General features: G+C 40.4%; 1 protein-coding gene across 2 annotated transcripts; it reads right to left on the reverse strand.

The window, feature by feature from the left end:
* Positions 1–2,557: 2,557 nt before the first annotated feature.
* On the reverse strand, positions 2,558–42,705 carry UGCG (UDP-glucose ceramide glucosyltransferase). Of its 2 annotated transcripts, XM_032307222.1 has the most exons (9): positions 42,200–42,703; positions 22,512–22,653; positions 13,986–14,088; positions 13,132–13,233; positions 11,574–11,686; positions 7,929–8,107; positions 6,614–6,700; positions 5,599–5,788; positions 2,558–5,094 (listed from the first exon to the last, which is right to left on the reverse strand). In XM_032307222.1, exons 1-9 carry the CDS (start codon positions 42,295–42,297, stop codon positions 4,924–4,926), a joined length of 1,185 nt encoding a protein of 394 aa, XP_032163113.1. In that variant the 5' UTR covers positions 42,298–42,703; the 3' UTR covers positions 2,558–4,923. The 2 variants fall into 2 exon arrangements, with proteins under 2 accessions (XP_032163113.1, XP_032163115.1); XM_032307224.1 differs by lacking the exon at positions 6,614–6,700 and having other exon boundaries at positions 42,200–42,705.
* Positions 42,706–72,089: the final 29,384 nt, after the last annotated feature.

Here is a 72,089-nt window from a genome sequence, read left to right on the forward strand (position 1 = left end):
AAGAGGTCCACGTTCAACCAGCACAGGGGCTGCAAACGGCCTGCCCAGCAGCGTCTGCAGCCAGCAAGAGTCTCAAGGGAATTATGAACATGCTGTGTGCAGCTCTATCGTGTAAATGACTAAAATGGACTTTATAATAGACATAGAAAATGTGAACTGCTCAGTACCAATGAAATAAACTGAAAAAGTTATTGAAGTGCCAAGCCCATGAAGTTTTATGGATAAATCCTTTCAAACTTTCAAGGAACAGATCATCCCTGGCTAAATAATTTCTGGAGCACGGGGGTTGGCGGGGTGGGGGGGGGACCCAACTGACTTTGCAGTTAGCATAACCTCCCTCTAAAGCCTAGAAAATATTTCATTAAATACTAGCAAATAAAGCTCAGAAATGTATAAAAACACACACACACACACACAAAACCAGTAGTATTCAAAGGCCAAGTAAGCTTTGTGTCAGAAACGTGAATACATGCAGACTGTGAAAATACTGTTACTTCATAGCTGAAAATGGTTCTGTTCTAAGACAGGGAAGGAAACCACATTTGGGAAGGGTCATCTTTTCGATGGGGACACTGGTGTGGGCCATTTGGTTGCACAAACGTTGATCAGTTAGTTTCACGCCCATCCCATCTTGCCTTGGGAGAGCATTATCCTAAATGCAAAGATTTTAGCATTGTTCTGTCTGGTAATGTAGATTGTTTATTAGGGTTAAAAGACATGGAATACTCAATAAGGAAGCATTAAGACCCTTGCTTAAGTAAGACCAAGAAATAGAAAAAATTCCAGTAGGTGGCTCAGTTGGTTGAGCAACTGCCTTCGGCTCCGGTCACGGTCCTGGAGTCCCGGGATCGAGTCCCGCATCGGGCTCCCAGCTCCATGGGGAGTCTGCTTCTCCTTCTGACCTTCTCGCCTCTAATGTTCTCTCTCACTGTCTCTCTCTCAAATAAATAAAATCTTTAAAAAAAAAATACTCAATTTTGCCAGTCATTAAAAAAATCTGGGGACGCCTGGGTGGCTCAGTTGGTTAAGCGGCTGCCTTCGGCTCAGGTCATGATCCCAGCGTCCTGGGATCGAGTCCACATCGGGCTCCTTGCTCAGCAGGGAGCCTGCTTCTCCCTCTGCCTCTGCCTGCCATTCTGTCTGCCTGTGCTCGCTCTCTCCCCCTCTCTCTGATAAATAAATAAAAAATCTTAAAAAAAAACAACAACTGTATGTTGAGGGGCACCTGGGTGGTTCAGTGGGTTGAGTATCCAACTCTTGAACCCAGCTCAAGTCTTATCTCAGGATTTTGAGTTCAAGCTTTGCATTGGGCTCTGTGCTGGGCACGGATCCCACTTAGAAAAAACAAAACAAGGGGCCCCTGGGTGGCTCAGTGGGTTAAAGCCTCTGCCTTTGGCTCAAGTCGTGATCCCAGGGTCCTGGGATTGAGCCCCATATCGGGCTCTCTGCTCCGCGGGGAGCCTGCTTCCTCCTCTCTCTGCCTTCCATTCTGCCTACTTGTGATCTCTGTCAAATAAATAAATAAAATCTTAAAAACAAAACAGAACGAAACGAAAAAAACCTCCGTTTAAACAATGAGGTACAGTATTTTCATCTGTCAGTTTTGGAAAGATCTTGAAACTGGCCATTCTGGGTTCGAGCAAGGATACCGAAGAACGAGCAAACAGTTCTGTACGCTCTCTCGAACCCTGAACAGGTGTCAGAAGACTAGAGGGAAATTGTACATCTAACAGTGGTTTCAATATTCCTTTTTTTAAAAAAATTCAGATATAGTTAACAGACCATAAAATTTGCCTTTTCAAGTCTACAATTCAGGGTTTTTTGTATATTCACAAGGTTGTGCAACCATCACTGCTGTTTTATGGCAAAACATTTTCATCGTTTCAAATTCCTTTTAGACTCTTCCTCCCTGGGATTTACTCCCCAGTTAAAAGTACTCTTCCCTCACAGACTTAGAGTGAAACAGGTCTGCAAATGCCTCCAGCTTTGGAGGAGCCTGGCCTGGATGGTGTGTGCGACCACTTAGTCAATCTCCCATCTAGGTTTCCAACCCCAGAGCCACTCCTTCCCTTTCCTTGGTTGGGCCTTTCCCAGCCACTGGAGTGGTAACATCTAAGAGGCCAAGTCAGGTTGTGAGCTAAGGCTGGGGGGCGGGGGTGGGCAAAAAGGGCCCATGGTTCTCTTCTCCAGGTTGGGCCAGTGCTTCTCAGGTCTGCCTGCTCAGAACAAGGACAGCTCAGGCCTCACCCCAGAATAACAACCAGAATCTCTGTGGGTGGGGCCCAGGCATCTGTTTTTTTTTTTTTTTTTTTTAAAGTTCTCCAGGTGGTTCTAATGTGCAATCAATGTACAAAAGCCCCATGTTATGCCAAAGCATGACTGTAGCACAGGTAAAGAGGAAGACTTCAAAATTATCACCCGACAGAATTCTCCCAGTAATTCTGATGTGAATGGTGGAATGTGTTATTTGTGAAAATACCAAAAGAAGGAAAGACAGTAAACAACAATACATTATTGTTAATGTTTTGATTGTATTCAAATTTTTATTTTGAACAAAAAACTTAATACAATGATTTTAAATAATAAAACGTGGTATATTCTAGACACTTGTTGGTTTTTTTTTAAACAGTTTATTAAATTTGGACTCCTACAGTTCTGTTGTGATGCTTTCTTCAACATTTATAGTATTTCTTACCATATTATCACCACTCTAAACTTGCTAAACAAAGAATCACTCTAAGTGAAGCCTGAAGCTTCACTTTATCACATAACACACATACAGAACAGTCATTTTTTATATTTACAAAACACAAGAAGTCTGTCCAGCCATTTGGATTTGTTGTTACATTGCCCATACTGAGATTAGCAAAAAGCTAAGTAATAAGCAAGATTTCACTTCAGCAGTGCAAAAGATGGCCTCAACCAAACTTCATTAAACAAACCAACAAATTACAAACAAATTCAGCAAAATTCAACTTGTGTAATAGAGATAAAAAACAAACAAAAAAACAAAACAAAACACAAAGTGGGTCACAACTAGACTGGTTTTCACTGTGCAACTTTCCTCAGGGAACAATACTACCCATTTCACATAGAAAGGAGTATGCATCAAAGCCTTTGTTCATGAAGAAAATGCCCTCCAAACAAATTCGTCATAAGGCGCAAAAAAAGAAAAAAATTTTTTTTTTAAATGAAGCAGTTTGGCCCAGAGAAAAGCTTATACATAATGTGTATACATAGTATATACACATTAATAGATACATTACAATGGAAACCATGTATGTTAGTCATTAGACAAATAAACTGGCTCAGTGTAGTGAAAATGTGTCCATTTTCTAGAAATACGTAATTATTGCTGATAGGCTACACATTATGCTCTGACACGGAAACTGGAGAAAGTTAGAATTTAAAGTGGCCGTATTGCCAGCGTCAAGCCCTGCAGCAGGCGTTCATGAGGACAACATGCCATCCAATCCTAAGAAAAAGCAAAAATTCCACTACAGAAAAAAGGAAAAAAAAAAAAAAAAGGCTTATGCACTGTCCCTTACAATTTTGCCTATTAAAAAAAAAAAAAAACAAAAACTAGTCCAGTTCACCACAAGTTAAGCACAACCTGACAAGCAAGTTTAGCGGCAGGATGGGGAGAGCAGAGTAAAAGACAGCATGCATTTACAACTAGCGCTGATCTAGTCTATTCCGTCATACAAACTGGAATACAAAAATCCAATTTAAATAAGACTAGACTAACTGTAAGAGTTTTAAAAAAAAAAAAAACACACACAGTAGACTTAGTTTGATACTGATTAATTTTAAGAGTAAAACTCACCCCGTCCCCACTTAATACTCTACTGCAATTTATTTGATGGCTAGAATATTCACTTACTTAAAAAAGATATTAAATACCTGTATCATGAAATTACATTCTTTTTAACAATAAGACATACTGTGTAAGAAAATAGCTCATGTGTGAAATGTGTCTGAAATGCATTTTTCCTCACAACTATCAAAACATCCACTCACACTAAAACAAAACCACCCCAGCCCCCCCCCACCCCACCCCCCAGAAAAAAAAAAAGTTCGGGAAAGATGGGGTGGGGCCGGGTGAGGAGCAGGGAAGGAAAGGTTTACCAGCACAGTGATTAACAATGGTTCAAGACAGAACCAACAAGAGTTGGTCAAAAGGATGCCTTCAATACATGGCTACAATTAAAAACCAAACTCAGCCACTTTTGGTTCATTGCAGTGAGACCAAAAAAATATCTCTCACAGATTCATATAAATACTAGACTCCAGCTCTTTTATTATTATTATTTTTTAAAGTCTTCCCATTTGTTTTTGCAAGGCCTAGCTACCTTATTACAATTTATATTTGCTCTGCAACAACTACAAGAGGTAGGCATAGAGCATGAAAAAGTTTCTTAGTTAGTACCTCACTGTGGGCTGTTCACTGCACACCTTTCACTTTAGATGCGTAAAGGGATTGCTTTCCGGTCTTTCCTAAACCCCAAAGCAAAGCTGCTGCCGTCCTGTAAATGTTCTACCAGAGTGTACTCACAAATAAGAAACTTTCTCTACTGAAGGATACTGTCATAGTGTTTGTTGCAGAGCATTCATATAGTCATATATATATATTTATTTATTTTTAAAAAATAAACAAACGACAAAAACCAAACCCAGGTTCCTAGAACCAGTTCTCTTGATTCACTACTTCCACAAAATAAAGTGTACCATTTGGCCAAGACTACAGATGTGGTTTTTTTTTTTTTTTCTTCACAGATGCAATTGCCATGCAAAATAAATTAAAGAACAGATATCAAACATACATGTGATAAAACTACGGAAGGTAGATCTTTAAAAGCATTTATATAAACATAATTTATAATACTTCTCTTTTTTCCTTTATGTACAGTCACAAAGCTGTCGTTATACATCGAGAATTTCCTCCGCTGTGCCCCCACAGCGCAATCTGTAGCGACCAGTTCTCCAGCTTATGGTAGGGTCCCATAATGCCGACAAAAAAATGTATATTGTCATGGATTCACGGATGAACCAGGCTACTGCATAATCAAGTTTTGAGAAACACAGTGTGCCACCCTGGGGATTGGAAAAAAAGAAAACACACAGAACTGACTGACCAACTGTCGAACTAGACACAGTTAAAAAAATGAAAATTCTTCAATTTCATTCTTAATATAGAGACTATATAAAATCAAGCCTGCTTCTTGATATAATTTAACTGCCAAGCTATATCCATTAAAAAGTGTTAACGATGAGTAGAAAAGGCATTAAAATCACGGCTAGACTGACATAGTTTAATCTGAATACTCGATTTTGGGGGGAGACTTAATGAGAGTCATTTATTAACATGATTTTGGGGGGAGCCTTAAAAAAAGTCATAGTGTAACTACCAACAGAAGGTTGAAAATTATGTTAAGTTCTGCATCCGCATTCTACTAAGGAAAGTAATGTTTAAACCTGATTATTAACCTCTGGTAGGAAGCCAAAGAATGGCTCAGAAAGACTGCTTCAACCCTTTCTAAATGAAAATAGTTTTAGTTCTCCAAATGACTGCCAACCTTTTCATGCCTATCCACATACCTGGACACCCCTGAGTTGGATGTAGTCAAATATAAACCATGCCAGGCAATGACACATGAAAAATACCATAATATCCCATCTGAATACATGGTGGGCCGCCCATCCGATAATTAAACTGGCAACAAAGCATTCTGAAATTGGCTCACAAATTATTGTAGCAGGAAGCATGTTAATTCGCAATTTGGTCCACCTAAAATTAAAAAAAAAAAAAAGGTTTTCCTTAAACACCACCACCCTGGTTACAAGACTAATCAATTTTCCCCCCAAATGATCAGCTCTTTATCCTGTTATATAAAGGCCCTCCTCTTTAAAGAGTATTTAATGAAACTCTTTTCTGTTTGTATTTAGTATTATCAAAGAAAAAAGCCCATAAATTTATTTGTATGGCCTACACTCTAATGAATAAAAAAGTCAAAATACAGGGGTGCCTGGGTGGCTCAGAGGGTTAAGCCTCTGCCTTTGGCTCAGGTCACGATCTCGGGGTCCTGGAATCAAGACCCACATCGGGCTCTCTGCTGGGTGGGGAGCCTGCTTCCCCCCCACCCCTGTCTGCCTGCTTGTGATCTCTCTCTCTCTGTCAAATAAATAATAGAAAGTTAGAAAATAGAGATCAGCACATTAAAGAATCAAATTCTCAACATCTCTTTAATTCTTTATTTAAAATTCAATTTAGTTAACATGTACTGTATTACTGGTTTCAGAGGTAGAATTTAGTGTTTCATCAGTTGCATATAATACCCGGTGCTCAGTACATCATGTGCCCCCGTTAAAGCCCATCACCCAGCTACCCCACCCCCACCCACCTCAACAGCTCTTCACGGAATGCTTTCAGGGTTACACAGCAAAGAAAATATATTTAGACAATACATTTAATAAAGATGCTAAACTCTCTTTTCTAGAACTAAGCAAAATTTGCCTTTTAGATATTTTAAATATCGAGTTAGACCATGTAAAAATCACACCCTCCCCCACCCTTTTCTTTTAGCCAAAAAAAGAAGAAAACCAGCTGATTTACCTGATCATTCTGGACTGAAACTGGGAAATGGAGTAAGAGCCGGAGTTTTGCATTGCAACCTGAGTGGACATCGCAAACCTCCAGCCTCTGAAAATTAAGGCAATTATAAAATGTACCAAGAGGATGAACACATGCAGGCATGACTGACTATGCATTTACTGGTCACTATAAAGTGAAAGCAACTGCTGGTGTTCGGCCGGAGCCTAGTTCTCAGGATTAGCACCTGCTGGGGGGTATCATCCTTACGATGTTTTAGCAATTACATAGGTTCCGTGACAGCACCATCTACTGCTGGAAGAACTACCACCCCTCAGTCCACAGTTTAAGAAACTTAAAACACAGACATTCTGGAAGTGCTAGGTGACATGGGTTCTGTATTTCATAGCTTAGTCCTGGATCACTACTAAACAAAACCAAAACCAAAAGCCACCAATGCAATTGTGGGCTGGGGGTATGTGTGACACGTGGGCATCGACAAGGCTATTCTGTAAGAAATGCAACAGAAAGCATTCTGTAGCTCATGGGAAACACTAAGGAACTATGAGCCACGTTGAATAACATCATTTAAGAATTTTAAAAGCACACCTCAATTTTTAAAGTCTTATCTTTACTAAATTATCACACAAGGCAATGAACCCCTTTAAAAGCAAATGAGTATCTTGTAACAGAGAAATGTTTAAGTCATTCTGTGAATTGTTAGGTGGCTTCTTAGCAAAGCATCACATAATCTACGGAGAAATTTCAAAATGTAAAATCATATTCTTTCAGTTTTCACCTGCTGGCTTATGACCGCACTAGTATTTTCAATTCTTCTAAAACACACAGAAATTCACATCTATAATAATGTAAATTTATAGGGCGCCTGGGTGGCTCAGTGGGTTAAGCCGCTGCCTTCGGCTCAGGTCATGATCTCAGGGTCCTGGGATCGAGTCCCGCATCGGGTTCTCTGCTCCGCGGGGAGCCTGCTTCCTCCTCTCTCTCTCTCTGCCTACTTGTGATCTCTCTGTGTCAAATGAATAAATAAAATCTTAAAAAAAAAAAAAATAATGTAAATTTATAATCACAGAGAAGCTTCCTTTTAATGTCATGCCACACTAAAGAATGTGAAAGAATCAGAGCACTTATTTTCCTCAGTTATTTCTTTCATAACGTTATCTATGAATAATAGGAATTACTTCCTAAAAATATTTACCTATTCTGTACTCACTAGCAAGAAACGAAATAGCCCCTTAACCCATAGGTTTAACAAATACAATCAACCAACATAAGTCAGATACTAAAAATACTATAGCCTGATGTAATTTAGTTTGCTTACCGGTCAGCTATGGCCTTGGCCATAAAGTAATCTTCAGCAATGTACTGGGCAAAAGCTATAAGCCCTCCTGCTTGATCTAACACATCCTTTCTCATTAAACAAGACATTCCCGTCACACATTTGAAGCCAGTTACATTGGCAGAGATATACGACCTTGGATGAGAAGTCCCAAAATATACCTGCCAACACAAGAGCAAAAACATATATGTATAATCAGAATGTTATGTTAAAAGTATGGTAGTTGGGACGCCTGGGTGGCTCAGTTGGTTAAGCCACTGCCTTCAGCTCGGGTCATGATCTCAAGGTCCCGGGACTGAGTTCCGCATCGGGCTCCTTGCTCGGCAGGGAGCCTGCTTCTCTCGCTGCCTCTGCCTGCCTCTCTGCCTGCTTGTGTGTACTCACTCTCTCTATCTCTGGCAAAAAAAAAAAAACAACTATGGTAGTCATAAACTTTTTTTTTCCTAACAAACTTCCTTTAAGTATGACTATCTTATTATTCTTATATAAACTACCAGAATAAAAGTTATTACAAAATAATGTTTACATGTAGTGGACAATCAGTAATTTCTTGATGGACTATTCCTTTTGTTTGTTTGTTTGTTTTAGAGAGAACAAGCAAGAGAGAGAGCATGTGAGCAGGGGGCAGTGGCAGAGGGAGAGAGTATCTCAAGCGGACTTCGCACGGAGCAAGGAGCCCAATGGGAGGCTTGATCCCACCACCCTGAGATCATGACCTGAGCCGAAACCAAGAGTCAGAGGCTCAAATGACTGTGCCACCCAGGTGCCCCTTAGACTATTCTTACTAGCACCATTACAAAGAAAAATATACAGATCTTATACAGACGTTAGTGTAACTACACACACACACACCTACACATACAGGTGTATGTAGGTGACTGTATGTCACATGTACTCACATGTGCGTACACACATACAAACACCACCTATATCGACCTACAGGACAATCCTATTTTAATTCCTTTCATAGCTAGCTGCTTTCTGCCCAAGTCACCGAGCTTTTCCCCAATTCCCCCAGTGTTATGTTTCAATGAATTTTCCATAAACAGGGTGGATACTAAAATTCTTTCTCCCATTTTACTCCCCCTTTCCCTAAATATGCTTTGAAGTCATGAACTATGCAAGTTGCTAAACCAGTGGTAGAATAAAATGATCATCACCCTAATTATGAGGCATAAAACCCTATTATTTACATCTGAGATATGCTGCCTTTTCTAATTAGCTTGAAAGAAGGGTGATTTCTCTCAATGGCAGCAGCTATGCACACAGTGTGGAACAAGGGAATTATCAGGGGTAATGAAGAAGATGATTCTTGTTACCTACCCTATGTCCAGACTACAGTGAACCTTTGGTGTTTGTGGGACTGAACTGAACCAAGTAAGTACGACCAGATGCCCACATCTTAATTCCTTAAGCAGTTACTATGTGGGGCTTTAAGAATGAGGTGGAAACAGGAACTATATCAATGGCTCCCAGGATTTCTTTACAGACTGAATAATCCTTCCACTTCCTTTCCTTCACTCTGAGTAAGGCAAAAGGGCCCTTTACAGATTAAATTTAACCTAAGGGACTGACCATGATCTGGGAGAGGATTACCACTGCCACACACATCAACTTGGATATTTCTAAAACAAAAATACTATGTGGCATATAAGAATAGAAAGTATTTTATTTTGAAGTACCTACTCAGAGTTTCTCTCACGAAACAAAAATTCTGGTATTTAAAGACTTAACAATTTCTTACAATAGGACAAATATATTCATGGGCAGTATTAAGAGCTCCTGACTCCAATTGCCAGAGGTTAAATTCCACTCACAATGTACTTTTACCCCCTCAGATCTGTGATAATCACAAGACTCCAATATAAAATAATGTAAGTGCAGATATGCTTAAAAGCAAGTTGGTATGTTTAAAAGACTACAACAGTGTATCCTTCCCTGATGACATTAAGGCAAGCTTTTCTTCCTAAATGTGTAACAACCCAGGAATGGTTAAATCAGGCACAGAACATACATATGATAGACTGTGATACAGTAAATAAAAATCACTTTTATAAGAAGTTACTAACGAGGGGGCATCTGGGTGGCTCAGTAGGTTAAGCCTCTGCCTTTGGCTCAGGTCATGGTCTCAGGGTTCTGGGATCGAGCCCCGCATCGGGCTCTCTGCTCAGCAGGGAGCCTGCTTCCCTTCCTCTCTCTCTCTCTGCCTGCCTCTCTGCCTACCTGTGATCTCTGTCTGTCAAATAAATGTGTAAAATCTTTAAAAAAAAAAAAAGTTTCTAACGATATGGAGAAAAGCTAATGATGTGACAAAAGTCAGATACACACAGTTTTTAGAGTACCATCTCAAACTGTTTTTAAAAATGCACATAGGGAAAAAAACAAACTTCTCTAACTGGTAGGGTTATGGGTTATTTTTTATTTTTTGTTTCTTATATTTGTCCACAATCTATAGTTTCTATTTGTTATAGGGTAAAGAGGGGAAAAAATGGAAAATGCAAAGTAAGTGTGTCTGGGTAGCTCAGTAGGTTAAGCACCTATCTTTTGTTCAGATCATGATCTCAGGGTCCTGGGATCCAGGGCCACCGACATGTCAGGCTTTCTATGTCAGCGGGGAGTCTGCTTCTCCCTCTTTCTCTCCTTCTGTGCCAACACCGCCCCTGTCCACCCCCGCCTCCAAGTTCCAGCATGCTCTCTCTTCTCTCAAATTTAAAAAAAAAAAAAAAAAAAAAAAAGTAGGACATCAAATGGATTTTATAATGATTTGTACAAATAATTTTCCCTTTTTTGTATATTTAAAATACTCTGGGGATGTCTTGGGTGGCTCAGTCCTTAAGCATCTGCCTTCAGCTCAGGTCATGATCCCAGGGTCCTGGGATCTAGTCCCACATCCGGTTCCCTGCTCAGCGGGGAGTCTGCTTCTCCCTCTGCCTGCTGTTTCCCCTGCCTGTGCTCTCTCTCTGACAACTCAATAAATAAAATCTTTAAAAACTAAAATATTCTGTGATATTTTAAAAAAGATTCTTTTCATATTGGATCTCTGAAAGAACCACATGCCATGTGCTTTTAGGTAAGTCAGTAGTCTAGAACCTGACTCTAGAACTGAGAGAGAGAGCTGTAAGGAGAAAGAATATACTGTGTTCAGCTGATGATGAGAACACAAGGATGTTTCCCGTGCACATCCACTCACTGCCAGAGGGCAGTAACTTCAGCTGTGATTCCAGGTATCCAAAGAGGTCTTCACTAATAAAACAACTGCTCTCGGGGTGCCTGGGTGGCTCAGTGGGTTAAAGCCTCTGCCTTCGGCTCAGGTCATGATCTCAGGGTCCTGGGATCAAGCCCCACATCAGGCTCTCTGCTCAGCAGGGAGCTTGCTTCCCCCTTTCTCTCTCTCTCTCTCTGCCTATTTGTGATCTCTGTCAAATAAATAAATAAAATCTTTAAAAAAAGAAAGAAAGAAAGAAAGAAAACTACTACTCTCATCTTGAGGATGCCAGCAGGTTAAAGCAGACTTCATTACAGTTAACTTCGGGAAGCTCATCCCAACTCTCACACTTAAACTAGTCTCAGGTTTCTGGTAGATGAGGACGTGACAGTAAGAATATGTCACATGACCATGATACTTACCTGTTCTAATGTGGCGGCAAAGCCCTGTCTGTCTGCCACATAAGGCAGACCATGAACCAGGCCTACTTTCTCCGTCATTTGGTTAACCATGTCAGTGAGTGTGTCTGGAATTACTACAAGACAAAAACGTGACAAGGGAAAGAGAAAAGAAATTCCTTTTAGTAAAGCATCCACTAACATGAAATGTATTTGTGAGATATTACTAAAGTCTTTTTTTAATATTTGGATATAATAGAACTATTGTCCATCACTTTCCTAATTGGAATACAAAATCTCAAAAAAGGCATTAATACATGATAACCTAATTTACATGATACATTTTCAGTCTAATATATACTTAACACGTATCAGAAACAGGCTATACCCTGAAAACGTTACTCCCCCTATTTAAGAACCTCCAAACTCGACTAGAGATAATGTGTCCTAACAGAAAAGGAACAGGAGCAAAGATCAAAGGACCTCAGTCCTTACGCTGGTTCCTGCATTCTCTAACCACAGGAAATGAGCCTCCACTTTTCCCAGACGGTATGAGATGTCCTATCTTGTCAAATTGAGAGCGGGAACTGAACGAGATGATACTCCATAGAAATGCATATGTATATTATGAAAACGTAATATACGATAAAAATAATTTAGGATAGCAAACACGAAGAATGAACACCATCTCTGGCCACAAACTGAGTGATCTGTATCGGTCCTGATGAATCAGGCAGGACACACTTCCATTAATTTTCAAATCTGCTTTTTAAAACTAATAAAAAGAAATTAAATCATGGTCCCCTCTTCAAACAGCAAACATCTCCTGTCTTTTTAAATGACTTTACTTCCCTCAAGTCTTCACCAACGAAATCTACTCTATGAAGTGTATCTGGACCTTCAATACACATCTTCTAGAGCCTTGGTTCTCCACGGCTGCCCTGCAGCGAACGTTAGCCATGCTCAGAGCCAGTGTTTGGTGCTCCTGGCATTCAGTGTGTAGAGGCCAGGGCTGCTGGCTCACCATCCCACACGGTAGCCTCCACAGTGGAATTACCTGGCCCCGAATGCCAAGGTTGAGAAACTGGTGCTGATTAGAATATAAATGTTTAAAAATGCTAAGATGCAAATTATAACTTCAGTATGTAAACACCTTCCTACTAAAATAAGCTATGTACGTATTCTGGTAATACATTCACCTATTAATTTTTGTCCCTTTGTGTGAGAGAGTATATTATTGGTGCCAAACATATTAAAGTAGAAGATAAGGGTAGCATGAACAAGGCAAAATTTACAACTATGAAAAATCTTGTAAAAGGGACTGTAAAATGGATCAGAACTTTTTTTTTAATAGCTGGAATTTTCTCTCCAAAGCAAAGATATTTTTATACATCTAACAGTCTAGGTTAGCATTAAAAAGTTCCTAATCTTAGTAAGTATAACTTGACATTTTACCATGAATTAGATGAAATTAATTACTTCATGAGGCAAACAAAAAGGACTGATAAATATATTTTCAGATTGCTTTTGGCATTTTATCATCAAAGGAATAGTTTTATGAAATAAGTAAAAAGAAGCTCACCTCTTATTCCGCTATCACAAATCCATATCAGATCATACTTTGCAACTTCATATCCTGGCATTAAATTATTAATTTTAGGATTAATGCCAACTTTTTTGCCACCTAGAAATGTAAAGTGCAACAGTGAAAGATTCATGAAACACTGAGAATATTTTCTAGAATACAAATACAGGGTAGAGAGAAGTGAAAAGTACTTTCACATAATAATTTAAACAAACATACTTTTAACATTATGCTGTACGTTCCTTATTCTTCACAATATGTTTAGAAAGAAATTGCTCATTCTCAAAGGGAATTAATTTCTTTGAAAATGTATTAGGATCAGTTTTTTGATTCTTAAATTAATGCATCAGTAGTACGAATCAATGTTTAATAGCAAATATCTCTCTACAAGTCTTCAGAATAAGCCTATAGGCTTTGAAAAAATCCTTTATACAAAATATCTATGTATATTCTTTTTGTCATATCATAAAAGCAAATTCTATCACTCACTCTCAATTACAGTGAATTAGATATAGAAAAGCCCACAGGTTGGAAATATTAAAGAAACAACAATAAGAAAAACCAGACTCTCGTATCTGACTGAGAAAAACGTAACAGGGTAATGGCAGCGGAGGTGGGGGTGGGGGGTGAGGGAGTAGGGTTTTTCTTGTTGTTTTGTTAATTCCAGAAATGGAAAAAACCCTTTGTTTTTAGAACTTAAGCTTTCTCAAAAGGATATAAACACATCCTACTGCTACTCCAATATGCATAAAGCAAACATGCTAGTAACTTCACTCTAGTTTAATGCAAAGATTACTGATATTTAATACTATTAAAGCAAAAGGGTTGTTGCAGAATTAATTTTTACCTACCAATAAACAATCTAGCATCAACATTTGGATATTTTCCAAGAAGCTTCTTACATACATCAATGGCTGGATCATCGTGATCTTGTACACAAAGGAGGACTTCATACTAGTCAAAGAACACATTTTATGTAAATTAATCTCTTACAAAAATAAGCACATTATTAGTATTTACTGACTGAAAAAAAGGCATGAGGAAAAACAAGCAATGGTACACACAGAGTTTAGAAGTTAAGAGAGTACTCATAATGGATGTAAACACTTAAGACGTCAAGTGCTGCTTTAACAGAGAGCAGCTTCTCCCTGAACAGGGGCCTATTTGCAAGCAGAAGAGATAAGGAAAGGCCCAGCAGCCCTGACCGCTGAAGTCTTCCCATTCCCAGATAGGCAGGACCTCGATATTAAACTGCATCTCGAGCTTCTCCGTGGCCTCCATCACTGCAGCTTTACCAAATACTCACAGGGTGCCTAGGAGTAGTAGCTCCATGTAAAAGCAACATGGAAAGCAAACAAAATAAACACCCACTCTGTTCTCTAGAAGCTCGGTCTCCGAATTTATTATTTCGTGAAGGTGCTATAAATTACATATCAACTCCCATTATGATTTAAAGGGTTTCCCCAAACTCTTCACATGAAAAGGACAAAAGGAGATTCGTTTTTTGCTGTATAGTAAGTTCTGAAATAAAATAGAATTTGATTGAAAATCTATCATCCTGGGGTGCTTGGGTGGCTCAGTGGGTTAATGCCTCTGCCTTCGGCTCCAGTCATGACCCCAGAGTCCTGGGATGGAGCCCCGCATCAGGCTCTCTGCTCAGCGGGGAGTCTGCCTCCCGCCCCCGTCTCTGCCTGCCTCTCTGCCTACTTGTGATCGGTCCATCAAATACATACATAAAATCTTTAAAAAAAAAAAAAAAAGGGAAAGAAAATCTATCATCCTGAAAAGTATGGTTAGCCTTCTAAGAACAATGGAAAAGAAATACTCAGGGTTCTATTCCACTCAGTAGGTTAGGGAGTCATTTCTTTGCACCTGACTGGCTATGTCTGTTTCCCTGGGATATTTATTTAAAGTAGAGTATACTGGGCCCCACTCTAACTTTTGAATTAGAACTCGGGGATGATTCTGACATGTAAAGATTAAATACCTTGAGTATTTAATCTTTAACCTACCATTTAGTAAACTACTAAGTTTTTTAAAAAGTATTTGCTTAGGGCACCTGGGTGGCTCAGTGGGTTAAAGCCTCTGCCTTCGGCTCAGGTCATAATCCCAGGGTCCTGGGATGGAGCTCCACATCGGGCTCTCTGATTATTGGGGAGCCTACTTCCCCCTCTCTCTCTGCCTGCCTCTCTGCCTACTTGTGATCTGTCAAATAAATAAATAAAATCTTTAAAAAATAAATAAATAAATTTTTTAAAAAAGTATTTGCTTTCACATACAAATATGCTACTATAATATTTTATGGGCTAAGTATTCCAAGCAGGAATTTTTTTTTCAAGAGTGCTGCTAAATTCATGCTGACCCTGTGACAAAGTTCCTACCAATCCTCTTTGTAATATGGGGTGGGCATTTTTAAGCAGAGGAGGGAGGTTAATTATGTCCATGAAAAAAAAAAAAATCTATGTGTCCTAAAAAATAAAAAGAGCTAAGAACATAACTTTTTACGTGTCTAACATACAGCGACTAGCTCAGGTAAATGGGAAACCCAGCAAAAACTGGCAATATAGGGACGCCTGGGTGGCTCAGTTGGTTAAGCAGCTGCCTTCCGCTTAGGTCATGATCCCAGCGTCCTGGGATCCAGTCCCACATCGGGCTCCTTGCTCAGCAGGGAGCCTGCTTCTCCCTCTGCCTCTGCCTGCCATTCTGTCTGCCTGTGCTCGCTCTCCCCCACCCCCGATAAATAAATAAAATCTTTAAAAAAAAAAAATTCGTGGGCGCCTGGGTGGCTCAGTGGGTTAAGCCGCTGCCTTCGGCTCAGGCCATGATCTCAGGGTCCTGGGATCGAGTCCCGCATCGGGCTCTCTGCTCAGCAGGGAGCCTGCTTCCCTTCCTCTCTCTCTGCCTGCCTCTCTGCCTACTTGTGATTTCTGTCAAATAAATAAATAAAATCTTTAAAAAAAAAATTCGTTTAAAAAAAACTGGCAATATAGAAATTAGTGACTGAGTATGAAAATGGCCAGGACTAAAGTCAAAGAAGGTAACACGATTTTTTAAGTGAAAGAAAGAAAATGTTTTCTCAATAATTAAGTAGAGGGGAAAACAATTTATACTTCCCTCATACTTTCTACCTACTATTATTATACATTCTATCAACTACCTACCTATTGTCCAATGATGATGGACCAAAACTGCCACTGAGGAGGTACTGAAAACAACTTTAGAACTACCCAGTCTCCAGGGACCAGATAAAAATCTGAGGATGGGAAGGACACCACTCTGGCCACACCCTTGAACTTCCCAAAGGGGTGACTCTTAAGTCCTATAAAGCATCAGTCATCCTCCCAGCCCGACTCTCAAAACAATGTCTGGCTGAACCAGCCAAAAGGCATTGACCTTAACAATGAAGATCAGAAAGATTAAGTGAACTTCCAAAGGGTAAACGTAACTATTGGCTTTCGTACTAGAGCAAGCTGTTCAGCCAGGCTCGCGGTAAAGAATTCCTCGTTTTTCCCAACACTGCATGGTTTCTTTAATGCTTTTATAATTTATGCTATTTTGCAGGTATGAGCTAATGCAGTGAAAGGAAATGTTCGTAAGTTATATAATTCCATAAAATGTAATCAAAAAGTCAGTCTTAGCTTTTTTTCCCCCTAGCAAAAGAAAATTTTGAAGAATATTAGTTCTAGAAATGATTTCAAAGGAGGCAGAGTTGACCTTTCTTCAAATGCAAGATTTAAAGTTTTTATTTCAGGGGCACCTGGGTGGCTCAGTCAGTTAGGTGTCAGCTCAGGTCATGACCTCAGGGTCCTGAGAGCCGGAGTTCTACATGGGGCTCCGTGCTCAGCGGGTAGTCCACTTGAGATTCTCTCTCCCTCTGTTCCTACAACCCCACATACACTCTCTAAAATAAATATCTTTAAAAAATTGAAGTTTTATTTTTACTGATTATACCTCTTAAAATGAAAATCAAAAACCACCTGATTAGCCAGAGTGCAAATAAAACTCAATTCACATTATCTAAGAAATGTTCAGATTCTTACTAAACATTTAACTTTTGCTTGTTTCTGATACTGAAAATCATACCAAATAAGAGGTAAGCATTTCAAATATTTTCTAAAGTATTCGATTTTAACCTGAAGTTCATTTTTCAGCTATGATACTCACCTGTGCCTTCAGTCTGATTGAACATTTATTCGCTAGGAATCTCTGTAATTGAATAGTTAAGTCACTCCAACTGCCCTGCAACTGGCCAGACCGAACATATCAAATTGGCTAAAGGCTTTTTTAAAGGATACAAAAAATTTCTTTTGAAATTATTTTTAGAAGACTGTCTATTTAATTTAGACAGAAGGGTGCATGAGATGGGGGTGGGGGAGAGGAACACAGGGAAAGGGACAAAGTTGACTCTGCACGAAGAGCCTGACGTGGGCTCGATCTCATGACCCCAAGATCATGACCTGAGTCGAAATTAAGAGGCAGAGGCTTAGCTGACTGAGCCACCCAGGCACCCCTGGATATTTCTGTATTATCTAAAGGATCGGGCAGAAGTATATATGTTCAAAAACATAAGGTTTATTAAAAATATTATACTTTAGGGGTGCCTGGGTGGCTCAGTGGGTTAAGCCTCTGCCTTCGGCTCAGGTCATGATCTCAGGGTCCTGGGACTGAGCTCCACATTGGGCTCTCTGCTCAGTGGGAAGCCTGCTTCCCCCTCTCTCTCTGCCTGCCTCTCTGCCTACTTGTGATCTCTGTCTGTCAAAATAAATAAATAAATAATCTTAAAAATATTACTCTTTAAAAATATCTCAAGAAAACACTTACTTTATGGATGTGAAAGGGCTGTAAGATACAGTGAATTCCATTATAAATCAGTATAGTATAAATACATAAAGTCTAGTAATAAACCTCAAAGTAGTTTAAATGAGAACGTTAGTGTTCGACAACCCTTTACTAAGGTTACTATACATATAGCTAAAGTGGCTAATTTTCTGTTTCCCTTTTCAAATAGTGCAACGAATAAAAGGCTGAGGACAAGAGAGGTGTAGTAGGAAATCCACAAATAGGGATTCAGCCCTTTGATATTTAAGAATTGGGACGCCTGGGTGGCTCAGTTGGTTAAGCAGCTGCCTTCAGCTCAGGTCATGATCCCAGCGTCCTGGGATCGAGTCCCACATCGGGCTCCTTGCTCCGCGGGGAGCCTGCTTCTCCCTCTGACTCTGCCTTCCACTCTGTCTGCCTGTGCTCGCTCGCTCTCTCTCTCTCTCTCTCTGACAGATAAATAAATAAAATCTTTAAAAAAAAAAAAAAAGAATTGAGTATCTGAAAACTGCAATAATCATGAATGCTACTTTTCAGCTTTTATGAATAAATTCATGAATAAATTATGCATGAATAAATTATGATGCATATATAGTATTAGATTTAGGTATATAAATAACATTAGAAAAACCCCACTGATTCAGCCCTGTAGACATTAGGAATATAAACTGTGTACTACAGCAAATAAGATAAAACATCCTCTTAAAATAGAAAACTGTTTTAATGACATTAATTATATTGCATATCAAGTAGGAATATCTTGAATTGTTCTACAAATAACTACACATCTTTTTTTTTCCTAAGATTTTATTTATTTATTTGACAGACACAGATCACAAATAGGCAGAGAGGCAGGCAGAGAGAGAAGAGGAAGCAGGCTTTCTGCTGAGCAGAGAGCCTGATGTGGGGCTCGATCCCAGGACCCTGAGACCATGACCTGAGCCGAAGGCAGAGGCTTAACCCACTGACTCACCCAGGTGCCCCACTACACATCATTTTTACAGAAAAATTTTATGATGCTATTTGGATGACAGCAGAATATGAATTTTCCAACATAACATATTTAGAGCCCAAATGCCTAGAACATTCTCTGGCATGGAGTGATTAATACACTTATTAAGTTAATGCATTCATCCTTGGGATAACTTCTGAGTGAAAGACAGATGCCAGGAAGGAGATGTTTTGTAAGAACACAGCTCTGAATTCAAAGTCTAGACAGGTAATGTTATATACTTCTTTATTTTCAAGAAATTGTCTATATTGTTTTCCAAATTTACTTGGCAAATTCCTATCTTGCAGATTTACTAGTTTCACCACATATGTTGTGCTTGGTCTTCTGAAAATGGATTTGCTTTTCTGTCTTCTCTAATTCTTTGTTTAGAAGACCATTCAGTAAGAAATAATTCCTGTTAAGGATAACTACACCACCGGCAATAAAGAGTCCAAACATGGCACCAGACTTGTAACATTTTAAACCAATTCTGTATTTGCAAAAAAAGGGGGAAAAAACCCCACCACTATTACCACAGCCTCATTCTTGTAATAACTCTGATCATTTAATTTAAAAACTCTTCATAGGGCCAGAATTTACTAACGTAAAGCTAACTGCTACTTCTTCCCTCTGTGGCTAAATCTCCCCGCAAAATGTAATCTGTACTGAGCCAAGCTAAGTGCTCAGTTTTGCAGAAAATCAATTATATGACTTTTTCATTCTTATTTTTTTTTAACACCCCAAGGAATAAATATCCAAAAAAGTGGATTGGGGCCCCTGAGTGACAGATGGTTAAGTGTCCCAACTCTTGGTTTTGGCTCAGGTCATCATCTCAGGGTCCTGGGATGGGGCCCCAAGTCAGGCTTCGCACTCAGTGCAGAGTCTGCTTAAGGTCCCTGCCCTCACCCCATTGATGCATTCTCTCTCTCAAATAAATAAAATCTTAAAACAAAACAACCCGAAATAGTGGACTGACAAGATATGCCAAGTACAGAAATGTTTCAGGATAATTAGTACAGTAACGATTCTCACCAAAATTTAAGCCCAGAAATTCAGGGCAAGTACCAGTAGTAAATCTTCTTGCACGTACCCCAAATTAAATAAAAGTTATGAACTTCAACATGTTCTTTTTCTACAGTGGTCTATAATGTTCTGAATCAAATTAGCAGGAAAATCGTATGTCCGGACTGATACCAGACATACTTCTGGAAAACAACGTTCGCCCTCGACAAAAAGCCAATAGTAAAGTATACTGGGCCTGGCAGTCACACAAATATTCGTTTCAGGACTACATGCCTCCTGGGTGACACAGCCACTTGCCTGTTCACACTCAGATTTGTGGGATTTCAGTGGTTTAACTTCAGTTTCCTGTGGAACATTTGCCACTGGGCTTGGTCTTTTTAAAAAGCCAATAAAAATGCCATGAGGTCCAAGTCTTCCTTTAGATTACAGGTCCTTAGCACTTTCCCTCCGCTTTCTTTATTTTCTATTTACACAGCTAACAAACAGTACTTTTCTAATTAGTAAAGTTCTGAAAAAAAGAATTAAAACAATCTCTTAGGGGCACCTGGGTGGCTCAGTGGGTTAAGCCTCTGCCTTCGGCTCAGGTCATGATCCCAGGGTCCTGGGATCGAGCCCCACATCGGGCTTTCTGCTCTGCAGGTAGCCTGCTTCCTCCTCTCTCTCTGCCTGCCTCTCTGCCTACTTGTGATCTCTGTCAGATAAATAAAGAAAAAATCTTTTAAAAAAATAAAAAAAATAAAAAATAAAATAAAACAATCTCTTATATATGTGGTTCCTCATTTTATAGTACATATCAAAACCATTTTCTCCACGATCAATTTAAATACCTCAATGATAAAAATGGAAAAAGAAGCAAAAACTAGAGCTCTTGAGATAATATCAAATTGTAATTAAAAAAAAAAAAACAAAACTCCATTCAGAAGAAGAAATCAACTATTGACTTATCCCAAATGTTCAGGATTAATGGATACTATATTCCTGGGTTATTCTTAGACACTCTTTCTACAACTAAAGCCCACATTAACTTCCATGACCAATTCAATTCCATGACTATCATCTCCCAAGGACCCAAAATAAAAGGTCCATAATCAAATTCTCAGAGTGGGTGAATGGGGGGAAAGGGTGGGATGATGATTAAACAACTGAAATGTGACATTAAATTTCATAAGGACAAATATATGATTCTAGCTTAGAATCAATAAAATATTTAATAATAATAAATGAATATTTTTCAGTAGAAAAATTCTCTTTGCATTTACTTACATAAGTTTAAAAACCTTCCATTTTTCTTATTGCAAAACTTATTTTGCAATTAATTTATTTGTATCATTCTTTCTAAATTACAAAAGGATACTTTCTCCACTTTTAGTTTGAAAAAATCAAGTATGAATCTTATTTTTTAAAAAATTACATATTCAAGGGGCGCCTGGGTGGCCCAGTGGGTTAAGCCGCTGCCTTCGGCTCAGGTCATGATCTCGGAGTCCTGGGATCGAGTCCCACATCGGGTTCTCTGCTCAGCAGGGAGCCTGCTTCCCTCTCTCTCTCTCTGCCTGCCTCTCTGCCTACTTGTGATCTCTGTCTGTCAAATAAATAAATAAAATCTTTAAAAAAAAAATTACATATTCAATTTATTGGACAGGTACTGCATGCATGAATCAGAGCTCTAAAATTATTAAATACATACACACACACACACACACACAAACTAGAAGAAATAACTATTTTGCTTCAAATTAGCTTCAAATACCTAGACTTCCAAAATTTAAAAGCACTAATATAAAAAACAACACTAAAAAAATAACCAAATTATATTCATGTCTACATACTTAGTAAGAGTTGTTTTAAGGCTACATCACATCTGTGTCTTCTCTATTCTTTTCGTTGATGCTACTGAGAAAAGTACAAGCTAAAAGCAAAGAAATGAGTGTGAAAACCTGTCACCATGAGAAATGTGGTGTGTATATTATTTTCCTTCTCACAATTTCAGATGTCCTAAAGAAATGAGGGGAAGAGCCTCCAAATGGCAAAAACTATGGACAAACTGAGACACTGAGGGTCAAAACAGACACAAGCAAAATTCACATGGACCGAAAAATCAAGCAACTACCTGCCTGAAATGTAAAGACACATTCAAAACCAGTGTTTCAAGCAATTTTAAAAGCTGCAATAAAGCTAGATACATAATCTCTTGATTTAGTAAGTTGTCTAAGAACTACAGGTTGAATATTAGAGGGAAGAAATTAAAAAGAGGAGACACCTGGGTGACTCAGTGGGTTAAGCCTCTGCCTTTGGCTCAGGTCATGATCTCAGGGTCCTGGGATTGAGCCCCGGGGCTCTCTGCTCCAGGGAGCCTGCTTCCCACCCCCATCCCCCCACTCTGTCTGCCTCTCTGCCTACTTGTGACCTCTATCTGCCAAATAAATAAATAAAATCTTGTGTTTTTTTTTTTAGAGATGCCTCTCTAAGCATTTACCACAAGAGAAAAGTCCCCCCCCTCAAAAAAAGAGGTCTCATCCATACCTAATGAGTACAAGGTTGTACTTACTTTGGGGTAATCCAATTCGAAGAAGGTCTCCAAGTTGTTGATTAGGTTAGGATCTACTCCTTTCAGTGGCTTTAGAAGAGACACGCCTGGGAGCTTGCTGTATGGCTGTTTGTCTGTTGCCTTCTTGTTGAGGTGTAATCGGCTAAAAAGCAAAGGATGTATACATCATTTCTGGAGAACACATTAGTGCTAAATCAGCCTAATGTGTTAAGCTATCAAGCAATTACTAAATTCGGGCGCCTGGGTCGCTCAGTGGGTTAAGCTGCTGCCTTCGGCTCAGGTCATGATCTCAGGGTCCTGGGATCGAGTCCCACATAGGGCTCTCTGCTCAGCAGGGAGCCTGCTTCTCCCCACCATCCCACCCCCGTCTCTCTGTGCCGGCCTCTCGGCCTACTTGTGATCTCTGTCAAATAAATAAAAAAAAAAAAGGGGAAGAAGAAATTATTAAATTCTCAGTTTTAAAAAGCTATCTGAAAATGAAGGAAAGTAACCAGATAAATGTCCAGTTTAGGAAAACCGGAACTAAGCAGAATGAATGTTCAGATGAAGCCTGGAGCTTAAGACTGTGGTTTATGCTTCGAGAACAATGCCCAACAGAGAGTACGCAGCCAATAAATAAATACATGGTGAAGAACTGAATTATAGTTAGCCCACATATTAACTGCCCTTCCTCCCAGCCTGCCATCTATGTGGACCAAGAACTGCAACAACAGTAGTGGTGGTGGTGGGGGGGGAATCCCCATCTTCCCCAGAAAGAGGGAGAAATGTAACCAGAAAAATCTGAGAAATACTTGTAAGAAGCAGTCCACACAACACACAACTGAAAGAAGCACGACGCTGCCAGCATGGCAAGCTGGGGTAACTAGCAGACCTCCCGATATTCACAAGATCAGAACGGCAGGAGTGGAACAGAGTGAATTTCAAAATTAAGGGGGAAAAAAATCTCTACGATGAGCAAAATGTCTATTAATGACATTGGAAGATACACCAGTGCCACCAAAACACAAGTCAGTTGGCCAAGGTTCTCCGAGCTGGTCCATCCCAAGGGTACGACAGCACAGGGCTCCGAAGGAGGGAAGCCACGCCATTTAGAATGTGCCCTGGTTGGGACGCCTGTGTGGCTCAGTTGGTTAAGCAGCTGCCTTCGGCTCAGGTCATGATCCCAGCGTCCTGGGATCGAGTCCCACATCCGGCTCCTTGCTCGGCAGGGAGCCTGCTTCTCCCTCTGCCTCTCCCTGCCATTCTGTCTGCCTGTGCTCGCTCGCTCTCCCTCTTCTGACAAATAAATAAAATATTAAAAAAAAAAAAAAAAAAAGAATGTGCCCTGGTTAATGTTCGTGGCATGAAAACAAAGAGAAGAGATGCCTTTGGGTAGAGTGGTGATGTTTCTAAAGGAAGTCACTGAAGTCTTTCCTCTTTCTTACAAGCAAGTCTCCAAGCACTCAACAGTAATTAGAGGTTAGAACAATCACGGGACCATGCGCGAGATATTTTAAGACACACATTCTTCCACATTTTAACATCTCTGAAATCGAAGGCATCTTAACAATTGGTGGCAGCCAGATGGCAGTCCTAAATTAGCAGCATGAAAACCAACCAACGAAACCTTCTAGAAGATCAAGAAAACGCCAGCATCAATGCATCTCTGATTTGATGAAATACACTATTAATCCATGAATGACTTCTGAAAAGTACACCACTGACGTCAGGCAGAGCAGTGAGCCATGTGTTCATGCTCAGCTAATTGAAGGGCAGGGATGTGCCACAGAGAACATCTGATGTTTCAGATAAGGCCACAGGACATTTCACAGAAAGAAAACGGGTTACCTACAACGGAAAACATTTAAAACAGTAAGAGATTTTTTTAAAGAACAAGATGGTATCCGTATCAATCTACAGCCCCCAAAAGCTGGAAAATAATGGGGCGCCATTTCCAGTAGTGCTCCACAGTGCAGTTAGTGTGCAAGTTGTTTTACTGGTCTGCCATGAGAAGAAATGGAAAGAAAGCGTTTAGAAACATTTACAGCAATCTGACATTTACATGCCACCCAAGCATGTGATCAGTATTTATTTTTATTGTAGTTTACCGAAGTATCAATCCGTGCCAGACTGGAAAAATTTTAAAGAGCTGATCCTCTGCCATAGATAGTTTGGAAAATATTCATCTAGCAAGTTCATCGAGAGGCTGGACAGAGGTAAAAACCACGATCTAAAATTTATATGACCACTGGGGCACCTGGGTGGCTCTGTTGGTTAAGCGTCCGAATCTTCATTTCAGCTCAGAGGTCATGATCTCAGGGTCATGGGATTGAGCCTGTGCTGAATATGGAGACTGCTTAGGATTCTCTCTCTCCCTCCCTCAACCCCACACACAGGCATGTACTCTCTTTCTCTCTCTAAAAAGATAAAATAAGGGGTGCCCAAGCAGCTCAGTTGGCTAAGCATCCAACTCTTGATTTTGGCTCAGGTCATGATCTCAGGTTATAAGATTGAGTGTGAGATGGAGCCTGCTTCAGATTCTCTCTCTTCCTGCTCCCCAATGCTGCCACTCTAGCATGCGTTCTCTCTCTTAAAAAAACAATAAAATAGGGGCACCTGAGTGGCTCAGTGGTTTAAGCCTCTGCCTTCAGCTCAGGTCATGATCCCAGGGTCCTGGGATCAAGCCCCATGTGGGGTTCTCTGCTCAGCGGGAGGCCTGCTTCCCTCCTCCCCCTGCTTCTCTGCCTACTTGTGATCTCTCTATCAAATAAATAAATAAAAATCTTTTTAAAATAAATAAAAATTTAAAAAAATTTTAAAAATAATAAAATAAATAAAAATTTATATAACCACAAAAATGACCACTATTCCATACCTAACAAAATGGCAGACTGGAGATATTTGGAGAAACCTATCCAATACAGAACATATAGACTGCTGGAGAAAAAAAAGTTTATATGTTTAATTGATTGACAGTAATATTCACATGGTTCAAATCACTGAAGATATTATGACAGTCACATGAAAGAAGTCTCCCTCTCACCCCTGCCCCCCAGGCTCAGCATTATTAGTTTCTTACTCATCTTTCCAGAAACTTAAAAAAAAAAAAAAAAAACTGCATATACAAGCCAACACACACATACAAATTCTTACATAACATTTATAATGTTTAATATAAATGCATTAAAAACACGTTTTAAAATATGTAACAGAACTGTTAGGAAAATAAAGGAACCTCCCAGGTTGGAAATGAGGAGAAATCTCTGAGTGAGGGAGAGCTGGCTGTTTGGCCCAGGGCCATCTGTTGGTCCGTGATGATTCAGAGATGAAGGCAAGAATGAGGGAACTCTGTTCTGTCCACCTTATGGAAATACGGAATCTCTGAAAGGCAAAGTAGAAAAATGCTGGCCCACAGTAGGAAGATGGGGATGTTGCCTTCTTGGATTCACTCCTGAATAAAGTGGAATAAAAGGAAAAAGTCTTCCAAGAGAACACCCAGCCACGTGGGTTTGGAACCCATAAGGCAAACTACCTGCGCTGCTTGAACAAAACCCAAGAGAAATAAAAATTATAATCACTGACACTAGAAACTCAATAGACAGACAGGACAGAAGAATGCATAGACAGTTCAAAAGAGAACTGGAGAACTGGAATCTAGATTCAAAGAAATTATTCAGGATGGGCCACATCCTGAAGGCACAAAGAGAATGGGACGCAAAGACACTGAAATCATGGAACAGGGTGAGACACGGAGGATAAAATAAAAAGGCCTGAAATCCCAGGAATTTTTCATCTCTTCCCACTGCGTGATCATTACGCGCTATTAAATTCATCAAAACATGCAGGAGTTCATGACCAACACAGAGAAACCCAGCCTACTAACCCACTGAATTTGGCAAGTCTTCAGATTAAAAACAACAAGGATAACTTAAACAGTGTTAAACAGTCTAGAATTGATTCCATTTCCCCTTTCCCTTCTTCTTTATTAAGACATTTTTCTTTAAATGCTAATATAGATATACCTTCTATCCTTTGGAGATCTTTTCATATCAAGAATGCAATGTTTTATCAGACACATTCTGACTCACCCAACAGCAATGAAGCTGTCTCCAGGTTTATGATGAAGAGAACTGGTTAATACTGTATCTGAAATTTCTACTCAAAATAACGATAACCCAGACTGTATTATGGGACCTTTAAAAAAAAATTCCCATTTGTGTTTCTCCCATATCTCTCCTCTCCCACCCCCCAGCATTTCATACCCCAAGGAGTCATCTCATGGCGTATACTCTAGGATACAGGACTCCTACTTTGGAGAATACTCTTTCGATTTACGTAACACAACCGAGAAAGCCCCCTGTTACACATTAGTTGAAGTATTTATCAGAAACAGTAAAATATCCATTAAGTCACACACACAGTCACTCGGCACTGTGCTTACCACACAGTGGTGTTCCACGACTACTCAGCAATTCCCCCTCCTGAACAATCACTTCTGAACCCCAAATGTACCCCAGCCATTATCCTGTGCACTGGTGAGAACGGCGATGAACAGGGGAATTCCTGACTGTCCGGGGGCTGCGGTCGCATGGGGGAGTCGCACAGGTACAGAAGCTCTTCCCCATATAAAACTGTTATAGTCAATCAAGCTATGTTCTAAAGCAAGAAATGTATTAACTTGGCTTGCCACCTGGAGAAATAATGCTGGTGGGTGCCTTGCCCATAGCCAGTGTTTTGTAAACCAATCAGTATTTTTCAAAATATGATCAACAGCTTGTCTGCCCAGAGTCTCAACAAGTGGCCCGAGTGGTGGAGTCCTCCAAGTGGGGTGGCTCTGACAGGATCTACAAGGGCTCCTGGTTTCAAACCAGTGTTAACTTTGGTATCTCAGGGCAGGAGTTCTGGATCACTCAGAACTGAACTTGAGCCTAACACATGCATCCACACGCCGGCCACGGCTTTATCATGGGTGCCCATTGCCACCACTTGCCTAAAGCAGGTGACTTGCTTTCTGTCAGGATCCTTCAGGTTCTACACTAGGAATCCAGTTCTTCCTCCAAATCATGTATTTGGCTGTGGGCCTGTCCTTCTTTTAGAAGGTGGAGGACAGTATTTTTTATTGATGGGTAACACACATACAGCAAAGACCACATGTAAGTATACAGCACAATGAATCTCCTCAGAGTGAAACACGCATGTAACCAGTGGCTCCAAATCAAGAAGCAGAATTGTTACCAGAACCCCAGAAGCCCTTGGCATGTCCCCAACTAACTACCCTCCTCCTCAAGGGTAACCACTATCCTGACTTCCAACACACTAATTCTACCAGCATTAAAATTTTATCTAAATGGAATCCCACAGGATGTACTCATTTGTGTCTGGTTTCTTTGACTTCAATGTTTGTGAGACTTAACTTTGCTGTTACATTTAGTTACAGTTGATTCACTTTCTAAAAAATATTTATTTATTTTCAAGAGGGAGTGTGGGCACCGGGAGAGGGATAAAGAACCTCAAGCCAACTTTGCAGAGCATGGGGCCTGACACAGGGCTCGAGCTTATGACCCCGAGATCATGACTTGAACCCAAATCAAGAGTCCGACGCTCAACCGACCGTCTCACTCAGGTGCCCCTAGTTCTTTCATTCTTATTACAGCACGTATTCCTTGTATTAATACACCACACTTTATTTAGTTACCTTCCGTTGATGGGCGTTTGGGTTATTTCCAATTTGGGGCTAATACACACAGTCTGCAGCCTTGTCTCTGTCTTTACACAAGTATCAAAAACCCTGGCCTAAACCCCACCCCACCCCTGGACTTAAAATTTTGGACAAGATGAAGAAATAGGGACTGGATTTGCTTGCCCACCTGAAGCAATTTTTTAAAAATCAGACAAAACATGGGAAACAATGGTTTGGTTTGTTTTTTTTTAAGATTTTTTATTTGACAGAGATCACAAGTAGGCAGAGAGGCAGGCAGAGAGAGCGGAGGAAGCAGGCCCCATGCAGAGCAGAGAGCCCAGTGTGGGGCTCGATCTCAGGACTCTTGAGATCATGACCTGAGCCAAAGGCAGAGGCTTAACCCACTGAGCCACCCAGGCGCCCCTGGAAAACAATGGTTTTCTAAGATAACCGGACATAAGGTGAAGAAGGACCCAGGCTCCTGCGACATGGAAAACAAATGAAGTAAGCTCTCCAACTGCCCCAGCTTACTGCCTAGAAACGATTTCCAGGCCAGGAGATGAGTGTTTTTCAAAATTTACATATATAATGCCTAGCGGTAAAAGCCGCAGTTTAATGGACCAGTTGCAGAAGTTCAGAATCTGTATTTTCACAAGCCAGTTATCAGTTATTATCCCAAATGATTCTGATGCAGGCCAGCAGTGAGCCACATTACAGCAGACTACAAATTCTCCAGGCTCCAGCAAAATAATAATGAACAGTACATGTATCTCAATTAAGAAAAAAAAAACACCTACTAAATAAGAGTAAATAAGCATATACAGAGCTCAGAAGTAAAGGATAGTTCAGAGATAAAAATATGGAGCCCGCCAGAGTTTGTTAAATACATGAGCTCTTGTGGGCAAAGTGTGCCATCAGCAGTTAGCCACAGATCAACGGAACAGAGAGAGGGCCGGTCATGCACGAAGGGGACTGTAAGTGAGTAACCCAAGAAGCAAAAAGGCAGGAAAAAAGGATTTAGTAAAGAAGGCTTTATTTGGCTAAGCTGTTTCTCTTTTTGAAAGTGTTCAAGAGGGGGGCACCTGGGTGGCTCAGTGGGTTCAGCCTCTGCCTTTGGCAGGTCATGATCTCAGGGTCCTGGGATCGATAGCCCTGCATTGGGGGGGGGGAGTTCCTCTGCTCAGCAGGGAGCCTGCTTTCCCCTCTCTCTCTGCCTGCCTCTCTGTCTACTTGTGATCTCTCTCTCTCTCTCTCTCTGTCAAATAAATAAATAAAATCTTTAAAAAAAAAAAGTGTTCAAGGAAGAGCAACAGTGAATGCAGCTGAGAGGTCAAGACAAGAACTGGAATTCTCCCCACTGGGTGGACTTGGGGCCTTTGGAGCACTGTGGGCAGGGGCAGGTCAATGAAAACAGGCTGAGAAGCAAATGAATGAGAAGTGCAACGTGGTAACAGTTTCTCCTGAGATCTGATCTGAGTTAAGTTACTCTGGCCAAAGGAATTAGATGGAGAAAGGTTTTTCAGTTTAATTTTGGAAAAATAATTTTCTTCTTTAATACCTGAGCACACAGAGTAAGGGGAACAAGCCAGCCAAAGGTAAAGAGAGAGCATTTAAAATAATTCATGGCACGCTGGGACCCATGGTGTGGAGCAGGAGTTAGGAAAATCTGACAAGACTAAGGTAGAAGGGTGAGGAGTTCGAGGAGGTTCTGCCAGTAATGGGTGACAGGGGCTAAAGAAAGAAAGCACTGCCAGACAGCGCTGAAGGCTCGGCAGAGATCTGAGACCATGAATGTGTCACAGAACTAACCCATGGAGCTGAGTGCTTGCCCTCTGCGGGATTTTGAAAGTTGAAAAGCTATAAATTGTAAGATGGGCTCAGGATAACAAGGCAGACTGACAGGAGGGAAGGCGAGGGGCAAGCTGATGGAGTGATGAACTCTCGAGTTCTGGCAAGAGGGAGAATCCGACAACACCAAGAGATAACAGGTGGAGGCCACAACTGTGGACCGACAGCCTAGGGCAGTTGTTATCAGCCTTGACTGCACAAGAAAATCACCTGAGGCTTTATTTAAAAAACAAAAAGCCTGCTGCTCAGACCGTTAAATCAGAACGTCTAGGGCTAAGGTAAGCAGTATTTTTTTTTTTAAAGGCCTCCCCTGGGGACTCCAAAGGGAAGGCCCAGCTGAGACCATGGACCTGGGAGGACTAGGTAACTGTGACAAGAGAAGGACGCAAGAAGGGCTGGAAGCGAAGGAAGATCAGCCGTTCCGGGATGGCGCAGAACAAGGCCGCGGTGAAGCAGTTCAAGTGGCATGAGAATGGGAAAAGCTACAGAAAAGGAGTAGGGGGTCCCTCCACAGAACTTTCGGTGTCGCCAGTTATCAGAACCTCAAGACAAAGTCCTGCGTAGATACTCTATCCTTGTGGATTACTTCCCGGGTTATTTTTAGGTTACCACTGGCCATACAGAGCAGCACTCTGGTTTCAGAGCCCCGGCTGGAGCGGATCGCCTGGATTTTTATGCCAGTTTCACAGCAAAGTAACTGAGTATCCTTGGTAAAATACTTCTTTATCTCATTTTTTTTTAAGTGTGGACAATTAGTAGTGAGAAATAGAGGAGACTGAGCCCCACAGTAAGCATTCAATGATAGCTAGTACTGCCAACTTTTCTTAAAACTGCTAATTTCAAGACATCTCCCACTTCTCTGAGTTACCATAGTTCACTTCTCTGAGTTACCATAGTTCTAGTAAGAGATTTAGAATTGTCAAACATTGATGAGGCTTATACACCAGAATGGAAGAACTGGAAACTCATATAAATATTTAAAGATTCTTTCATAGATATGTAAATATTAAGCCATTATGTTGCGGTTTTTAAATATATTTTTATTTTTTAAAGATTTTGTTTTTAATTCATTTCTATACCCAACATGGGGATCAAACTCACAAACCCAAGATCAAGACTGTCAGGCTCCTTGGACTGAGCCAGCCAGGTGCCCCCATGTTGGTGTCTGTTGGTTTTTTTTTCCCTTTTGAGAGCAAGCGAGAGAGCATGAGCACTTGAGGGGTGTGGGGCAGGTGGAGAGAGACACACTTTTTTTTTTTTTTTAAGATTTTATTTATTTATTTGACAGCGAGATCACAAGTAGGCAGAGAGGCAGGCAGAGAGAGAGGAGGAAGCAGTTCCCTGCTGAGCAGAGAGCTCTATGTGGGGCTCGATCCCATGACTCTGAGATCATGACCTGAGCGGAAAGCAGAGGCTTAACCCACTGAGCCACCCAGGCGCCCCAGAGAGACACTCTTAAGCAGGCTCCGCATAGCACTCGTCTTGTGACCCTGAGATCATGACCTCATGAGCTGAAATCAAGTTGGACGCTTAATGACTGAGCCACCCAAGCTCTCGGGGGTGGGGGGGTTAAAACATAAAACAATCCTTGTGTATTAAGAAAGATAAAAGGGGAAAGGAGAATCATCAAAAGTCCCAAATCATGGTTAAAGCAAAGTAGAAAGAGGGCATAAGACAGATTTAACGCAAAGTTTAAATTATATGCAGCATTTAGGCTAAAATTATAAGTTAAAATTGTGCCCAGTATTTAGGAACCAATTTAAAGTTCTACATATGATCCAAAAGCACAGAGACAACAGAAGTACAACAGAGAGGAACATAAATATCACCAATGAGCCACTGAGAGTGGCCTGAGCTCTCCTTTCAAACCACTGGAAACGTTCTCCACTGGGCAGAGGTGCTGCACAGTCCTGGCTTCTCTGAATTCCTCTACCCTCAGAGCCTCACTGAAAATGTGGGATTCCAGTGCTCCAAGAACCCTTCCCTTGGCTCTGCAAGAGGGAGAGCTTGCCACAGAGTGGAGAGAAGGCCAGACACAATGAGCAGAGTAACTCCCAGTTACTATGTAATCCGAGCACACTGCCTTCTAAGGACGGAGACGTTCTGAGAGATTCCAGATGACAGTGTTTTGTTGACCATAAAATCACCATGCCCAGGGCGGTACCCAGAGCAAACGCTACAAGGCACCCTTCTCCTGCTAGTCCAGGTCAGGGGGAGGCCCCTCCACACCACCCCTAACACCTGGAAAGCCCTCAATCCAATGGTAGCATGTCCCAGGCCTCAGGCCCAGCAGAACCATGAATTTGGGACTTTGATAATAATCTTAGTTCTTTATGAAACAGAATTTCCCCTAACACCTATGTCCATTTGGTTTTCAGAAATGTGACTGGATCAAATTTTCAGGAACACACTGGATATAAAAGGAATGCACCTCCTCTACATCCAGTCAATGTTTTTGATTTGTTTCATTTTTAAAGACTAAAATGATCCTGAAATGTGACTGAGCAATGCTGGGGAGACAGAAAGCACAGGAAAAGTTCTGTATGTCACTCCCGAGGAATGATTTCTAAATTAAAGTCTCAATCAGAAGGTAGTCACTCTGTCACAAAACTCACTTTCCTGTAATTAAGACCATCACCATGGTGGGGGAGGTTGCTGACAGCAGGCACGGGCACCTGCAGGGGTGTCCCTGCCAGTAGGGTGACGGGAGCAGGGGTGCTTCCTCAGAGTAAGTGAAGTCCGAAAGGTCATGAGGGATGAATCGCAAAAAAGAGAGAGGCCTTCAGGGCCCTGCTTTCCACTGTGAGCTAGAAGGACATCTATTCAGGGAACACTTCAAAGAACTCCAAGCGCCTGTTAAGAAATATTCAAATATTTGGAGGTTCTGCTGGATTTTATAGCAGCTTTAGCTTGATGAGATCTAATCGCCTCTTGGCACTAGGGTTTTCAACTTCTGAGCTGCTGGAATGGCCTTCTTTTATCTTGGGTGATTTTTATTTCCTAAGAGCTCAGTCTCTAAAATTGTTACTCTTTCTATGGCTTACTGTTTCATCCTTCTAAGCTTGTAGTTCCCCCTTCCTGTTCCTCTCAAGTTTTTCATTTGATAGGGCGTACCACTTCAAATGATTTATTTTACCGGCTCCTCTCCTAATTTCATTCAGGAGCCACGCCTGGTGTGAAGGGAAAGTCCCGGGAGGGCGGGCAGGCTGTGCCCTTTCCGTGGGCGGGCAGCAGCATCTACAGCAAAGAGACACCTCCGGGAGAGGCAGCCCAAGATCCTCCTGCAAGGCTTCCAAGGAAAACGTGGATTCCTTGATAGCAAAGTTCACCTTGCTTTACCAGCCCCAGACCGTGCTTTTTTTTTTTTACAGTTCTGCTCGGTGGCTCCCATGAACCACTTTATCTGATTCTCAGAATTAATCTTCTCTGCTCCAAGCTTGTGAATATGTGAAATGAGGCTGACTGCTGTATCAGCAGGTCCCCTACTTCAGAGTCCTTGCCTGCGATTTCCCATGATTAAAGGCTTCTGTTGTTGTTACTTGTGACTGTGCCCTGCAAGGCTGTTACCGTGTGTTTATGATGAGTATGTGTCATGACTCATGCTACTTCCGTAATGTACCGATCTTTTCAACAACAGCACTGCATCAAAATGGGATTCTTCAGCAACACAAAGCACACCTTCTGGTACAACCTGAACTCGGCAGACACAAGCTTCCCCACGGAACACATCACAACCAACAGTGAGTGAGTGTTACGGGAAAACACAAACTATTTCCACTGGACCACAGACTTACATAACACAGAATACAAAAGATTCTATTACCATTGAAAACAAGTCACAGATCTTTATTAATTTTTACCCAAAACACTCCAACTCACTAATTCTTTTTTTTTTTTTTAAGATTTTATTTATTTATTTTAAAGACAGAGATCACAAGTAGGCAGAGAGGCAGGCAGAGAGAGAGGTGGGAAAGCAGGCTTACCGTTCACCAGAGCGCCCAATGCAGGGTTTGATCCCAGGATCCTGGGATCATGACCTGAGCCGAAGGCAGAGGTTTTAACCCACTGAGCCACCCAGGTGCCCCCCAACTCACTAATTCTTTGGGGACAAAAGAGCTGGCCCTAGTGTAGGGGAAATAGATAAGAGCACAGAGCTTCACTAATAGTAACTAAGCAAGCCAGGCGCCTAGCAGAAGCTATGGTCCCTGTACACAGTGCTCAGAAACATAGGAGACCCTCAAACATACCATATGCTTACACTCTTTTCACGTATGATCTGCACGTATGATCTGCACACCAACTGAGGAGGGCACTGGGTTCTGCACCCTCTCAAAGTCAGATCTTAGCGTAAAGATTATTTATCACCAGACAGGCATTCCCATAGGAAAACCCTGGGGAGGGGGAGGGATTCAGATTTCTAAGTAAACATTAACAGAACCCCGTTTCCTATTTTAACTTGCTATTCATTAGAAATAGTGAAATAAAGATTCCATTTGGTCCAATAAATTTCACTGAAGCCCATCACTGCTGAAAATATCCCCAAATCTGACCACCTACCTCAGATCACAAGGACCAAATGACACTAAACTAATGACACTGAAAAATCCATCATTACTACTGGAAAAAATTCAGAGTTCATTCATTCAACCAGCAGTAACTGAGTGCCTAATACACACTGGACATAGAACAGTAAATAAGACGCTGCCCCTACCCTCAAGAGCTTACAATCTAATTGGGAAAAAGAGACAAGTGAGCACACATTTACAATTTAGATGCATAAATTCAAAGCACTAAAATATAAGAAGAGGTGCCTGGGACACCTGAGTGGCTCAGTCGGTTGAGTATCTGCCTTTGGCTCCAGTCATGATCCGGGGGTCCTGGGATGGAGTCCCACATCAGGCGCCCTGCTCAGCAGGGAGTCTGCTTCTCCCTCTCCCTCTGCCTAATGCTCACCCTGCTTGCCCTCACTTCCCCTATCAGTCTCTGATAAATAAAATCTCAAAAAAGAAGAAGAAAAAGAGGAGGAGGAGGAGGAGGAAGAGCCACTTAACACAGTAGAAAGCTAAAGCCTAAGGGCGCCTGGGTGGCTCAGTGGGTTAAAGCCTCTGCCTTCGGCTCAGGTCATGATCCCAGGGTCCCAGGGATGGAGCCCCGAATCAGGCTCTCTGCTCAGCAGGGAGCCTGTTTCCTCCTCCCTCTCTCTCTCTCTCTCTTTCTGCCTGCCTGTGATCTCTGTAAAAAAAAAAATAAAAATTTAAAAAAAATAAAAGCTAAAGTATAAACAAACTTGAATGAGAAGTTAAACCAAAAAAGTGGGGGGGAGAGGAAAGGATGGAAAAAGAATTCTAAAGAAAACACACAGCATATACAGGGGAATTTCAGTAATTCAATATTGCTGAAGAATTGGGGCACCTGTGTGGCTCAGTGGGTTAAGCCTCTGCCTTTGGCTCAGGTCATGATCTCAGGATCCTGGGATGGAGCCCAGCACTGGGCTCTCAGCTCAGCAGGAAGCCTGCTTCCCCCCCTCTCTGCCAGCCTCTCTGCCTACTTGTGATCTCTCTCTCTGTCAAATAAATAAATAAAATCTTAAAAAAAAAAATACACACACACACACATAGCTGAAGACCTAGGTACAAGGGCTCAGTTCTCAAAGAACTATGCACGTCTCTTGTTAAGGAGCCTGAATGTTAACCTGAAGGCAGTGGGGGAACCATGGTAAAATTTTAAGCACATGGTCTAGTATCAGTGCTCCAGGAGGATAAGGCTTAAGAAAAATAAAGTAGAAACCGAGCATGGCTGTGGGTAAAGATACCAGTGAACAGAGACAGTTTCACTTATCTAGAGTAGAGATAAAGGGTATTGCCCTCCTGATGTAGGAAAAGGGTGGGATGATGGAGTTAACAAACCATCATGGAATATTAATCACTGAATTACAACTGTCATTTTGCTTTTTAAAGCAATCACACGGGCGCCTGGGTGGCTCAGTGGGTTAAGCCGCTGCCTTCGGCTCAGGTCATGATCTTGGGGTCCCGGGATCGAGTCCCGCATCGGGCTCTCTGCTCAGCGGGGAGCCTGCTTCCTCTTCTCTCTCTCTGCCTCTCTGCCTACTTGTCATCTCTGTCTGTCAAATAAATAAATAAAATCTTTAAAAAATAAATAAATAAATAAAGCAATCACACTATCGTCTAAATTCAGTATCTTCCCAGGCTCAGGTTAAAGGGGTTCTAGCGCCAATGTGGATGGACCTAGAGGATATTATGCTTAGCGAAGTAAGTCAATTGTAGAAAGACAACTATCATATGATCTCCCTGATATGAGGAAGTGGAGATGCAACGTGGGGGGTTTGAGGGGTAGGAAAAGAAAAAATGAAACAAGATGGGATTGGGAAGGAGACAAACCGTAAGAGGCTCTTAATGTCACAAATCAAACTGAGGGTGGACCGCAGGGTGGGGGGGGTAAAGGACATTGGGGAGGGCGTGTGCTGTGAAGTGTGTAAACCTGGTGATTCACAGACCTGTACCCCTGGGGCTAATGATACATTATATGTTTATAAAATAATTTTAAAAGGGGGGGGGGCTCTATCGCTTCATTCATTCTCCCGGAAGTTGTCCTGGCAGCAATGACCCTGACAGAGCAACACGTCCAAGAGCATCCTCAGAACTGAACCTAGAAAAGAAACTCAACTCAGGTTCCACTACGGCTCAGAACACCAATGCATTACTGAATTTAAGGCAAAGATCAAGCTATCTAAAAATAACATCTGAAATGCTAAAATTTACATTAAAAACAATTCGTTTCTGATAGGATGTTCACAGACATCTGATACAATAAGTATTTAAATTCCACTAAAAAGCTAGGCAGCAAATATAAAAGCTGCTGTGCTAAGAAGGTTTGAAAAGGTAGTATGAACTTGAAAGGAAACTCCAGGGAAAGACCTCTGCTCTACTAGAGGGCAGTTAATATTTACAGATACAAGAAGTATTTCCACACTAGCCTGGCACCTCCTGTCACTTAAAAGATAAAACCTAGCACTGACCATTAGAACTTCACAGAGGACAAAATACTATAATCCAATGAGAAGGAGAAATGGAAAGAGAGGGAGAAAAGAAAAAATAGGGAGATGGAGGGAAAAAGGCAAGGTGCCTCGCTCAGGTACTTTTATCATGAAGCAATATGGCTCCCAAGGGCTAAAAAGAGAAGAAAATTACTGGTTCCAGACTGCTCCCAAGCTATCAAACCACACTAGCTCTCAAGAAGGAAAAAACTCAAAGAGCACTTAACCAATTCTGCCTGAGGTTAGAATCATTAGTTATTTTTAGGGGACAAAAAAAATCTTGGGAATAAGAGCCCTGAATTTTAGGCTCTAATCTCACTATTATCTTGAATGCTCTAGGCAGTAATCCCACAAAAGTCTGTCATCTAGAATATATTACAAAATGACTAAGCATCAGTTCAGTATGAAAACTGGAAAGGAAGGCTGCCTCAGTGGGCTGGGCAATCCACTCCTGATTTTGGCTCAGGTCATGATTTCAGGGTAATGGGATGGAACCCCACATCGGGCTCCCTGATCAGCAAGAAGTTTGCTTCTTTCTCTCCCTCTGCCCTACCCCCGCCACTCATGGTCGCATTTCTCAAATAAATAAAATCTTTTCTAAAAAAGAAAAGAGGGTTTTCTAGCTTATAAATTATCTCAATTTTTTAAATTTTTTTTAAGATTTTACTTATACAACAAAGACAGAGAGGACAAGCAGGCAAAATGACAGGCAGACAGAGAGGGAGAAACAGGCTTCCTGTGGAGAAGGAGCCCCAAGCAAGGCTTGATCCCAGAAGTCCTAGGATCATAACCTGAACCAAAGGCAGAGGCTTAACCAACTGAGCCACCGGGGCACCCCTCATTTTTTATTTTTTTAAACTGCAGGCTTACAGGAATTGTGAGACATTTGTAAAATCTGAGTAACTTGAGCAAGAACTATTTATTGTATTAATCATATTGAGCTCCTTTTTTTTTTTAAAGTTTCTTTTTTTTTAGTAATCTGTACACTCAATATGGGGCTCAAATTCTCAACTCTGACATCAAGAGTTGCATGCTCTACCAACTGAGCCAGCCAGGTGCCCCTGAACTCCATTTTTTAACACAGGCCAATACTTAGCTAAGTCTCTTTCTAAGGGGACACAATTCAATAGAACACTGAATCTAAATTAACTAGATACCATTAAACACTGCATTTAACTTTATTAATCAATTCATTTTTTAAAGTTTTTAGCTTTCCTTAGCCATCTACTATAATATTTCCATGACTTAATAGCTTTTAACAGTTAGGGGTCCGTGATTCATCTCTTTAATGTGACAACCAGATAATGGTGCAATATAAGTTTTTGAAATAGCTTCCATTTCCACCAGTTACAAGTGCAAAGTAGGAGAGTTTCAATATTTGCTTATTTTATGTACACTTTACCTTATTTCAAAAAAGATTTGAGAGACAAGGAACATGTGTTTAGAAAATTTATTTTTCAATAAAATACAGAATGTCAGCACACTGTTTTAACCAAAATATTGTTGCCAGTGTTCTTTAGCTTTCCTCATCAAAATGTTAAGCTAACTAGTTTGCAATTTCACTAAAGACATTTTGCGGGGTGGGCCACAAACCATACTCCTCTGCTGAAAATAACTCATTAAACTGGGATGTATTTTTATTTCATTAAGAAAGTAATCAGACCAAACACCTAAGTAATTTTGAAGGTGGTACCAAAAGAAAGGAACTTATCCAAAAAAAGGTGGGGGGTGGGAGAGAGATCAGGATTTAATTTATACATAAATTAAGCTGCTGACTATTTGCTCTATGTTGAATTGCCCATTTCAGAAAGGTATTCACAAGATTCCTTTAATTAGCTGTTCATCATAATCTCTTATAAACTAACTGCATTTTCTTCTTCTATTTTCAGGATCCTGTTACAATCAGTCACAAAGGTAACTACATGAGGTATTGGAAAATAAATACAAAGCCTCTCTATAGTATTTTAACTAACCTAGGTATTTGCACTATTCTCAAACAAAAAAATATTTAAAGAAAACTCTGCTGTACATCACTAGGCACAAAATAAATAAAACAACTATGGAGTTGTCTCAGTCTAACAGCACAGGTTACTTGGAATATTAGGCTACATCGCTAGCGTTCATTTTAATTAAATAAGTATGACTTTATCATTATGTATATATAATTGAGGAAGGGATATACCACAGTCCTATGTTGAAGGAAGTCCAATTTTCCCAAATTGAGCTGTAAATTTAACAATTCCGATTCAAAAATTGCACTTAAAAAACAAAATTACTTAGGGTCTTGAAAAAAATTTTAAACTACACCTTTAAGTAAAAATTTGTAAGTAAAAATGTAAAAATGTGTAAAAGCCAATAAAGTTTGGAAAAGAATGAGAGGTTTGCCTCACCAGTAGGAAGGTAATAAATTTCATTAATTAAAACAGTGGATACTAGTACAGGAAAAGATCAATGAAACAGCACTGGGAGCCTTGAGACATATGTAAGAATACAGAAGAATTTAGTCTATAATAAAAACAGTATTTCAAAACCATGGAACAATCAAATAATAATCCACTAAGTGATTTGAGGACAAGTGCTAAATATTTAGGTGAACCTAAAATTAAGGGTCTGGCTCTCATCATACCATGAAGTAAAATGAGTACATCACATGATAAAATGTAAAAACAATACAAAACAAAGAAAATTTAAATTACTAAAGAAAAATAGATGTTAACTATATAATAATTGGAGAAATACATATAAAATTACACAAATCAGAAACATTTTTTAAAAGCCCTGCAAACCCCAAACACAGGCACACATATTTTTCTCCATGTTAAATATATGAACATAGTTGAAAGACCAAAAAAAAAAAAAAGCTAGGGGAAAAAACCTGCAACCTATCACAGAAAAACAATCTTCATATCAAGACTAATGGGGGGGCAATGGATTGCAGCACAAAGGATTATGAGTATATAATTTACAACTAAATGTAACTAGCATGTCAATATATGAAAAACATTCAATGGAACCAGTAATTAAAGGAATGAAAAAAAAAAACACAGGAAACAGGGAAGAGCCTAATATTTTAGTAAGGGGAAATGGGTACCATCATACATTGTTACCAGGACTATGAACAGATACAATTTTCTACAGGGCAGTATGTATCAAAGTTTAAAATGCACAGGCTTCTAGCCCAGTAATTCCTCTTTCAGGGACATAACCTAAGGACACCCTCTCTCAAAATATACACAAATGAATCTACCCCAGTGTTGTTTGTAATCTCTATGAATTGACAACCTAAATGTCAACTAATAACAACAAATACATATTAGTACCTCGTAAAACAAAAATGTCACCATCTATTTAAAATGATGCAGAGATCATACATTTATTGACATGGAAAAAAATGGTCATAACACTTTACATGGAAACTCCATGTGAACAGGTTGGGCAAACCCTGGATGTCTTGTTCTGCAACCTTACTTCAAGAACCTAGAATAGTGCCTTGTACAAAAGAGCTTCGCAAAAAGCATTTACTAAATAGATTAATTTTAAAAAGCAAGCTACAGAACAATAATCATGTCGACTCCTCTTTCCTCTCTCTCCCTCCCCTCTCACTCTCTCTACAGGCGTGCGCGCGCACACACATACACACACACACACACACACACACGGAGGAGCAGTCACAAAAGGTTAACAAGGTAATGGAGTTTTGATGTGTGTGTTTAACTTTCTTCTTTATTCCCCTCTGTATTGTCTAAATTCTTTACGTATTAAGCACTTTTTAAAAATTTTTATGATTGGAAAAAAGTAACAAAATTGATTTTTAAGAACTCATACATTAAAAACTCCACAAAGTGTCCAGCGACAACAGCTCACAAACTATAAAAACTAGTATCAGCAATATCCAAATTGGTCTGTCTTCTACAATGTAGCATGTTTCTCTAATACCAGGAAATGCCACTCCATACTAACAAAATGCAGAATTTCCAAAAGAAAAAGCACATTTTTTCTGTAGTAAGAAAGGGGGGTAAAGCAACAAATTTCTTAAACGTCCTTCCATCTCCTCTATTAACACATACCCTCCTCTAGTTGGTGATAAAGATTACTACGTATAGTCATTTTTTTTTCTTTTTCAGGCTAAAATGCCAGTGAGTCCACATCAAAAAAGTGCTCTATGCGATTCTTCCATTTCTTCAGAAAAACAGATTTTATTTTAAAAACATTTAAAAAACTGAAATGTCAAACCAGCTACATACCCTCTGTCATTACTCATCCCACCACCCTGTTTAATATTATTCACAGACTTTTTCACGATATGAAATAACCTTCTTCGAATTTTTATTATCTGTCTCTCCCTTCTAGAATGTAAGCTCTATGAGGCCAAGAATTCTCTCCTCCTCACCACTGTGTCCCCAGTGAATGGCATCTAGTAGGCCTCAAGGAGTTATTTGTTGAATAACGAAAAAGGGGTGTGAGTGCGGAGGGGACAAATCTAAACAACACTATAAATAAGGAATTGGACGAAAGGAAAGAAAACCACAATGAAATGTACAAGCTGACCTGACTACTCAAGGCTGTAACATCAGCCCGGAGGTTTGGTGGACATTTTTAAGCTGGACAGGTGCTCCACACCTTATCTAAAAGCACAGCGCTCTTCCAGGAAGAAGAAAATCCACAGGGAGGTCTCCGGGTAGCTGTGTGCAGCTCCCAGTAGAGTGGGAACGATCATCATCATAATAGAAATGTCGTCCAGATCGAAAAAACAGCAACAGCAACAACATACTATACATCTTGGCCCAGATGAAAAATCAAACGAATTCCCAACACAATGAAACCAAGCAAGCAACCTTCCGCCCGACACGTAGAAAGAGCACAGTCTCCTTCCCCCCTGGCCGTGCAGTCTCCCGCAGCCCAGCAAAACGTTGCCCTCACTCATCACTTTTCCCCCTCAAGGACCCCCGCCCCAGCTGGTCCAAGGGGAAAGGGAATGGGGGGAACCGTATGAGCATTAGCTTTCTCCACCCCCACCCGAACCCAATCCTCTCCAAAGCGCAATGCTTCCCACCTTCCCACCCTCTCACCCCGTGGCCCTGGCCGCGGCCCCCGGGCCAACGGCTCCTCCAGCAGCCCCTCACTCACGTGTAGATGATGGCCATGAAATGCATCAGCCACAGCACCAAGAAGAGGATGAACCCGAAGACGGCCATTCCCTCCAAGGCCAGGTCCAGCAGCGCCATCCCCCGGCCCGGCCCGGCCCGCTCCGGCCGCCGCCGCGGACCGCGCTCCCGCAGGAAGACAGGGTGGGCGCCCGGCGCGGGGGCGCAGGAGGGGAGAGGAAGGTGGGGGAAAGGAAGGGGCGGAGGGGGGTGGGGACGGAAGGGGCGGGCAGGGCCTGCGCGCCCCGCCCGCGCGCACTCGTTCGCGCTCGGTCCTGGGCGCGCTCGCGGCTGCGGGCGCTGCGGTGGACGGGCTCCGTGGTCAGAGCGGCCGCGGCCCGCGTTCAGGCTCGCCTCTCCACACCCTCGCGGTCGCCGGCCGAACCCTGCGCGCCTGCGCCCCCGATGCCAACGCCCCGCCGCCTCGCCGTCCGGCCCCGGGCCGCACAACTCCGCACCCTGCTCCGCCGCCGCAGCTCCGCGCACTAATCGAAACCGGCGGCCAGCGCTCCGACTCCCCGGCGCGCCCCGCCCCGCCTCCGCCCACCGGAACGGCGGCGCCCGTCCCTCTAAGGGGCGGTGCGCGCCGCGGCTCCCCGCCCACCCCGGCCGCCCGCGCGCCCGCTGCGTCACCGTCCCTGTCGGGAGCGCGCCCCCGGGAGGCTTCTGCTGGACGCGAGCCTGCTTTCCCCGCAGGCTCCAGTCTCCGGCCGCGCCTCACCCTCGGCGTCGGGCGGCGGCGCCCCGGGGCGGCCAGCACTGCGGCGCCGCGCCGGCCTCCCTCGGCGGTGGCGGCACGTGACCCTGTGTCCGGCCCGAAGGCCGCTTGCCCTCTGACGGGCTCCAGTGTTTCCGGGCGCCCCGCAGAAAGACATGGAGTTCTAGGCGGCCGCCCCAGTTGTCTCGAAATCCAGCTTCCAAAGCTGTGTCTGCCGCTTCTCCGGCCCGCACTGCTCGGAGAGGCTTCGGCCCTCCTCCAAGCCACGCTCCTGGGCGCGCTTGGCTGTCCCATTGCCTTCCTCCCTCACTGCTTTTCATGCTGTGTTGTCGTGGATCGCAACCGACCCGAGAGCAAAATAATCTTACTCCTCACAGATCTGTAAGCACCATGGAGACAGTGTGTGGTGTAAGAGAAATTCTCAACTCGGAATATCAGGAATCAGTATCAAAGTCCCCTAAGGCTACTGTCCTATACGGTTGCCCTACGGGGCTATTGAGCCCTTAAAGTGTGGCCGGTAGGTATTGAGGCGCCCTGTGCGTCTAAACCGTACACAGTATGTCAAAGACCACCTCCTGAATAAATTTTGTTTTGACGACATGTCGAAACAATATTTTTGATATATTGGGTTAAATTAAAAAGTACTAATTTCAGCTTTTGTTGTTTTACTTTTTAAATGTGGCTAGTTACCAGAAAATTTTAAATTACGCATGTGGACAGCTCTGCTCTAAAATGTAAAGAAGCGGTGGCGCTTTGGATAGTAAGTTAATTTAGCCTTTATCTTAATTTTAAATCAGTTCAGGGAGATGTTTTAATCTCGTACTAAATGTTTCTGTTTGTTTCTTTAGCCTGGATGAGTTTATATTGTTGCTTGATTGTTTTATGTTTAGACGGTGTTTATTATTTCAAGTGATTTCCTTTAAATAATCCATGACCTCCCTTGAGAGATTTCAGAATTGAATTCAATTTTGAAAAGAAGTTGGTTACTTTATCCTTGCTATTTATTATGTTTGATATTGATTAAATGAACTACCTTAATTTACAGTTGAACAGTAAGCTAGAATCAGAGAAGAGTTTAAATTAATGTCTGTACTGAGAAACAGTACTGCATTCACTAGACTCTGTTTTACTGGGGTAAAGTCAGTAAGAAAGAACAATGTTTACAAATGAAACTTCTGTTGTTCAGAGTTACTGGTTAATGAACTAAAGTTATAGCGGGATAGAATACTACCAGCAAATTAACTACAAATGGAAATTTTCAAAACACCAGCATTGTAGTTCATTAATTCTAGGATTCACTTTAAAAAGAAAAAGATGTTATCTATCTATCTATTTATTTATTTATGAGAGAGAGAGAGAGCGCAAGTGCCTGTGTAGGGGGAGGGATAGAAGGGGAAGAGAGAATCTCAAGCACACCCCACAATGAGTGCAGACTCCTACCCCCTATGCAGGGCCTTGATCCCACAACCCTAAAATCTGAAGCTTAATCTGAATCTGAAGCTTAACCACTGGGCAACCCAGGTATCCCTAGGGCTCACTTTAGCATAGGGCACCTGAATGGTTCAATTGATTATGTCCCACTTTTGGTTTCAGCTCAGGTCATGATCTCAGGGTTGTGAGATTGAGTACCACCTCCTTAAAATTCTCTCCCCTTCCGCCCCTCTCCCTTCTTAAAAAAAAAAAAAAAAAGGCAAAAAACACCACTTTAGGGGCACCTGGGTGGCTCAGTTGGTTAAGAGTCTGCCTTTGGCTCAGGTCATGATCTCAGGGTCCTGGGATCAAGCCCAGCATCGGGCTTCTCCCTCTGTCCATTACCCCCATGCCCCACGCTCATTCACTCTCTCTCAAAGAAATAAATAATTTTTGAAAAAAGAAAGAGAAAACCCAATTTAACACATTTTAACATTTCTTTTTTCTTTTTTTTTTTAAGATTTTTTTTATTTGACAGAGATCACAAGTAGACAGAGAGGCAGGTTGAGAGAGGGGGGAAAGCAGGCTCCCCACTCAGCAGAGAACCCGATGCGGGGCTCAATCCCAGGACCCTGAGACCATGACCTGAGTCTAAGGCAGAGGGTTAACCCACTGAGCCACCCAGGTGCCCCTATTTTAACATTTCTGAAAAGGAAGTGTATCTCATAGTAACACTAACTGGTGGATGTTTTTTTCTTGATCATACGTAAATAACAATGCCTCTTACAATGAATGCCCCCTTAGATTCAGTGAACTGTATCAATTTGGTCAATTAAAGCATTGTGTTATATTCTGCTTTTCTCCAAAATGTTTCTTTTGGAAACTTACAACAAAAGATTTTATACAGTATGAATAACATGGAAAATGAGGCCAAGAAAGGTGAAAGAAGCACATATTCGTATGACTTAACACAACTGGTATGCTTGAGTATAATCAGTAGATTAAAGATCAGTTATATTGTACTTAGGCCTAGTTAAACTCTGTCTTGTTCAAATCATTCTATAGTATCTATAGAATATTAGTATTATGTATTCTAAAATTAATATGCATGAATATGTAATCCTAACAGTCCACAGATACTGTAAAGGTGTACATTTCTTCCACATAGCTCAGCAGCATAGGAATCTAACAAAGTCCCTGTCCAATGGTCTTACTTTTTGGCAGTTAACTTTTTTTTTTTTTTTGTCGTCTGAAGAGCCCTCCTCTCTTTTAGTAAACTAATTTCACCAAGGTCAGGGCTTCTGATTCTCTCCAGGGACAAACCAGTAGCATTAGCCTATATTAGAATTCACGTACTTTGAGGAGCAATATTTTCAGAGACAAAATTCAAATCTGTCATTTAATGGCCCTAGATATTTTAGTTTATAAAACCTTAACAACAAAAGAATTCAAAATAGCTCACTCAATACCAAGTAGTTAGAACACATTTTTGGCTTGAACCAAACCCAAACCAAAATATTTAGCAGATTAGAAACTGAAACTGAAATGAAATTGTATTGGTTCTAGCTCCATGTCCCAGAAGAGATAGCGCAGGAGGCTGGGAGAACACAGGTACACAAGTTACTCCAGAGAAACAAAACAGTTTATCTTTGGCAAGTTGACACTGAGTTACATTTTATCCCTTCAGCCTGTGTTGAAAAGTTGGTGTTACATTTTTTTTAAAGTTACATTTTCAACAATCAGGATTCCTGGTTTGGGTTGTATCTAAGAAAAACACCATCTTTGGTGAGACTCTAGATAAATCAAGTGTGAAATGTGGCACTGAAAGGCTATGCACAGAAAAAAAAGACAAAGAAATTACACCAGACGATTATAAGTATTTATCTTTGAAGAATGAAATGTGTTAATATTTTTTACCTGTCTTTTTATGTTGTCGATCTCCTATAATGAGCATTATTGATTTTATGGTGAAAAATGGCCGTTTTCCTGTTTTACAAAGGAGTTGATAAAAACCAAGTAGAAATTTCTCTCTCTCAGGACGCCTGGGTGGCTCAGTTGGTTAAGCCGCTGCCTTCGGCTCAGGTCATGATCCCAGGGTCCTGGGATCGAGTCCCACATCGGGCTCCTTGCTCAGTGGGGAGCCTGCTTCTCTCTGCCTCTGCCTGCCTCTCTGCCTGCTTGTGTTCTCCCACTCTCTCTCTCTCTAACAAATAAATAAATAAAATCTTAAAAAAAAAAAAAGAAATTTCTCTCTCTCTCTCTCTCTCTCTCTTTTCAAATTATGAGTGGCACAGTCACTTTGGAAGATAGTTTGGTAGTTACTTACAAAACTAAACATACTCTTACCCTATGATCCAGCAATCACATCCTTTGTGTTTACACAAATGAGTCAAAAACATAACCACACAAAAACCTGCACACAAATGTTTATAACAGCTTTAGTCATAACGGACAAAATGCGGCAGGAGCCATATCCTTTGGTAGATGAATGGATAAACTGTGGTATGTCCAAACAATGGAATATCACGCAGCACCAAGAAGAAATGAGCTATCAAGCCATGAAAGACATGAAGAAAGCTTAACTGTTTATGACTAAGTGAAAGAATCTTTCTGATTATATGACATTTTGGGAAAGGCAAAACTATGAAGACAGTAAAAAGATCAGTGGTTGTCCAGGGAGGAGGCTAGGGATAAAGAGGCAGATCACAGAAGATTTTGAAAGCAGTGAAACTATTCTGTACAATACTGTAATGGTAGATACACGCATTATACATTTGTCAAAACCCACGGAATTTACAACACCAGGAGTGAATTCTAATATAAACTGGGGACTTTGGGTGATAATGATGTGTCAGTGGAGGTTCATCAGCTGTAACAAATGCATTATTCTGGTGGAGTTGTAGATAGTGGCGGAGATGGTGCATGTGTTTGGGCAGGGGGTATATGAGAACTGTCTGTAATTTCTGCTCAATTTTGTTGTAACCCTAAAACTCCAGAAAATAAAGTCTATCTTCTAAAAAATCAGTAAGTACTCCACTCAAAAATATATTGAAAATGTTGTAAGCTAGTTTGTCATCAAACACTAGGGCTTTGCACCTTCTAGTCCCTCAAAAATTTGTTGAATGAGGGGTGCCTAGGTGGCTCAGTGGGTTAAAGCCTCTGCCTTCGGCTCGGGTCATGATCCCAGGGTCCTGGGATCGAGCCCCACGTCGGGCTCTCTGCTCAGCGGGAGGCCTGCTTCCTCCTCTCTCTCTGCCTGCCTCTCTGCCTACTTGTGATCTCTGTCAAATAAATAAATAAAAATCTTTAAAAAAAAAAATTGTTGGGCGCCTGGGTGGCTCAGTGGGTTAAGCCGCTGCCTTCGGCTCAGGTCATGATCTCAGGGTCCTGGGATCGAGTCCCGCATCGGGCTCTCTGCTCAGCAGGGAGCCTGCTTCCTCCTCTCTCTCTCTCTGCCTGCCTCTCTGCCTACTTGTGATCTCTGTCTATCAAATACATAAATAAAATCTTTAAAAAAAATAAAATAAATAAAATAAAATAAAATAAAAATTGTTGGGGGCACCTGGGTGGCTCAGTGGGTTAAGCCACTGCCTTCGGCTCAGGTCATGATCTCAGGGTGCTGGGATCGAGTCCCGCATCGGGCTCTCTCCTCAGCAGGGAGCCTGCTTCCCTCTCTCTCTCTCTGCCTGCCTCTCCATCTACTTGTGATTTCTCTCTGTCAAATAAATAAATAAAAAATCTTTAAAAAAAATTGTTGAATGAATGAGTAAAAAATCTACATTGAGACAAGTCACTGGAAAAATTGCTCACCTTTTTCCCATGTTTGCCAATACTTTAAAAATATTTTGGGGCACCTGGGTGGCTCAGTTGGTTAAGCAATTGCCTTCAGCTCAGGTCATGATCCTGGAGTCCTGGGATAGAGTCCCACATCAGGCTCCCTGCTCGGCAGGGAGTCTGCTTCTCCCGTTGACCTCTCTCCTCTCTCTCTCTCTCAAATAAATGAATAAAATCTTAAAAAAATATATTCTTTGTGGAAAAAATACACATGTATACATTAACTATGGTAACCCCTCCTTCATATTATACAATTAGATCACAGAGTGAGAGTAACTACCCATTAATTTGCCTAATCACAACCTGAAGACCTATTCCAACGCCCATGCTCTCCTTGACAGTCAACAGCATGATTTTTATGTCAGCATTGGACATATTTTCCATCTTTGTCATTATTACAAAGAATCTTCCATAGACACATTTTTAAAATCACAATTTGTTTCCCTATGGTTAATGTGTTATTATACAAAGACAGATATACTGTAAATTTTCAGCCTTGTTAAAAAAAATTTTTTTAAATAAGATTAATTGAAACAAACAAAAAAAGGTTATCCTCCAGAAGTTGAGTAAATCTGAAGTTTCAAAAACAAAGTTAGAATTAATTGGTTTGAAATTTGTGGTGTTAGTAACAAAAGAAACAATTTAATTCTTGTTCCCTTTTCCCCCCCTTAGCATGTTTGCAATTAGTTAGAAAAATGCCTTATCTACTTATTGGCTCAGGTGCTAAACTTACGCTGGTTTGTTACCCATGAAATGGGTAGCAACAAATCCTGAGATACTATACTTTACTGTGAATAACCTTCAAACGCACAAAGGTTCTGGGCAAACTCTCAGCTGGGAGCCTGATCCTGCCAATCCGCAGGTTGAGTGTGTTTGTTCGTATGGGTGTGGTCTAGGGGAGTGCCCAGAGGGCACTAGAGTTCATTTCATTCACTGGTGTTTTGCTAACTTCTATCCAAACGGCTAATTAAAAAGATTTGCCTCATACTCATTTTTATTTTCAAATTTTGTATCTGATTTTATTTTAATCCATAGTGTGCTAGGTTGCAGAGTTAATGTTTATTCTTAAAGGAGGCTAAATTTAAGATATTTGCAAATATGTCTCATATAAATGTCAACAAATTTCTTTTTCATAATGTTTTAAAAATTGCTTTAAATTTGGTTTAACTTTTAAAGAATTTTGATTGATTGATTTACTTTCTTTAGGCTACTTTCGGTTGGTTTGTTTTTTTAAAGATTTTATTTATTTATCTGACAGAGAGAGAGAACACAAGTAGGCAGAGCAGCAAGCAGAGGGAGAGGGAGAAGCAGGCTCTCCACCGAGCAGGGAGCCCGATGTGGGGCTCTGATCCCAGGACCCTGCAACCATGACCTGAGCCAAAGGCAGCTGCTTAACTGACTGAGCTACCCAGGTGCCCCAGGCTATTTTTGTTTTTAAAGTAATCTCCAACCCCAACTTGGGGCTTGCGCCCATGACCCTGAGATCAAGAATCACATGCTCCATTGGCTAAGCCAGCCAGGTACCCCTAAAATTGCTTTCTTTTTAGATAGACTCAATTCAATTTATTAAAGTTTATAATGTTAAAAACTTCACCTAAGCTGCGTGTGTGTGTCTGTGTGTATGTGTGTGTAAACAAACTTGGTAGTTTATTGAAAGAGACACTAATATTTATTGAACTGAGAATGAGACGCCAATGTTTTCTGAACACAAGAACATAACAAACACCTGGTAAGTGAGGGAGGTGGAGTTTGGACCAACCTCTATCAGACTTCAAAACCAATAGTCTTTGTATAAGCAAGAAAATATTAAGTTATTTTAAACAATATATAGTAGATGATCAATCCTCAGTTCAGGTTGCAAAGGAGATTTTTGTTTAGCATTATTTAGTTTGGAAACCAATGTTCTGTAAGGGTCATTTTCACCATCAGAGATATAGAAAAATATATTAAGAATAGATCATATACTTTTGCTGATAAACTGGCCATTTAAACACCTTGCTCTTTTCTTTTTACATTTTTTGTTTCAGTTAAGAGGAATTTCATAAAATATGCTGTCATTTCAGAACAATTCATCTAAGAGAGTACAACAAGTAGAAGAATTAAAAAGAATAGTCTTGGGGCGCCTGGGTGGCTCAGTCTGTTAAGCGACTGCCTTCGGCTTGGGTCATGATCCCAGGGTCCTGGGATCGAGCCCCACATGGGACTCCCTGCTCAGCGGGGAGTCTGCTTCTCCCTCTGCCTACTGCTCTGCCTACTTGTACTCTCTATCTGTCAAATAAATAAATAAATTTTAAAAATAAAAAAATTAAAAAAAAATAAAAAGAATAGTCTTGGGTGCCTGGTGGCTCAGTCATTAGGCATCTGCCTTCAGCTCTGGTCATGATCCCAGTGTCCTGGGATGGAGCCCCACATCGAGCCCCATATCGGGCTCTCTGCTCAGCAGGGAGCCTGCTTCTCCTTCTCTCTCTGCCTACCTGTGGTCTCTTTCTTGCTTTGTCAAATAAATTTTAAAATCTTAAAAAAAAAAAAAAGAATGCTTTGTTTTAGAATTTAGTGTAGGCTATGATTTAAACACATTCACTGTGAAGGTCAAAATGACTGGGTTTGAATCCCAGTTCTACCATTTACTAGCTATATGTTATGAGGCGTAAAGTTAACATATTTTAAATATTCAAAACAGTTTCAAGCACATGTAAATTCTATGAAAGTTTTACTATCCCTTAATAGAGTTCATTCATTCTAATTTCATCTAGATCACTTGTTTCCTCCACTTCTCCCTCTACTGTTTTTACCTATAAAAAATAAAATTATAAGGATTTTTTTAGCAAATCAGTCTATCTGTAATAGAAGCATGTAACATTCCCTAAGTCTTGCATTTTACACAAGTAAGAATATCCTATAGCTATCATTTTCTTGCCAACATAACTGTTTTAGTCAATCAGAAACAAGTGCAATTCAATGACAATTGTATGGAATAGGAACAATATAATTGAATAGTAAAGAACAAACAAAGATACTTTTATTCCATGAATAAATTCCTTTTATTTCAGGCCTTGAAATATATATTATACCAAGCAAAGAGTAAGATTAAGAAGGTATTTAGATATACAGGGGGTTTTCTGACATGTAAGAAACACTGATATTAAAAAAGTGTTCATATTAGTTGGTGTAATAATACCTTAAAATACTCCGAATAAAATGCATCAGGCTATCAGGATTAATAGAAGGCAAAGCTGCCAGAGTCTGGTTTAAATGACAATATATATATACTTTTTTTTTTTTAAAGCTCAGACTTGGTTTAAAAAAAAAAAAAAAAGGTTACAATGGGAGACCTGGGTGGCTCAGTCAGTTAAGCATCTGCCTTTGGCCCAGGTCATGTTCCCATGGTCCTGGGATGGAGTGCCACTTCAGGCTCCCTACTCAGCGGGGAACCTGCTTCTCCCTCTTCCTGTGCCTCGCCCCCCTGCTTGTGCTCTACCCTCCACCCCCCGCCTGCTCCCCCAAATAAATAAATAAATAAATAAATCTTTAAAAAAAAAAAAAATTACAACATTTGCATAGCACCAAACTAAGAATGAATGTGTGAAGATGAGCCCTCCATCCAGCCTAGCAATTTTGTGGTTCAAAAATCCTATGAGATTATTTTTAAACCTTTATTTTATTGTGAGCATAAATTTGAAGTGTTATCTCAAGTGTGAAGAAGCATGAAACAGTCCATTGTTCAATTCCAGGAAATAGAAACAACTATTGGGGCCTTTTTTATACTAAGCTGATCCCTAAACTCAATAGCCCATTGTAATTATTTTGTAATCATTTGGGTTTGGGAGACATCATTAAGAGCCAGTCACTGTACAATGGAAAATACTGAGCAGAATTATAGGAACAAGACTGTTCAGATAACAAGGTAAATAAATGGCTTTCCTATTCAGTTATTCCTTTTCCTTTACTCCTCAACAAATTTCAAAAAAAAAAACACTATGCTGCAGAAGAACTTTGTTCTTATGCTTTGGATATAAAGTTAAAGTTGATATAATCATTTTTTTTCCCCCAGAAGTTTGCAGGGGACTATGGAAGATAAACATGAAAACAGATCACTGTATGAAATTTATAAGTGTTGATAAAGAGGCACGAGGGAAACTGTTTGGGATTGGGAATGATTATTTTTGTTTAGAAAAGTCTAAAAAGACTTCATGGAGAAGTCCTGGGACCTGAAGAAAGAGCAAAATGAGAGGAAAGCAAGATGTCTCATGTGGTTCCTTTGTGACTCCCAGTATTTTAAACAACTGAATAATCTGAGGGAACACACCAGGAGTCAGCCAAAAACAGTCTAAATGGATGCAACCTGAGAAACAGTTGGCCTTGGTTAACTAAGAATTGAATTGATAGGTAATTGAAAATCCAGTTATAGGGAATTTGACCATATAAGTGATTTGTCTAAATCGGTACCCTTTCGAGAAAGAAAGAGGGCACAATTACCAATCAGGCCAGGAGAATTGGTGTAAACTGAGACTACCTTAGGCAAATTAGTCATGTGGCCACACACAATTTAAAAGACACAGGAGGGGGCGCCTGGGTGGCTCAGTGGGTTAAAGCCTCTGCCTCCCAGCGTCTTGGGATCGAGCCCTGCGTTGGACTCTCTGCTCAGCAGGGAGCCTGCTTCTCCCTCTCCCCTCTCTCTGCCTGCCTCTCTGCCTACTTGTGATCTGTCTGTCAAATAAATAAATAAATAAAAGTTTTTAAAAAATAAAAGACACAGGAGTTAGCCAAAGCTCCATTAGGGCTCTTGCTCCATTTTTTCTATAATAATCTTGGCTTTTTCCTTCTCAATGTGTCAGTTTTATCTTCCAGCTGACTTCTCTCATGGTTGTAAGATGGCAGCTAACAGTTACCTGTACCTTATAGTTTTCCCTTCAAAAAGAAAGTTTTCCCTGCAAGAAGAAGGAAAATGTGTTAGTTATTCAAACCCACCTAACAAAAACCGTTGATGTCACTTGTTAACTGGGTTAGGCTGTGGCAAGAGACTAGGATGGTCAAATCAGGACCCACTGAAGCTGGTAGTAGAGGAAATCACACTCAAACTGCATAGCAGTTATGTAATGAATGGAGGAAAAATAGAACTAGAGAGATAACCACAATGTTCACTACAGAGTTTTTCTCAAACAATGGAAAATTTCTAGAAAGTCTTAAATATGAAATCCCATTTAACCTATTTCAACTTTTATTATTTTTATTACACCTTTATTGAGTTATAGTCACATACCATAAAACTCACTCTTTCAAAGATTATACCATTATTCATAATAGCCAAAAAAATGAAAACAATCTAAATCCAACTCAATTAATAAGAGGATAAGTAAAATGTTGTATATCCATATAGTGGAATATTATGTAGCTAGAAAAAGGAATAAAGTAGTGATAAATGCTACAATGTGGATAAACCTTGAAAACGTGCTATGAAAGACGATAGTTATGAACTGCATAATTCTATTTTAATGAAATAACCAGAATAGCAAAATCTATAGAGACAGATATTAAATTAGTATTTTTTTTCAAAGATTTTATTTATTTCTTTATTTGACAGACAGAGATCACAAGCAGGCAGAGAGGCAGGCAGAGAGAGAGAAGGGGAAGCAGACTCCCCGCTGAGCAGAGAGGCCGATGCAGGGCTCGATCCCAGGACCCCGAGATCACGACCTGAGCCAAAGGCAGAGACTCAACCCACTGAGCCACCCAGGTGCCCCTCCCTTGTTGATTCTTAATTGGTTTTTTATCTTTTTATTATTGGGTTGTACGAGTTCTTTATATATTCTAGATACAAATCCCTTATCAGATATATGATTTGTAAACATTTATGCCATTTAGTGGGTTGTCTTTTTTCCTTTTTTGATGGTGCCCTTTGAAACACAAAGTTTTTCATTTTAAGGTCCAATTTATCTACTTTTGTCACTTGTGCTTTAGTATCGTATCAATAACATTATTTCCTAATTCAAGGTCACAAGACTCCCTCCTCTGCTTTCATCTTTTATAGTTCTAGCTCTTGTATTTAGGTCTTTGATCCAATTTGATTTAATTTTTTAAATTAATTTTTATATGATGTGACATAGAAGTCCAATCTCATTCTTTTGTACATGACGTCCAGTTGCTCCTGGCGCCATTTCTTTAAAAGACAATTATCCCCCTTGAAAGGTCTTGGCATGCTCATTGAAAATCAGTTGACCATCAATGTATGGATTTATTTTTAAACTCTCAATTCTATTGCTAGTACCATGTGGTCTTCATCTCTATAGATTAGCGGTAACTTTGAAATTGGGATATGTGAGCTCTCCAGATTTGTTCTTTTTCAAGATTGCTTTGGCTCCTGAGTTCATTATGAATTTTAGGATCAGCCTGTCAATTTCTGCAAAAAAAGACAGCTGACATATCAATAGAGGTTGCACTGGATCTATAGATCAATTTGGGTAGTACTACCATCTTAATATAAGTCTTCTGATCCGTGAATATGGGATAACTTTCCATTTAGTTAGGTCTTCTTTAATTTTATTCAACAATGTTTTCTACTTTTTAGTGCACAAGTCTTACATTTCCTTTCTTTTTTTTTTTAAGATTTTATTTATTTATTTGACAGAGAGAGATCACAAGTAGGCAGAGAGGCAGGCAGAGAGAGAGAGAGGAGGAAGCAGGCTCCCTGCTGAGCAGAGAGCCCGATGCGGGACTCTATCCCAGGACCCTGAGATAATGACCTGAGCCGAAGGCAGCGGCTTAACCCACTGAGCCACCCAGGCGCCCTTACATTTCCTTTCTTAAATTTATTCCCAAGTATTTTATTTCTTGTGAAATTTATTTCCAAAGTATTTTATTCTCATTGATGCTATTGTAAGTGGAATTCTTTTCATTTGTGGATTGTTCATTGCTAATATTTAGAAATATAACTGATTTTTATATATTGATCTTATATCATAAAGCCCTACTGAACTTGTTTATTTGTTCTACTGGCTTCTTTGTCATTTCATTAAGATTTTTATATGTGAGATCATGATCTTCCAATAGAAATAGTTTTAGTTAGGAAAAAAAAAATAGTTTTACTTCATTCACTTCAATCTGAGTGCATTTATTTCCTTTCCTTGCCTGAGTGCCCCAGCTGGAACCTCTAGTATAACACATAATATGAATAGAAATGGCAAAATCAGAAATCCTTGTCTTGTTCCTGATTATGGGGTGGAGGGGGGAACTTTCGGTCCTTCACCACTAGCTACGATCTTAGCTGTGAGTTTTATTAGGGTGAGGAAGTTCCTTTATATTCCCAGACTTGAATATTTTTGTCATAAAAGGGTACTGAATTTTGTCACATACATTTTATGCATCTAATAAAAGGATCATACCATTTCTGATCTTTATTCTATCAATACAGTGTATTACATTGATTGATTTTCAGAAGTTAAACCAACCTTGTGTTCCTGGAATAAATCCCACTTGGTCATGTTGTATAAACCTCTTTGGATATTGCTGGATTCAGTTTGCTAGTATTTTGTTGAAGATTTTTATGCCTACATTCATAAGGAATATTAGTCTGTAGTTTTATTTTCTTACAACATCTTTGGTTTTGGTATTGACAGTACTGGCCTCATAGAACAAGTGGTTAGCATTACCTCCTCTATCTAATTTTTAGAAAGTTTTTGAGGGATTTGTGTTAGTTCTTCCTTCAATGTTTGGTAGAATTCACTAGCAAAGCCATCTGGGCTTGAGTTTTTCTTTGTTTTTTGTCTTTTTTAAAAAAATTATCATTTTGATGTCTTTACTTGTTATAGGTCTATTCAGATATTCTATTTCTTCCTGAATCAGTTTCAATAATTTATGTCTTTCTAGGAATTTTTTCTATTTTATCTAGATTATCTTCTTTGTTGACAAACCATTATTCATAATACTCCCTGGTAATCCTTGTTTACTTCTGTAAGCTCAGTAGTGAAGTCCCCTCTTTCACAGTCGACTTTAGTAATTGAGTCCTCTCTTTTCTCTTGGTCAGTCTAGATAAATATTGTCAATTCTGCTGATCTTTTCCAAGTACCCACTTCTCATTTCGCAGGTTTTCTCTATTTTTTTAATCTCTGTTTCATTTATTTCCACATTTATGTGGATTAGTTTCCTATTTCTGCTTACACTGAGTTTAGCTTGCTCTTTCTTTTTTTCTAGTTTCCTTTTTTTAAAAAAGATTTTATTCATTTATTTGAGAGAGAGAGAGAGAGAATGAGAGAGAGCCAGCATGAGAGGGGAAGGGTCAGAGGGAGAAGCAGACCCCCTGGTGAACAGGGAGCCTGATGAGGGAATGGATCCCTGGACTCCAGGATCATGACCTGAGCTGAAGGCAGTCTTTCAACCAACTGAGCCACTCAGGCACCCCTTTCTTTCTAGTTTCTTTTTTTATTTTATTTTATTTTAAAGATTTTATTTATTCATTTGACACAGAGAGATCACAAGTAGGCAGAGAGGCAGGCAGAGAGAGAGAGAGGAGGAAGCAGGCTCCCCGCGGAGCAGAGAACCCAATGCGGGACTCGATCCCAGGACCCTGAGATCATGACCTGAGCCGAAGGCAGCGGCTTAACCCACTGAGCCACCCAGGCGCCCTCTTTCTAGTTTCTTAAGGTGGAAGTTTAGATTATTGATTTGAGATCTTTCTTCTTTTTTAATATAGATGTTTACAGCTGTAAATTTCTCTCTGCAGTGCCTTAGTATTCCTCATAAGTTCTGGGATATTGTAGTTTTGCTTCCATTCACCTCAAAGTATGCAAATAGGGCAAATGAATGTATCATAAAACAAACTGTTTTTACTCAGATTCAGCCATCTTTCTTAAATAATGTCTCCTCAGATGGTTGTTGGTTTTGGTAAAACTTACAGAGTTCTGGCTCAGTGGGTTAAGCCGCTGCCTTCGGCTCGGGTCGTGATCTCAGGGTCCTGGGATCGAGGCCCGCATCGGGCTCTCTGCTCAGCAGGGAGCCTGCTTCCCTCTCTGTCTCTCTGCTTGCCTCTCCATCTACTTGTTATTTCTCTCTGCCAAATAAATAAATAAATCTTTAAAAAAAAAAAAAAAAAAAAAAAAACTAATTTTGACAGTTTCTGCTAGTGTTCACAATGCTTTTAGTGTTTCAAAAGATAGAATTAATATTTTTAGGTTGTGATATTTAACCACTTCGCATACATAGTAAAATGGGAGCTAAGTTATATCTTAAGACTGCTTAGGAAAGGGAAATTTTTACCAGCATTTATAACTTCCTATGTTAAAGTCAGTTTCCCAAACTTTTCTTATGTCTATGCCCTCCTAACACGTTGATCAGCTCATCTTGCACATGGGCCTTAATGATGTATTCCATGGTTTATATTACCAAGTAATTTTGCCTAGGATACATACATTTATCGGTAGAACTGGAATCCTGTCAGAGGACTATAAAATGTATATGCAGGAAAGAGGAAATAATCCAATATTCTGGGGCTCCTGGGTGGCTCAGTTGGTTAAGCAACTGCCTTTAGCTCAAGCTATGATCCTGGAGTCCTGGGATCGAGTTCCATATCGGTTTCCTGCTCAGCAGAGAATTTTCTTCTCCCTCTGACCCCTCCCCTCTCATGCTCTCTCTCTCTCTCTCTCTCAAATAAGTAAATAAAACCTTAAAAAAAAAGGGGGGGAATAATCCGGTATTCTGAAGAAGGAATAAAAGGAAAATCAATGTGTTAATTTTGGCAATTCATAATTCTTCCAAGAAGGACTATTGGTTAGATCCCTAGAAGAGAATGAATGAGAGGCAGAATCACAAATTTTATACCTTTCTTGGATTTGCAATGGAATCTCCTCGTTATTAATATTAGGGAAAGTGGCTACTCCACATTGAGCCAAATTACTCCCAAAATTTTATTGAAATCCTCTTCTGGCTCCAAAGCAGACTAAGCACTTTTATCTATTCACTCATTTAACAAATACTTGTTGAGTACCTATTATGTAATAGACACAGTTTTGAGTAATGGGGAAATAGCAGTGAGCAGAGTTCCTTTCTCATGGAGCCTGTATTCTAATAGAGAATGCAGGCAGTAAAAATGTATACATAGTATAGTTTGGTAGAGGGGGCAAAGAGTAAGTATCTCTGCAGTTGTCAAGAGAGCTTCTCTGAAGAGTTGACATTTGAGTAAAGATCTGAACAAAGAGAGGGAGTAAACCATGTAAATATATAAATAGGGGAAGTTCCATTTAGTGCAAAGTGCAAGGAAAAGGCCTTGCAGAAGAGCACCTTTGGCTTCTTGGAGGAAGAGCACATAAGCCAGTGGGGGTGGAGTATAGTAAGTGAAGGGAAGAAAGGTAGGAAATTGGTCACAGTAAGGGTCAGTGTCTAGAGAGTATAAAGCTCTGACAGTCATAGTAAGGATTTTGGATTTTACTTTCAGATTTGATGCCACTGGAACATTTTGAGCACATGGGTGACATAATTTTGATTAGTCTCTGACTGTTGATTAGTGAAGAAGAGTCCATCAGAATAAGAGTGGAAGCTAATAATCCAGCTGGAGACTCTTAAAGCAGTCCAGGAAAGGGATGATGTGGATTGTATTAGGGTACATTTTTTTTTAATGGTTTGCCTTCTCCATTAAAATATAGATTCTGGGAGAACAGGAACAGTGGAGAAGTGAGCAAGCAGTTAGACTTAGGATGTATTTTGAAGGTGGTGCCAACAGGATTTGCTAATGAACAGGATAGAGTATGAGAGGAAGAAGACAGTCATGAATGGCTCCAAGATGCAGAGCCTAAGAAAACTGGGTGAACAGTGGTCCAATTCACTGGGATGATGATCACCACAAGGAACAGATTTAGAGAGGAAATTAAGAGTCTTGTTTGGATGTGTTACAAGTGAGATACCTATTAGGCATCTGTGATAGATTAAAGATGGCCATGGATTCTCTGCTTCCATTCCCTTTGAGAGACAGAGTCTAATTCCTCCCTTCTTGAATGTGGACCGTAATTGAGACAAGTGACATTTTGGAACACCCTAGCTTAGGCCATGAGAAGCCTTGCTATTTCTACCGAGGCCTACTGGAACATACTTTAGGGTGCCCTCATCCTCCACATAAAAAATCTCACCCTTTCAGACCATCATGCTGGAGAGGCTCCAGTAGGCATTTCAGTCAATGATCTCTGATAAGCTCAACTTTCCAGCTGTTACTACCAAAGTGAAGCTGTCCTAGAGTCTCCAGACCTGGCCATCTGCCAAGTGAATGCTAATCTTTGTCAATGCCAAATTCTTCACCTACCAAATTGTGAAAGAGAACAGTTGTTGTTTTATGCCACTATGATTTTTGGCAATTTGTTACACCGCCGTAAATAACTGGGATAAGATCCAAGTATTGAAAATATAAACCTGAGGGTCATCTACATGTAAATAAACTTTATGAGCTTAAATGAAATTATGATGCATATGTTCTTAGCCTTTTGTATGACACAGAACCCTTTGGTAATCTAGAGATGTTTATGGATCCCTTTTTTAGATGTAAAATATTAAATATATAGTATTAGAAAGGAAGCCAATTATACTGAAATATCATTCTATCCACTTACCCCAAGACTGAAAAGCCATCAGCATTGATCAAACAGATTGATAAAATCATCAGCATTGACAAAGAAGAGGCCTACGGACTGAACTCAAAGACACTCAGACTCAGATGTTTATAAGTTAGCAAACTGAATTAACCCACACAGAAAACTGAGACAGGGGCGCCTGGGTGGCTCAGTGGGTTAAGCCGCTGCCTTCGGCTCAGGTCATGATCTCAGGGTCCTGGGATCGAGTCCCGCATCGGGCTCTCTGCTCGGCAGGGAGCCTGCTTCCTCCTCTCTCTCTCTCTGCCTGCCTCTCTGCCTGCTTGTGATTTCTCCCTGTCAAATAAATAAATAAATTAATTAAAAAAAAAAAAAAAGAAAACTGAGACAGAATAACCTGTGAAGTGGGAGGAAAATTAGAAGACTTCAGTGTCATAGAAGCCAAATAAAGAAAGGGATGAAAGGGAAGAACATGATTAATTAGTAAGTAAGCTGAGAAAATTAAGTGTGAGGTCCTGAATACGCAAGGGTGTGGCACATGGAGTGGTGAGTTTGAGTCCAAGTTCTAAAAAGGGATTGGCGTTAGCCTTGGAGGTTGTAGAATATGTGGATGGCCTCATCTAAAGTCATGTCCTCTTCCCAGGAACCCATAGCCAATGGATGATCACTGTGGGATATAAAGACCCAGCCCTCTTGCTCCAATTTAGGACAATTCTGACAGGTCATCCAGCTTCAGATGGAGACATATTGGTATCTGAGGCCTCCAATGTGACCACATCACAGTTTAACTTCCTACTCTATTCAATCTTACTTCTCCCCTTCTCCTTCGTAGATACAGCACAGTACCCAAGAGGACTCCCTAAGAAATTTCCTGCATGCTAATCTCTGAGTCAGCTTCCGGGGAGAACCCAACCTACAACAGTCTTTCACCCTGCTTCGGGGTTTAAAGACTTTGTAAGTCAGGTTAAGAGTGTGGACATTATTCATTATTTGCTACATTTTTTTTTAAAGATTTTATTTTATTTATTTATTTGACAGACAGAGATCACAAGTAGGCAGAGAGGCAGGCAGAGAGAGAGGAAGGGAAGCAGACTCACTGCCGAGCAGAGAGCCCGAGACGTGGGTCTCCATCCCAGGACCCTGGGATCATGACCCAAGCCGAAGGCAGAGACTTTAACCCACTGAGCCACCCAGGCGCCCCATATTTGCTACATTTTTAAATAAAGATATTGAGGCTTATAGATTTTTAACTGGCTTGCCCTCAGTCATAACGTAAGTAAGTAGTGGAGGTGGGGTTTGAACCTATGTCTGTTGGGCCCCAGAGCACTAGTGCCTCCCCTCACCCCTCATTCCACACAACCAACCACATAAACTCATTCTCAAAGGCCCAAGATCTGCATTCCTTACCACATGTGTGAAAATGGTCTGCATATTTATTTCCTTTGGCAAAACCTGCCTTACTTTTTCGTTTTCTGACATTTTGGAAACTTGAGGCCCATTGCTTTAAATCAATCTTTATTTTTCACAGGCCTGTTTTCAAACCACAGATACCTATTCACAAGGTGATAGAGGCTCCTAATACCTCCCTCAACCACTCTGACTGGCTGGAGCCTGTCCTTCCAGTGCTAACCAAATGCAGGTGACTCAAATCGAGATTATGACCCTCTCATCAGACCAGTCAGAGAGAGTGGATGGCCTGCCTTGGTGACACCCAGTTCTCCTTCCCAGACCTTTTCTCATTTACTGAATATGACCTCAAGTTTGCTCCACCTCTGTGCTCTTTCTCTCAGAAATGTCATCATCATCTGTCCTGTTGCCTAAGCCAGAACCTTCTGAACCATTCTTAACACTTCCTTCTCTCTCATTGACCACATAGAAGAAATACCAAGCTGCTTCTTCCCTACCTTAAAAAAAAAAAAAAAGATTTTATTTATTTATTTGATAGACAGAGATCACAAGCAGGCAGAGAGGCAGGCAGAAAGAGGGAGGGGAAGTAGGCTCCCTGCTGAGCAGAGAGCCCGATGTGGGGCTCCATCCCAGGACCCTGGGATCATGACCCGAGCTGAAGGCAGAGGTTTTAACCCACTGAGCCACCCAGGCGCCCCTCTTCCTTACCTTTTACATGTAAAATTCATCCATCCCCTATTTCAGGCCACCACTCTCTTACTGATATTTTTGCTCATTTTTCTTCTTGCTTCCAGTCCATTCTACAACTAGAGTAGCCACTTCAAAATGCTAATCTTGTTATGGCACTCTCCTTTTTAATTTTTATTGAGTTATAACTTAATAAAGATGTTAACTTTGTGAAGTGCCCAAAGTGTAACCTAGTAGAGTGCCCAAATTTTAAATATGACTTGATATATCTTCAGTTATGATTACCAGATCAAGATGCAAAACATTCTGGCATGCCAGAAGGCTGACTCATGCCCCCACCTGACTAGTGTTCCACCTCCAAGGTAACTAGTATTCTGACTGCTATCGCTGCAGTTGAGTTTTGTCTAGTTTAAAAATTCATATAAATGGAATCATACAGTAGGTTCTTTTCTGTGTACAATACTTTTACTCAATGTCTGTGATATTCATCCAGTTTGTAGCATATATAAGTAGTTCATTCTTCTTTATTGCTATGTAGTCATTCATTCTATGAATATACCTCAATTTATTTACCCTTTTTCCTGTTGATAGCTATTTGGGCCATCTGTAGGTTTTAGATAATATGAACAAAAATGTTTCCACATTTTGTGTATATCAGTTGTTTAACACATGCACTCATTTCTTTTCGTATGTAACCTAGGGTGGAACTACTGGGTTGTAGAGCATTTTATGAGAACCCCAGTTACTGCATATCAAGTTATCAATTCTTGGTGTTGTCAATATTTTCAATTTTAGTCATTCCAACTTTCAAAAAATCTTTGTGACACCCCACCTAGATAGAGTGTAAACTCCAAAATGTGATGGATAGAGTCTTTCATCATCTGATTTTGCTTATGTGCTCAGCCTCATTTTAAGCTACAATCCTGCCCAACTACTTGTGGATCTTTGAGAGCTCTTTGGTTGGGTTCATTTTGTTCATTCTACTGGTCTTTGCACTATTCATCTCTTGTGTTTTTACATTCAGACTGAGTTCTTCTCATCCACTGAGTCTCAGTTTAGGCAGTACTTTCTAAACTTTTCACCTTTAAGCTTCATTAAAATGCCCTTCAATGAGCACCCAGGGTTCTAGGCATTTACTCTTTTATCAATATTCATCACACTATATTGTAATTGCCTATCAACTTGTCAATTTTTCCTGAAGGTAGGGAGTGTATCTTGTTCACTCTTATATCACCAGTTCTTAGAAGAGTATGGGCACATAAAAGGTGCTTAAGAATGCATAAGTTAATGAACAAATTAATGAATTAATCAATTATCAATGGAGTATTTCAAATTATTGTTAGGAACTAAACAATCAAGCTATTTCAGGATTAATACTTTGGTTTCTAAATTCTCATTCCTTAGGTTGTGCTTTTGACAAGTGATAGTGAGGGGAAAAACACAGTAAGTCTTAAATAATTAGTTATTCAATCCATAGAATTAAATAAATCTCAACTGATAGGAGGGTATGAGAATTTTTCAAAATACACATGCCTCTGAAGATTCAGTCCCTATAATTTTCAACCAAGGCAAAACACTGGAAAAATCTTGGAAGCTTTCAAAAAGTACTGATGCCTGGAAACCTAACTCTAAAATTTCTGATTTGGATTAGAGTGAGTCTTTTTGAGGCTTGTCCACTGTAAAACAGAATAGGGCTATAGTCAGAAAGTTCTGGGCTGGGGGTGTGTGTGTGACTTATTAACAAGAAATGAGTAAAGAAAAGCCAATAGATAGTTATCTTCATGCCTCTTAAGTGCTATGAAACTACAGGGTCTGTCATGGTTCATATTAAACTATCGTTTTCAATGGGAAACCTTTTTTTTTTTTTTTTTTAAGACTTTATTTATTTGACCGGGAGAAACACAGCGAGAGAGGGAACACAAGCAGAGGGAATGGGAGAAGGAGAAGCAGGCCTTCCACCGAGCAGGAAGCCCGATGTGGGGCTCGAACCCAGGACCCTGGGATCATGACCTGAACCGAAGGCAGATGCTTAATGGCTGAGCTACCCAGGTGCCCCAATGGGAAACCTTTTTTAATGTGGAAAGAAGAGAATCATATATATAAGGTAAATATGTATATATTTATGTGTGTGTGTGTGTATATATATATTTATGTATATATATGTATATGTTGCAAATATCTGCCCTTAAGTTGGAACATCTATTAGGAAAATAAGAAATTTGTTTATCTAGCTGGGATCTTGAGCTTAATATAGATTCTAATATCTTGACTATGAAAAACCCCACGAAATGTGTCAAGTAATAATGTAAGGACGAACCTTAGAGAATTGGGCCCCAAATATGTAAACGGAATCTGTTGAGGCAATATTGGTGTCACTTCTTCTTCTGCACAGTGCAGGGGGCTTACATTTCACAGTCTCTGCTGCGTGCCGGGCTTTGGCTATTTCTGCCCCATTTTCCATTCTGAGCAGGTCACTCTGTCCATGAAATTCAGTTTCTTCATTGGTTCCCACACAAACCCCACTCATACACATAGATTTTATTTAAGAGCAGGGGCTTGTAGAGGGGAGAGTTTACAACACAGAGAACACATTAAACAACTTTTTTTTTTCAAAGATTTTTATTTATTTATTTGACAGAGAGAGATCACAAGTAGGCAGAGAGGCAGGCAGAGAGAGAGGAGGAAGCAGGCTCACTGCTGAGCAGAGAGCCCGACGCGGGACTCGATCCCAGGACCCTGAGATCATGACCTGAGCCGAAGGCAGCGGCTTAACCCACTGAGCCACCCAGGCGCCCTTAAACAACTTTTAAAAGCCACTTTACGTATTGTTTTTAAAAGTCCTGATTTAGGGGAACTTTCTCCTGATCAATCAGCCTGCGCTGAACCCAGCCTCATACATTCCCCAGCGGTTCCTCTTTTTCCTCTGCTGTCACAACCAACTGTTCTGTCCTGGCTCGCTGCTACCCATCCTCTCCAGATAAACAAATCCTTCTCTTTGACTTGGTAGCAAGGCTGGTCTCCTTAGCTTGCCAATCAGGCTGACCTACATGCTCTTATGACCCCATCTTCTACCCCAAACAGTTCTGAGGCATTTCTCCCTCCTTACATTTCCTCCCTTAGAAACTGTTAATTGAGGGGATGCCTGGGTGGCTCAATAGGTTAAAGCCTCTGCCTTCAGCTCAAGTCATGATCTCTGGGATCGAGCCCCACATCGGGCTCTCTGCGCTCTCTATGCCTGCCTCTCTGCCTACTTGTGATCTCTATCAAATAAATAAATAAAATCTTTTTTTAAAAAACCTGTTAATTGAGTACTTTCCTCCGTTTGTTAATTGAATACTTTCCTCACTTTATTAGAAACATTTTTGCCAGAGTTAGAGGTGGTCCTGAAATAAACAGGATAGCCTTGATTTTCTCAATCCATCCAAACTTTGCTCCTGGCCTGCTTCTCTCCCCATCTCCCCCGCGCTCCACTGTAGGCTATACAGCAGAGAAAGGAAGGGGAAGGAACAAACGTGGAGAGGACTGTTCAAAGAAGAATTCAGGGAAAGTTAGTGTTTGTGGCTTAGGAAAGAAAAATTGAAACTACAAAAAGAAAGTATTTGTTCCTCCTTGCTGTATGCAGGCCCTTTTCTTTCCTTCTTCCACCTTTTTAAGGCAATACTGGTGGTCCTGAGATCTAGAAACCAGTGCTCTTGGGGTTTGGGTGGGTTCCAGCCTGATCCTTACTTTTATTAAAATTTTGGTATTTTGTTCATCATGAAGTTGTATGGGGTTTTTTTTTTTTGTATTAATTTTTTAATAACAGCTTTATTGAGATATAATTCACATACCACAACATTCATCCTTTTAAAGTGTACAATTCAGTGGTTTTCAGTATATTCATAGAGTTATACCACCATCGCTGTTATCTAATCTAATTTAATTTTTTAAAGATTTTATTTGTTTTTATTTTGGAGAGAGAGTGTGAGACAGAGAGCGCATGAGCAGGGGAGGAGCAGAGGGAGAGAATTTCTAGTGGACTCTGTGCTGAGCACAGAGCCTAATGAGGGGCTCAATCCCAGGACCCTGAGATGATGACCGAAGCAGAAACCAAGACTCAGCCACTCAACTGACTGTGTCACCCAGCACCCTACCATTCTCTAATTTTAAAACATGTTCATCATCCAAAGCATTAATTTTTATTTAAAGAAATATTACATTAAATATTACTGAGTGTATAATCACATACCCTGCCTCTACTCAGCTTTCACATCTGACACACACATCTGGAGCTGTCACACACTCTCTATCCCAGCCCCAGGAATATCACTCATTTATTTATTTATTTATTTGTTTATTTATTTATTTATTTATTTTAGAAAGGGAGAAAGAGAGAGAGCACATGTGGTGGGGGTGGGGGCAGAGGGAAAGGGAAAGAGAATCTCAAGCAGACTCCATGCTCAGTGCACAGCCTGATGCAGGGTTTGGTGGAAGGCGGGGTTGGGGGGACTCAATCTCATGACCCGAAGATCAAGATCTGAGCCAAAACCAACCGTGCAATGCTTAACTGACTAAACCACCCAGAAGCCCCATCGCTCATCTTGCCTCCACTCTCCTGTACCTCTTTATCTTCCTGCTGCCCCCTGCCCCCTGCCAACATCATGCATTGCTCAACTACAACTCTACCACAGATAGCTCATTCTTTCCCTCACACTACAACATGAAGAGAGGAAGGACATGTAAGGATGCCAGGGTTGCTGGGGGGAACAGTCACAATCTCTGTTGCAAAATTTAGTAGCCATACTTGGAGATGGAAATGAAGGAGAGCTTCCGTAAATGGGAAGAATTGGTAACATGAATTGGGAAAGATAAGTGGTTGCTTAATAAACTAAGGATATATCTCTTAGTTATTTCTGCATTTCTGCTCTCTGCTGACATGGGAATTAGAGAGGAGGCAGAAAATGCAGGAGCGAGGATTTGGCATTAAACAAGACCAGGAGACAAAAAAACTGAAGTCATGGCAATGGATTCCAAGGAAATTAGATGGTAGGCATATCACAGATATTTGGGGCAGCCCAAAGGTCCACAGGTGTCAATGATGCTAGAGTTCCAAGATAAAACACAGGATGTTCAAATAAATTTGAATTTTAGCAAGACAACAATTTTTTTACTCTAAGTATATGTCATGCAATATTTGGAACACATACTAAAAAATTATCCACTTTTTAATTAAAAATTCTAATTCAACTGGGCATCCTGTACTTTTATTTGCTAAATCTGGCAACTTTACATGATGCCAATAATTGGTGAGGAAGACAAGATTCTCCAATTTGTGTAAATGGCCATTTTAATTGACTAGTAAACAGAAAGTAAAGGGAGTCCAACTTAAGAAGCCAGAGTTCTAGGTGTGCCTGGGTGGCTCAGTTCGTTAAGTGGCTGCCTTTGGCACAGGTCATGAACCTAGGGTCCTGGGATGGAGCCCCATATCGGGCTCCCTGCTCAATGGAGAGCCTGCTTCTCCCTCTCCCTCTGCCTGCCACTCTGGATGCTTGTGCTCTCTATCTCTCTGTCAGATAAATAAATAAAACCTGGAAAAAAAGAAGAAGAAGAAGAAGAAGAAACCAGAGTTCCAATCTCCAATGGGTAGAAAGAGGCAGAAGGAAGAGGTAAGAAACAGGGGAGTGATAAGTGGTAATGAAGCTCAAGGCAGTGACCTAGGGTCCATTACTGGCATAAACCCTGTGTTATAGATCTTACATCTTGGTTTTATTGCCAAACCAAAATCCATTTCAGATCATGTACATATCTTAATTTAACACTCAGGGCCACTAAAAATGAGGTGGAAGGGAGCCAGAAGCTATAGACCCCCTTAACGATGCTATCACTTTTTTTTTTTTTTTTTGGCTGAGTTCTAGTTCACTTTGGGATTAACCTGTAATCTGCAATTTTATTCTTTTCTAGCTATTAGTATAGCTGACATTATTTGTTAACTCATTTTCACAGCAAATCTTCCTTCTAGGAAACTCCAATCGGTCTAAGAAGAAAAGGGTGTTTTCTACACCCAGGATGGGCTAAATAATTTGTGTGTCTCAGTGGAAAATGAAAACGCCAGGCCCCTCATTTGAAACTTGTTATGAATTTCAAGGAAACATTAAACCAAGCACAGGGTCCATCTAAGTGCAGAGCCTTGTGCAAGAGCACAAATCATATATCCATGAAGTCAGTCCCTCCCATACCTTAGTCATAATAGATAAAATCTGTGCTCTATAGCTAGGGCCAGGGATGGAAGAAGTCTGAACTCATTTTAAAACTCACAGAGATAAAAGGAACTGGGCAGAGACAGGGAGCACAGGGAGGACAGAGGTGGGGATCAACTTTAGCTATTACTACATTCCTCTTGAGTTGTTGTCTGGCTCACATGGACCTTGGGATAGCAAGTCTCCTCCTACTCATTATTTTCCAAGTTTTTTCCACCACTTTCATCTGACATAGTATATAGACCCTCTTCTAGTTTTCTGACCTCTCACTCTCCTTCCCCCTGCATCTACCTTACCTGTTTTGCCTCACCATAGAAAATCAAGTTTCAGATATGACAACCCAGAGTACAATCCGACAACTTCTTCCTTTGATCTGGACCCTACTTTTAATTCAATCTAATAATATGTTAGGCTTTTCAACAGCTGCTTCATGCTTTGGGTTTATATTAAGCTAATATTCAATTAAAACCCTCCAGTCTAGTCCAATGAATGAATCCCAGTCAGGACTTGAGTTTCTGCTGGTTCTCTTCAAATTTAACACATTGGACTTTACATTGGCCTGTTTTAAATTTCAGCTAGCTGATTTCATACCAGCATTCCAGCCAATTGAGATCATTTCGGAAACTGATTCTGTCATCTATGTCTTCATACACATCCTTATTAAAAGTGCCGAACAGGGCAGGGCCGAGGATGACAGGATCCTCCACAAAAGACTTGCTCCTGAGTGACACAGAAACAATAATAATCCCATTCCTCTAGGTGTGGTTCTGTCAGGTGTGGGAATATGTGAGGAATCATAAGAGGAATTTATTGGACATTCCTTGACAAGTGAGCAGTCTAAAGAGTTATGTGAAATCTTTTTTTTAGGTAAAATGTTAGAAACCCAAATCACTAGCAGAAAAATTTAAATGCCCGAAGAGGCACTGGTAGGCATAAGACATAAATTGAGAAGAAATTTAGACAGACAGACAGACAGACAAAAAAAGAAAGAAAGAAAGAAAGAGCAGAGAGGAAGGATGAGGGTCAAAAGGAAAGGCTAGAGATCAAGAGGGAGAAATGAAGCGAGACCTCAGTGACATTAGCTCTAAAAATCATGTGACCCTGTTTTAAGGCTTATCACTTCCATCACTTTGAATGCAAAATGAAGCTAATAGTCAGTCCTTAAAGAACTTCTCTTATGAATATAATAATTGAGTTTATGGGCCACACTGGATAAAAATCAGGATTTCCTGAGGCTAATCCAACTGACTCTTTGAGGCTGGGATTCTGCTTGCTACAACTGGTCATATTCCTCTAACTTATGAAAAATAGAATTAACATCCTTCTGATTTGAATGAAATACTGTCAGGAAGATTGGCTGAGAATAACTGAGACATTGCTCCTTGCCTATTCCCATTAATAACCATTGCCCTCAGCAATTAGTAAGAGTAACTCTTAAAAGTTGAAGAGATGAAAAATTTCCTTTGAGTTTCTTCTTCCTACATCTGATATTAAGGCCCATCTAATTAAATGATATAGAATCAGATTTTATTCTTGCCATTTTTTTAAAGGATTCTGCCAAAGAAGAGGGTTAAAATTAAGGCCCAATTTTATTTTCACTGGAGTATCATCAGAATAGGTGACCAGACACTCCTTTACCCACATTCACACAATATGCTCACTTAACATGTTACCATTTATAATTTCACCATGTGTTCTCACTCTTCCATGATGTTGTTCATCATATCTCTTCTGTTCCCCCTTGCTTGTTTGGCTACTTACTACTCATCCTTTAAAGGGTGAATTTAAGCATAACCTCCCTAGAAATATTTCCTGGTCATTCAGTTGAGTTAAGGAATATAGATGTCCCGCCTAGTCTCCTGGATGTAGTAACATGTTCTCTCTTTTTTCTACTAGATAGTATTAAAGATAGGAACTGATTATTGTTCATCACTAAAATAATACTAAATACTAAGTAATACTTAACATAGGACCCGGCATGTTGTAAGTGCTCAGTAAATGTGTAAAGAGGAGGACAAGGAAGAAGAGAGGAAAGGAAGGAAGAAAGGGAAGGAAATAAGAATATTTTATGTACAGATGGCCAACAGACACATGAAAAGATGCTCAATATCTTTCAGCATCAGGAAAATACAAATCAAAACTACAGTGAGATATCACCTCATGCCTGTCAGAATGATTAAAATCAAAACACAAGAAACAGGTGTTGGAGAGGATGTAGAGAAAAAGAAACCCTTGTGCACTGTTGGTAGAAGTGTAAACTGGCATAGTCACTGTGGAAAAGAGTATGGAGGTTCCTCAAAAAAGTTAAAAATGAAACTACCCTATGATCCAGCAATCTCACAACTGCGTATGTACCCAGAGAATGCAAGAACACTCATCCAAAGGGATTTATGCACCCTTGTTTATAGCGACATTATTTACAATAGCTAAGATATGGAAGGAACCCAAGTGTTCATCAACTGATGAATGGATAAAGGAGATGTGGGGTGTGTGTATGTGTGTGTGTGCGTGTGTGTGTGTGTGTGTGCGTGTGTAAAATATTCATATATATATATATTCCATTTTAATTATATAGTGAAATACTTGGTGATAAAAGAGAATGAAATCTTGCCATTTATAACAACATAGATGGAGCTAGAGAGTATAATGCTAAGTGAAATAAGTCAGAGAAAGACAAATACATGATTTCACTGATATGTGGAATTTAAGAAACAAAACAAAAACATGAGCAAAGGGGAAAAAAAAGGAGAGAGAGAAATAAACCAAGAAACATGCTCTTAACTATAGAGAACAAACTGATGGTTTACCAGAGGGGAGGTGGGTTGGGGATGGGTGAAATAATGTGATAGGGATTAAAGAGTGCACTCATCACGATGAGCACTGAGTAATGTAATGAGTAATTGTTGAATCACCTATATTGTACACTTCAAACTAAGATAACACTGTATGTTAATTATACTGGAATTTAAGAATTTTACTAAAATTTTTTTTAATTAAAAAAAGAACATATTATAAAATCTCATCCTACTGAATGACTTATGGTCCAGTGCCTGAATAGAGTAAGGTGACCTTTTTTTTTCTTTTAAGATTTTTATTTGGGGCAGTTGGGTGGCTCAGTCGTGATCCCAGGGTCCTGGGATCAAGCCCCGAATCAGGCTTCCTGCTCAGGAGGAAGTCTGCTTCTCTCTCTCCCACTCCCCCTGCTTGTGTTCCCTCTCTTGCTATCTCTCTCTCTCTCTCTCTGTCAAATAAATAAATAAAATTTTTTAAAAACATAAAATAAAAAAATTAAGATTTATTTATTTTAATTAATTAATTTATTTGGATTTATTTTATTTTAATTTATTTGTTTGTCAGAGAGCAAGAGCATAAGCAGCCGGCAGAAGGAGAAGCAGGCTCCCCACTGAGCAAGGAGCCTGATGTAGGACTCCTGGGACTCCATCCCAGGACCCTGAGATCATGACCTGAGCTGAAGGCAGATGCTTAACTGACATCTCAACCGTAGGTGACCTTTAAAAAGAAGACTCTTCTAATCTTATAATTCATGTCTTATAATTCTAATCTTTTTATTTCTAAGTTTTCTTCCATCCAAATCCTGTATAAGACCCATGATTCAAAAAGAAGACATGACCATTTAGCAGAGCTGCACTGCAGCTATCAAGCACATTGGTGAATGTCATCCTATTAGTTCACATAAATCCTCATGTTTCTGATGAATGCTCAAGTGTACTTTGTGATGATATTTATTTATTTTTAATAACATAAACTTGATTTAATTTTTAATAATTTGTTAAATAAACATATAATGTATTATTAGCCCCAGGGGTACAGGTCTGTGAATTGCCAGGTTTACACACTTCACAGCACTCACCATAGCCCATACCCTCCCCAATGTCCATAACCCAAACACCCTCTCTCTGCCCCCCTGTTTTGTGAGATTAAGAGTCTCTTATGGCTTTTCTCCCTCCCGATCCCATCTTGTTTCATATATTCTTTTTCTACCCCCAAAACCCCCCA

The sequence above is a fragment of the Mustela erminea genome, chromosome 12 (genome assembly GCF_009829155.1).
Source record: "Mustela erminea isolate mMusErm1 chromosome 12, mMusErm1.Pri, whole genome shotgun sequence".
Taxonomy (NCBI): Eukaryota; Metazoa; Chordata; class Mammalia; order Carnivora; family Mustelidae; genus Mustela; species Mustela erminea.

Coding starts and splice junctions, on each gene's coding strand:
- UGCG (XM_032307222.1), bottom strand. CDS start 42,297: ATGGCGCTGCTGGACCTGGCCTTGGAGGGAATGGCCGTCTTCGGGTTC. Junction 13,234..13,985: donor TGATGCTAGATTGTTTATTG/GTAGGTAAAAAT, acceptor TTACATTTCTAG/GTGGCAAAAAAGTTGGCATT. Junction 6,701..7,928: donor GCCAAGGCCATAGCTGACCG/GTAAGCAAACTA, acceptor CTTAATTTTCAG/AGGCTGGAGGTTTGCGATGT.